General features: G+C 35.2%; 1 pseudogene across 1 annotated transcript; it reads right to left on the reverse strand.

Annotated features, from left to right (window-relative positions):
- Nucleotides 1-1,474: 1,474 nt before the first annotated feature.
- Nucleotides 1,475-36,859, reverse strand: LOC101005139 (annotated as a pseudogene). Its single transcript, XR_002522914.2, has 2 exons — nt 36,825-36,859; nt 1,475-5,949 (listed from the first exon to the last, which is right to left on the reverse strand). The product of XR_002522914.2 is annotated as a tyrosine-protein phosphatase non-receptor type 11 pseudogene (transcript).
- Nucleotides 36,860-72,089: the final 35,230 nt, after the last annotated feature.

Genomic DNA, 72,089 nt, shown 5'->3' on the forward strand with positions numbered 1-72,089 from the left:
CACTATTTCACTTGACTCGTCTTAAAAAAATAAAAATAAAAAAATAAATACTTGTTAAAGAAATAAAATTTTTGAGATGGAGTCTCACTCTGTCGCCCAGGCTGGAGTACAGTGGCATGATCTTGGCTCATTGCAACATCTGCCTCCTGGGTTCAAGTGATTCTCCTGCCTCAGACTCCCAGGTAGCTGGGATTACAGGCACCCACCACTACGCTTGGCTAATTTTTTTTTTATATAATAAAATGGTTTTATTCTTAATTTTTATTTCCCAGACAGTTTACAAATACACTTTTACTCTGATAATACAGCTTTGCAACTAGCAAAGCAGTTGTGCTAACACCCATAAATACAGGTGGGGAGACAATTAACATCCACTATTATTTCTCTACATAAACTATTATTTTAATGTCATTTTTTTAAATGAACAGTTGCAAATAGACTACATAATATATGTTGTCAAAAAGGCAATTAAGTGACTCTCTTGAAACACTAAATGTATAATAAACAGCATATTATCAACATTTACATGATTCACATCAACATGATGACATCCTAAAATGTATTCCTTTTAAAGGATAGACTTATCAATAAATATTACATACCTTTTAATACTCTGATACAATACTTCATATACTGCAGGAAAATTAATTGTGGAGCTAGTCATCAGCTTAATCAGGAATCCTTTTCCCATCAGCTTTTATTAATAAAAGAATCACAATTAGGTCACAAATAAACAGGCAAATTATTAATTACATGATTTGAGGCTTAGGATGAAAACTTGTCAAAATTAGTTTGATAAAAAACAAAGTTATATGACACACTAAAACCAACTGTTCAATAGTTTTTGCCTTGTGTGGACTGCCCATAGTGAAAAAGGAACACATTTTTAGTGAAGAAAGATACAATAAACTATATTTTGGAACTTTTCAAGAGGAAGAAGGAAAAAAGATTTCAACAAAATTAAGGGCAAATACAGATCCTAACAAAGCCATCCTGACATCAGGGAGGCCATGTGCTTGCTATGTGCAAAACTTGATTCCCCCAACAGCATACAGAGAACAAAAACTGCACTGGCTTTGTAGTTATGTCTATAGTCTAAGTTTCTCTTATGGATACTAGGCTACAACAAAACACTTCACAATTGCAAGCCTTTCCACACCCCTCTCAATTAAAAATAACTCAAGATGTTATTAGTTCTTAAAATCCCCAATAAAATAACCTCTAAAAACAATCTTGACCATTTTCTTCGCTGTTTACCCGAAGCAACTGGGCTTTTTAAATAACGCACACACACACTAAGAAAGTCCTACCCATGTTTTCTCAACCCCATTTACCCACATTTGAAAAGACCTTGATTTCAGTGAGAGAGATGACCATAAGTTTCAGAAGGGCCACACACTAGACGTGAAGCGCCTTTTAGTTAGTTTGTTTTTTTAAAAAAGTTACTAAGACTGTGAAATTTGACTTTTTAAAAAAAAACCCAATACTATGTGCCAGATAACTCTTTCACCTCAAAATATAAAATCCTATGCTTATAATTTTAAATTCCTCAGTGAGCTATGGAATATTGTGCATATTTAATACCTACCAGCAACCTAGAAGTGAATGGCATCCATGTGTCTGTCACACAGACTTTCTAAATAACTGATTCACCCATTACTGACTGCTCTGGCCCTGGGCTCTCTGACTTCCTTAGAAACGACCTCTTTGGAACTTTCATTTCCACAACTTTTTTTTAAACCTGCACCTCGACCTTTCTCCATCATCCCAGTCTCTTTGCCTGATTCCATCCCACATAAAGTAAACTCATCTGAGAACCTGCAATCACCTTTTACCAAACACATAATAAGCCTTAGCAACCTAGGGATTATGATAACTCTGGCCTTGGCCTAAGTTCACATAAGAACATGATAGTTTGTTGACCTCGTGGAGGGAAATCTAAGTGAAATCAATATCTTATAACAAACAAAGCTAGCCAAGATCAGGTATTTCCATTCTGAGTATAAAAGCAACTGATCTTAGGCAACAGGCAGAGATGTTAATGCAGGAGATACATTTGTACAATCAAACTCTTGTGTGCTGGTGAAAGATTTTACCCCCAAAGTCAAGTCAAGACAAAACCAAAGCAAAGTGGAGAATAAGTCAATGTAGCAATGCAATAAAAAGAACAGGATTCAAGCTTCTTGCTGCAAATACTGAACTGAAATCTTTTTCTTTACAAATTTGACTAGAAGACAGCAGTCACATTTCCCTAATAGGGAAATACCTCAGGCCACAGCTGTGTTCTGAAGCAACTCAAAGTTCAATGAATACTGGGGGGTAGGGGTGGGGCTGATATACATTTTGTCAGTGAGAATGGCAGCCAAACTACCTGAGAGTCTCAAGGGACTGAGATACCTCAGAAAGGAACTACTCCCAGGGCTGGATCTACACCTTCCTTTCAGGAGCCAAAGTCAGAAGAATCCAAAGAGACCATAACTTCACGGCAAAGATGCCGTAGCATTTTATTACCGTCACAAAAGTCAACCAATGATATTTTCATTGAAATATCTGCACTGAATCATGATTAAATGTATGAGACAAAGAGGGATGTCTTTGGCGAAGGCACTTAAGGTAGAACATTAGCCAATCTCACCAGTTGGCTAAAACAAAAATGAGTTCGTTCAACCTGGCTGGAGGCCTGTTAGGGCTGTTCTTTCTCACTGTGGCCTGACTGAAAACCAGTGGCATTAAGAAAGAGTCACATTTCCCCAGTCTGGGGGTGGCCCAGTGGGGTGGTGCTGCTCTCAAAAGTCTTGTGCCCCTAAACACATCCATCCTCACAAGATCAGTTTCCCTAAGTGCTGGTTCCAAAAATAGGCTCAGAGTTGGCAGAAATCATCCAGGAAGCTTCTTGAAGGCCCTCTCTTTATTTCTCAGTCTGACTTTCAGCTTGTCCCAGCTACTGCAAGCAACTTCGGCTTCCCAAGGTCACTAGCAACTTCTAGTTTTGCTAATATCCTTTGTTTTCCATGGCATTGGTTGTGACCATCTGTTAGACTAGTGGCCCCCCAATTAACTGTACCTGCACTTCACACCCTTTTCTTGAATCTGGGCTGGGCTTGTGACTTGTTTAGTAAGTAAAGGGCATAATCCAGCTCTCTTTTGATTAGAAAAAATCATCATCATCATCATCATCAATAGAGGGCAGTAGAAGGGATACAGTGACAATTCTGGATTTAAGTCTTCAGAAGGTCTGACCACTTCTGCTTTTGAGCTCCTGGGAGCTCTGAGCTGCATGTGACAGGTCTAGCTACCCTGCCAGCCGGGCCACTGAAAGAGACCACATGGAGAAGGAGAAACTCAGGACTGCAGGCAGAGAGAGAAGCCCAGCCATCCCAGTCTCTCTGCTGACCTGCTGACCACATGAGTGGCCATCTGCAGGCTGGCAGAAGAACAGTCCAGCTGAGCCCAGCTCAGACTGAAGAACAGTTGGGGGTGGGGTTTCTTTAAGCAATTAAAGTTTTGGGGTAAGTTTGTCAGCAACATTTGACAACCAAAAACACTGGTCATTCATAGATGCCTTTTTTCTAAGTACAAAACAATTACTCAAATGCAAAAACAATGTGGCAAACATTTTCCCACCACAACCTTCTCAGTCAACAACTGAACTATAATTGGTCATCGGCTGGGGAAAAAAAAAAAGCCACACCTCTTATCTTAATTCATAAATATCCATGATTCTTTTTCTAGAATTCTTTAATGCCAACACAAAGGTAGACCAATCAGCTTCTGACAGTCTCAGGGACTGGCTTAATTCTCATTTGGCCAAAAATAGAAGCCATCAAAATGAATTACCCACTGCTGGATACACGACGGGTAAATGAGATGGTTCTCACTTTTCTAGGATATTGTTACTTAATTTTCCCAAATCATTTCTTCTTATCATCCCCCATAATAAGGAAATAAAAAATAAACTGGTTAAGGTTGTAAAAAGAAGAAAAAAAAAAAGCCTATTACTAGAATTTGAATCCCCACCATCTGCAAAATACAGTGCACAATTTAACTGCTTCCTTAAGATAAAACAAATTCTATAAAATATAATGTTGTCTACATTGTAGAGATAATTCTTCTTATCTGGGGAAATGAGTAATTGAGAAGCAGGTATTGTTGAGTTAAAATACGTGGTCTTTAAATGGTTTCAAATTTTGCTTATCAGAGGTAGTCAACCACAATGCAAGCCTTCCAAATTCAAATTCTGTCTTCACATAAACTTTCTCGCATCTGTTCTTGATCTTTTTAGGGAGAGGGTGAAAGTCCACATCTATTTCTGTGCTGAAGTTCTGGCAGGTTTTCTCATCTGAAACTTTTCTGCTGTTGCATCACGTTTTCAGACTCTAGCACTGTCTTCTCTCATTTCTGCACAGGGTGGTGTTGGAGTACACGGCGGGATGGGGCTCTGATCTCCACTTGTCTGGTCTGCTAGAGAATACTTAATATTTGTATATTTGTGCCCTTTACTCTTGATTTTCTGCTCTTCAATCCTGCGCTGTAGTGTTTCAATATAATGCTGGACTGCCATATAGATAAATTGGTACTGTGCTTCTGTCTGAACCATCCCTGACCTCTGAGACCACACCATCTGGATGGTTTTGAGAACGTCAGTGTCACAGTCAACACCTTTCTCTCTGATTATGTCAATAAGAGTATCAATCACAATCAACGTCCCTGTCCGGCCAATTCCAGCATTGCAGTGCACCACGAATGGCCCTGCATCCATGAATGATGCTCTCCTGTTTATGGTGCACCTCCTCCAGGAAGTCCAGCATACCCCCAGGGTCACTGGGCACTCCATGGTCCAGCCAGGTCTGAAAGTGGTATTGCCAGACCATTCTCTCCATGTTCCCTTGTCCACCTTTTGAAAGTTTAAGTTCTCTTAGCGTATAGTCATGAAGGGTGCTTTCTTTGACGCTCCTAACATGCATGACACCATATTCTTTCAGAGCATACTCATCAGGCCAGTATTTGACACATTTACTCTTTCCTCTCTCCACTTCTTTTGTTGTCATGACAATCACTTGGGAGTTTTCCTGGAACACCATCTGCAAAAGTTACTCACCATGTTTTGCAGGCAGCCTTGTGTGGCAATGTAACTCTTTCTGGACTTTGAATTGTTGCACTTGGTTTCAAATTCAGACATGATGATATTTGCTTTGATGTAATCTGAAACAGGCTCATTGGGATCACTGTCTTGTAAGACAACCCTGGTATGATCAAAGGGCAGGATGTTTTTATATCTTTTTTTGTTTTTGTTTTCTTGTCTTTGACCCTCTTTTCGGCTGTAGAGAGGTGTGCCCTCTTGTTGTTGTAGTGTCTCAAATTCTTCCCAAAAGCCTTGTTTGACTTTGTCTGTGGTCTCAGCTAATTTGCTTAGTTCTCGAACTCTGCAACATTTATACAAGCATTTATACAAGTCGTGTTAAGGGGTTGCTTGAGTTGTAGCACTGTACCCAATGTTTCCATCATAGGATTCTTCTTGTAATGTTCCTCAAGATCTGTCAAAGAATCAAACTGTTCTCCTCCACCAACGTTGTATTTCAGTTCCTTTCAGAGGTAGGATCTGCACAGTTCAGAGGATATTTAAGCTCAACAACATCTCCATTCTTCTCTTTTAATTGTCCATGATGTTCCATGTAATACTGGACCAACTCAGCCAAAGTGGCAAATTTCTCCCCTCCATACAGGTCATAGTAATCACCAGTGTTCTGAATCTTGATGTGGGTGACAGCTCCATTTCTTCCAACGGAAAGTGTGAAGTCTCCAGGGTTACTTTTAGTAGGCCTTGCCAAAAAGCTGCCATCAACTCCTCTTGTCATCAGGTTTTCTGCCTCCACACCAGTGATACTTGGGTGAAACCATCTTCGCGATGTCACGTTCCTCCCACCCTCCGGCTCCACGAGGGACCCGCTCCTTGCTCAGGTTCCGCTGGGCTCAGTCACATCGGGCTGGCCCAAGGGAGGCCGGCTTGGGACCGGACTCTGGGCAAAGCCAGCTGGCCATTCACAGACCCCTCCTCCAGGCCTTGGGATCCCGGAGACTATGCAGCCGCCTCCCCTTCCAGCTTGCTCCTCCTCCGGCAAATTTTTGTACTTTTAGTGGAGACGGGGTTTCACACTTTTGGTCAGGCTGGTCTTGAACTCCTGACCTAAAGTGATCCACCCTCCTTGGCCTTCCAAAGTGCTGGGATTATAGGCTTGAGCCACCATGCCTGGTTGGGCCTCTATTTCAATATGATTTTTATTTGGATGGACATCTGGAGAAGCCTATGCTATATTATATCACTTTGCTTTCCATAACTTATTATAGAAATATCTATATTGCAAGCTATATATAATTTCATGAATTTCAAATAAAACGCTGAAGGTCTGAGCATGGGATTCAATCATACAAAATAGTAATTGTAGTATCCAAAATCAGAAAGATATGGGTTTTCTGTTATTGGACTATCTCATTATATTTTTCTTAGCTTATAGGAACAACTGAAGAAAATTATAGTGTATTATAGGATAGACATGATTTTCCTGAATTTCCAATAAAATTCTAGAGGCTCTCATAAGCAGACCAACAATGCAAAGTAGTAAAACTGAGATATCCACTATTAGAAAGATGCAAACTTCAAAATGATATTCTTGCCATTTGATAGAATTGCTTTTGTACATCTATACATTCAAAGTTTTGTTTTGTTTTCTGAACTGGTTATGAGAAGAAACAGAATTTTTAGGAAATGAAACTTTATTTTCCACTGTATTTTAGTTTTGTACATTAAACTTCTTTTATTTAAAATATTTTGCATTTATTTTCTAGCATTTTTTCTTCTTCTCATACTTATGTGTTGACTCAGGGGTACCTGATAAAATAGATACAATTGATTATTCCTATAAAGATTTATATGTCCCCAAAAGTGGAAGTTGTCTTACTTTTTCATAATTTGTTTCTTTATATTTGAATAACACTTAAATGTAAAGGTTACATGGTGAATACAGACAAGATAGATTTTAAATAGTCTATTGTTTTACAGACCTTTTAATATATGCTTCTGAGACTAAAAAGTAATACCTAACACTTATGCTATCTATTAGACTCATTGCTTCATGAGGATCCTCCTAGTTTCACGAGGATGCATAAGTATATTTTAGGCATCACCGTATTTTTAATGCCTAGTATTGAGACAACAGTATGGGAGGGGCTCAATAAATAGTTTTCAAATGTTTAAGTCTGGGGACTAATTTCAGCAGGAAATTAGTGTATAAATATTTATCAAAACACTATTGAGCACTTAAAGTTGTTATGATTTTTTATGTGTTGATAACAAAAACAGATGTTATTTTGGCCTGCTTTGTACTTACAATCCAGAGATAGAGAAGCACATTAATCAAACGCAACAGACACTATAAATGTGTGTCCATCATTACTGCTATAAAGGAACTAACTCTTTGAAGGCTTATGGAAGTAAGATTTGACATAATCATGATTAGTGAAAGTGGAAATCAAAAAATGGAATATAATGCATTAATGGTTGAATAATCAAAAAACCAGATAAAAAGTGGGGCAGCATAGAGAAGCCAAGACACAGGAAATAGCACATAAAGTGTAATGCAATATGTAGGGGCACTCCTAATGAGTACAGAGACCCCAAAAAGTAAAAGGTCAGAGATGACAGAGCAAAGAATACAATGAGGATGCATGATATGAAAAAAAAGCTGAAGAGACACTTAGGGAGAGGGTGTTAGGTTTCTATTGATCAGGATAACAGTTGTCTTTTTTTTTTTTTTTTTTTTTTTTTTGAGACGGAGTCTCGGTCTGTTGCCAGGTTGTAGTGCAGTGGTGCAACCTCAACTCACTGCAATCTCCACCTCCCAGATTAAAGCGATTCTCCTGCCTCACCCTCCCGAGTAGCTGGGACTACAGGCACGCACCACCACATTAGCGCCCAGCTAATTTTTGTATTTTTAGTAGAGACGGGGTTTCACTGTGTTGGCCAGGATGGTCTCGATCTCTTGACCTCGTGATCCGCCTGCCTTGGCCTCCCAAAGCTCTGGGATTATAGGCGTGAGCCATCGTGCCCAGCCTAACAGTTGTCTTTGTCTAAAAAAGAGTGAAAACAATTAAAATATTTTATGTGTTTGTTGGCATTTTCAGATTTTTAAAATATTATTCTGACTGCTATGGGGAAAATGGAGCAGAGATAATCTATGGCTAGTGTGGGAAAAACAAAAAGTTAACTGCTGATTTCCAGGTAAGCGATATAATTGCATGAGCAGGTATTGTGGTGTAGATGGAGGGAAGGTTAAAAAATACCATATTTTTTACTAGGTAAAATAAATAAGAATATATGTAATTCTATAGATGATAATGTCATTCACCTACATAGGGAACATTGGAAGAGGCACATGTTTGGGGGAACTGTATTTTGTTGGTAGCACATAAACCTGGAATGCCTTAGATATATTTAAGACATGATATTAAATATACATATTGTATTATCCATTACAAAATATCTGCCTTTCAATAAAATTATTACAAGTCATGCCCATGAAGAAAAGAAGCAATAAAGAAAGCAAACAAACTAGACTCAGATATGATACAGATAAGAAGTTAGTTATCTGCAATAGAAAAAGTAGACAACTTAAAAGATGGACAATTTAAGTAAAGGAAATTATAAGAAAAAAATCAAAAGGTAATGCTAGAAATGAAAACCACTAACAGAAATGAAGAATGTTGTTTGATAGATAATCAGTAGGCTGAACATGGCCTAGGAAAGAAATTAGTGAGCTTAAAATTAGACCAGTTGAATCATCTTAAACTTAATGCAAAGGATAAAACTAATAACGACAACAACAAAAAATAGAACCGAATGTCCCAAAGCCAGGATCAATTTGAAAATCTTCAACAAATACATAATAGTAATACTAAAAGAGGAATAAAGAGATAGTGTAGCAGAAGTAATACTTCAAGGAACAATGGCTAAGAACTTTACAAAATTAAGAATAGACACCAAAACAAAGACTCAGGAAGCTCAGAGACAACAGGCGTGATAAAAATACACACACATACACATACACTCACAAAATGACACATATTATTTTCAAATTGCAGACAGTCAAAGGTCAAAAAAAATCTCTTAAGGAAATGAAAGAGGAAAAATACCTAGAGAAGAATAAGATTAGGAATTACAGCAAACTTCTTATCATAAGTCCATAAGCAAGAAAAGATTAGGCTTAAATATTTAACGTATTAAAAAAAACACTTAGAGTTAGATATCAGGAAAAATTATCTTTCAAAATGAAGGAAAAATAAGATACCCTCTGAAAATTAAACACTGAGGAAATTAATCATCATTAAATCTGCCTTATAATAAATGATAAAAGTTCTTCAAGAGGAATAAAAATAATGCAGGCCCGAAACTTAGAAATAAAGAGCAAGAGAAAAGAAATAGATTACGATAAACAATATTTTTTCTTATTTTATGAATAAAATCTAAAATTTGTGTTTAATTAAATAATTATAACAATTTGTTGCTACATATGTTTATATAATATATGGATAAGCGAAAAACAGCAATGACAAAAGTGATGGAACAGGACTATTCTAAGAAACTTACAGTAAACATGAATAGATACACTGTAGTCTGAAGGTAAGCTTTGATTAGTTAAGTGAATGTATTAGAACCTTAAGGGAAGCCACTTAAAATTTTTGAAAATTACTATGAATAATATATTAACAACAAACACAATGAGTAGAAAACAGTTACACACATGGTAGACAGTAAATCACCTATATCAATAATGGCTTTAAAATGACTAGTTTAGATGCATCATTAAAAGACAGAGATGCAACTCTTTGTTGTCAGAAAGAATCTCATTTGAAGTGTATAAACTAAGGTTAAAATTTTAAAAAGGGTGAAAAAGATATCATGCTAACACTAATCCAAAGAAGGCAGAAGTAACTAATTTTGGTGAAAGGAGACATCAGAAGAAGAAAATTTATTACAGATAAAGAGCCACACGACATAATGAGAAAGGAAACAATTATCCAAAAATGTATAATATATAACAACCCTAAATCTAATAATAAAAAAATCAAAGTACTCTATTTCTTCTGAGGAAGAAATAAAGAAATACACTATTAGTGTGCTATAAAATTTCAACATTTCTTTTCACAAGTGATATATCAGTAAGCAGCAAATCAGTAAGGATATTGTTGACCTGAACAATACTAAAAATCAACTTGATATAATTGATACTTATATACAACTTCATTCAATAACAGCTGCACATATATTCTTCTCAAGTTTGCATGGAACATTCAACAAAGGAAACCACATTCTTTCCTGGGATGTAAAATGCCTATCAATGTGTTAGAAACATATTAATAATTTAAAACACATATTAATAACTTAAAAGTATAGAAATCATGCAAATCATGTATTCAGAAAACAATACAATTAAACTAGAAATGCATAAAATGTAGTCGGGAAATCCTAAAACATTAGAAGATTTAACAGTACACTTTTAAATGATAAATGTATCAAACAGTAGTTTCAAACAAATATTGTAAAGATTGTGAAGTAAATAAAAATAAAATATTTACCTTTGTGCAATGAAGGGAAAGAAGTGTTGAGAGGGAAATTTATAGCATAATATGCATCTACAATAAATCTACAGCTAGTGAGAAACTAAATGTTTTTCTATAAGGTTGGTGTCTTAGAGTTCTCTAGAGAACAGAATCAATAGAGAAAAATATACACATTATTATTTTTAAAATAATTTTATTTATAATAAGAACTTGTCTTGTGTGATTATGGAAACTAAGAAGGCCCAGGATCTGCCCTTTGCAAGGTAAAGACCCAAGACAGCCATATATTTCCGCCCAAGTCTGAAGGCCTAACAACCAGGAGGACTGATGGCGTAAGTCCCAGTCCAAGAGTAAGAGAAGACTGTTGTCTCAAAGTTCAAGCAGTCAGACAGAGAGCAAGAATTCAATCTTCCCCCATATTTTAGCTCTAACTGGGTCTTAAATCGGTTGGCTGGTATTCACCCACATTAGGCCAGGCAACCTTCTTTCTTCAGTCTACCAGTCTAAACACAAATGACTTATCTGGGCATCTCAAGGCCCAGTCAATTTGACATAAAATTAAACATCACAACTGGGAACAAGTCCATAATGTCCTATCTCATAGCTTCTATTCAACACAGTATTGGAATTCCTGGCCAGGGCAATAAGGAAAAAAGCAAGACATGGGTGGTAAGGTGTAAAGATTGAAAAAGAAGAAATAGAAACTTCCTCATTTGTAATGGAATAATAGCTCATGTAGAAAATTCAAAGGAATAAACAGAAACATTTAAAATTATTGAGTCCAAGAAGATTGTGAAATGTAAAGTTAACATACAAAGGCAATTGATTATTCAAAAAAGATTACAGTAGAACTACTTTTATACATTTACAGTAAAATTCTTCCCTTTAAATCTAAGAAAATATATGCATGACCTATTTAAGGAAAACTGCAAAATATTATGAGAAAAATACAAGCTCTAATTAAATTGATAAATTGATACTTTTTTCTCTGTTTATTTATTAGAAGTCTCAATATTGTTAAGATGTCAATTCTCCTCAACTTAATCTATAACCAACACAATCTCAATCAAAGTCTGCGCAACCTAGTTTATATATATTGGCGAATTGATTGTAGCATTTAAATGGAAAGGCAAACAGCCTAGAAAAACCAACATAATACTGAAGAAGAAGAAAAAATGTTGGATGACAAACCTTATCTAATTTTATAAGACTATAATAATCAGGAACATGTGGAACTGGTGAAAGAATAGACACGTCAATCCACGAAACAGACTAGAAAGCATAGAAATCGACCTACACACATCTCGTCCACTATGTTAGTCTGTTTCATGATGTTGATAAAGACATACCTGAGACCGGATAATTTATAAAGAAACACGGGTTTAACGGACTCACAGTTCCACATGACTGGGGAGGCCTCACAATCATGGCAGAAGGCAAAAAGCACCTCTTACATGGTAGCAGGCAAGACAGAATGAAAGCCAAGTGAAAGGGGAAACCCCATATAAAACCATCAGATTTCATGAGACTTATTCACTGCCATGAGAACAGTATGGTGGAAACCGCTGCATAATGCAATTATCTCCACCGGGTCCCCCCAACAACACATGGGAATCATGGGAACTGCAATTCAAGATGAGATTTTGGTAGAGACATAGCCAAACCATATCATCTGCTAATATTTGACAAAGGAACAAAGGCAATTTAGTGAGAAAAAGATAGTATTTTCAGCAATTTATGATGGAAAACAATTGGACTTCCATATGCAAAAGAAAAAAGTGTAGACAGACACATTATATTATACTCCAAAATTAACTTGAAATGGATCATTGTATAAAAGGTAAAATGTAAAGTCCAAGGTAAATATGTAAATATACATTTTCATCCTAAACGTAAAATGTGAAACTTTGAAACCTCTTGGAAAAAAAAAATATATATATGGAGTTGATTATAGTGATGTGTTAAATTCGTAACAGTGGCATAATTCACCAACCAAAAAATTCATAAGTTGGATTTTATTAAAACCAACAATTGTCTGCCCTGCAAAAGACACTATTAAGAAAATGAAAATGTAAGCTACATACTGTGAATGAATATTTGATAAACACAAATGATGAAGGACTTGCACTCAGGATATACAAATAGCTTGTAAGCTCAAAAACGTAAAAACAAGCAGTTACAACAAAGGGCAAAACACATGAACAGACACCTCACCAGAGAAGATATACAGATGGGCACATAGCGTATGAAAAGTTGCTAAACGTCATTTTTAATTAGTGAATTGCATATTAAAACAACATCTAATAGAATGAATTCAATGTGAAACAAAAAAGTGGCAATGCTCCCTGCTGCTGAGGATGTGGAGCAACAGGAAAATAAGTTGGTGTTAGGATTGCTGGTAGGATTATAAATTAATAATTTTGGAAGACAGTTTGGCATTTTTTCCCAAAAAGTGAAACATATGTTTAACATACAATCCATGAATTGTGCTCTCAGGTATTTAAAAAACTCAGTTAAAAACTTAGGTCCACAGAAAACCCAACACATTAATGTTTACTGCAGTTTTACTTAAAATCATCAAAAACTAGAAGATAGCTATTAATAGGTAGATGGAACAAAAAACTCATACATTAAGATAGTAGAATATGAGTCAGTGATTAAAAAAGGATGTGAACTATCAAGCTATCGAAAAATTATGGCCAAACCTTAAATCTGCCCATTGGTATATTTAAAAAGTTATTCAGAAAAAATCATATATTGTACAATTCCAATTATGTGAAGTTTTAGAAAATGCTTAACTATTGAGAAAGTAAACAGATCACTGGTTGCCAGAGGTTCAGATAGGGGGAACTTTAGTAGGTGAATCAGAGGGAATATTTTATTGTGGCAAAACTATTCTGTAATGATGAATAGAAGAAATTTAACATTTGATATGTTGTGCATTTAAATTCACACCTTGTGCCATAAACTTCTGTGTTGCATATGTGATGCCAATAGAATGGAATGTAGAATGTGAGAAAGTAATCCAAATATATTACAAATTTGTAAAACAACCTCACTGACTAAAGTTATGGAATGAGGCACCAATAAGAGTAACTTTGGAATTAGTGGAGTTTTTTAAAATAAGGGAAAAAAGAAGTGTATATAAGCACCATACTCTACTTGATAAAATGATTTTCCATGGAGATACAAATTAATAGTTTTGAAATCACTGAACACTGAAATTGAATAATTAGGTAAATAAATGGTGAATGGTGGGGCAATATTTCTAAATGTTGGAGTGAGAGATTATAGGTAAGTAAGGAAAAGAGGACAGAATAATTCATGTGGTCATGGATTAGAGTTGGAGACATCAATACAACATACCGTTTAGCTTAATATAGACAAAGGCAGTTAAACACATGTGTGTGTATGTGCATGTGTGTGTACATGGGTTGATCTATCCACGTATGTTTATTTGCTTTACCAGAACTTATAAGCACATTTAACTTTCATAGCTTGGCTTCTAATTTAATGTCATTCTCAAAAAATGCAACCAAACCATCTTGGAGAAAAAAAGGTGATTCTAGAACTGGAGTAAGAAATACATAAAATTAGCATGGATTTCATGTAGTACAGAAAGTGTTGAAAACAGCTACAGCAACAAACAGACAAACAACAACAGAAAATAATAATGATGGGGGTATACCAAAGGAATACCAGAGTCAAATTTAAGCAACAAATAATGTTGTATGAGATAATAATTTAAATTATCAAATAAATATCCATTGGTACATACTGATATAAATACCTTATTAGCTATAAAAACAAATGGGAAAATATAGACAATACCCCGAATAGAAATTTTCCAAATAATTTATAGAGATACTTCACCCTCAATTAGGGGATGCATATCTCCCCATTCCTTAAGTGCTGGCTGTGTGTAATGACTTCCTTCCAAATAATGCATTATTAAAATGAGGGAGGAATAATAATTTTACAATGGAGATTCCTGAGTGACACTACCTCAGTTTACAGAATAGCACAGACTGGGTAATTTATTTTTCTAAAAAAGAAGTTTATTTGGCTCACAGTTCTGAAGGCTGGGAAGTCAAAGAGCATGGTACCAGCATCTGGTGAGGGCCTTTGTGCTGTGTCATTTCATGGCAGAAAGGAGAAAAGCAAAAGCAGATTATGGAAAGAGTGAGAGCAAGAGAGGGCTGAACCCACTTTCATAACAACCCAGTCCCACAAGAACAATACAAATCCATTCATGAGGGAACAGCCCTTGTGGCCCAGTTACTTATTAATGGTCCCACCCTTAATACCTTCACTATGGCAATTAAATTCAACTTGAATTCTGGAGGGGACATTCAAACCATAGTAGCGCTGTTGAGTAGTATTTCTGCTGATATTTTATCATCCTAATGGCACTTTACCTTTGTGGTCTTCATCTTAAGAAAATAATATCCACTCACATAATTAGAAAAACATCAGGAAAATCCCAGTAGAAGAATATCCTACCAGGACTTTTCAGAATTGAAAACATCATGAATAACAGAGCAAATTAGAGAAACTGTTGGCCAACCATAACTGTAAGGAGACATGACTACTAAATGTAATGGAGAATCCTAGATGAGATCTTGGAACAACAGAAAAAGGAAATAAGATGAAATCTGAACTTTACTTAATTATGATGTATGAATATTAGTTCATTAATTTCAACAAATATGCCATACTGATACAAAGTGTTAAAAATTGGGAAACTAAGTTATGTGGAAAACTCTCTGTACTATCTTCACTATAAATGTGTAAGTCAAAACTGGTCAAAAATAAAAAGTATACTTTAAAAACACTATAGAAAGTAAGAAGAAATAATTTGGTAACCTTCAGAGGCATCAATTCATATGAATTGTTTTAGATCATATTCCAAATGCACCATCTAAAGTTTATCCTCTCACCCAGTCCTTATAAAACTGTCAGAGTTCAAACCAGAGCAACCCCATCTTGAGTAAGGGCTGGGTAAAATGAAGCTGAGATCTACTGGGCTACATTCCCAGGAGGTTAGGCATTCCTAGTCACAGGATGCTTACGGCTAAGGGAACAGGTTAATAATGTTGACTAAACAGACCCAGGAATTAACAGATTCAAGAAATGTCCTAATGCCCCAATACCTTTTTTTTTTTTCTTTTTTTGAGACACAGTCCCACTCTATGGCCCAGACTGGAATGCAATGGCACGATCTCGGCTCACCACAATCTCTCCCTCCTAAGTTCAAGTGATTCTCCTGCCTCAGCCTCCTGAGTAGCTGGGATTACGGCATACGCTACCGCACCTGGCTAATTTTTGTATTTTTAGTAGAGACGGAGTTTTACCATGTTGGCCAGGCTAGTCTTGAACTCCTGACCTCAGATGATCCACCTACCTAGGCCTCCCAAAGTTCAGGGATTACAGGCATGAGCCACCGTGCCCGGTCAGCCCAATATCTTAAGAAGAAAATGATTCGTAGTTTAAGTTCTGCTTTACAAGCAATAATATAGATTCTTGCCGAAGATAGTAGGTACACAAAGATTAACAATCTTTTGTTAGGAGCCATGTATAATAGTAGAGCACATCTCTCCCACGATTTCTTGCTATATATCTTGTATATAAACAGGCATTGTTCCTAAGGTGGTGTGTTTCTCCCCTTGCTTTCGAGAACACCCTGCTCTGTCTACGGAGTAGCCCTTCTTTTATTCCTTTACTTTCTTAACAAATTTGCTTTCGCTTTACTCTGTGGGCTCTTCCCAAATTCTTTCTTGCATAATATCCAAGAACTCTCTCTTGGGGTCTGGATCACAACCCTTTCTGGTAACAAAACCATTTTTTCCTTTTGATTTTTCAGACCTCTTGGTTGTAACTACTTCTTATTGTTGCTTGACTAACTCCCTCAATATTACTTGTTATATTCCTTAACTTTGTCCATACATGTTGAAATTGTCACTTCCAGTGGTAGATATAGGTTTTATGGGGCCTGAAATTTGTGCAATTTGGAATTCCTTTTTGTAAGAAAAGGCGTACAAAATTATAGACACCAAATCTGAGAGCAAAACTATTTTACTGGAGACTTAGAAGGGTGGATCCCTTTCTCCTGAAATTCCTTTAGGAAATTTATCTGAAATGCTTACTGTAATGATTCCTAATTGAAAGCTTGTTGTCCCTCCCCATCCAGAATATTGAATTGCACAGCAGCTCTCAGACTTCACAGAAGCTCATGCAAATGAGGGCCCTGCAGCTTAAACCTCATTAGCTTCACATTAAATCTGTCTCTAGTCCCTTCCTTTAATTCTCTTCAAAATCCCAATTGAATGTGGCTGCTATTCTATGTCAACAACTCTTACCAGTACAGGCTAGGGAGGAGGAAATGGAAAAAGTAGGCTAATTAGAGATCTCTTTAGTCTGTAGAATCAATGCTCTTGGGGGATTTGTGGCAAACAGGAAATGAGGGAGAGGTACATAGCAGTGATGATAGCCAGGCTTTAGCTTCAAAATTAGTGCGGTTGTCAGTGTCATTCATGTTCATCGGAACAGGGAAAAGGCATGAGTTTAAGGAAAATCAAATGTCAGTTTGGAGTTTGTGAAGTTTGATGTGTCTGTGTACCACATCCATAGATATATCTAGGAGGCAGGTGTTCTGATCTGCAGTTGTGAGGATAGATTTGAGCTAGGGATATAGGCATGAGAATCATCAACGTACAGTAAATTTCTCTCTGTGAGTGGTCACTTGAGTCAAAAGACTTAGGAGTAAAGAAGGGCTAATGTGAATCTCAGAAGAGCAATGTTTGAAAGGGCAGCTCATAGAAGCAAATGCAAATTGACTCAGTTGTTAGGAGGAAACCACAACATTCTATTTAAACCAAAGCAAGAGAAACAAATATATAAAGATGGACAGCATAAGTGACAATTCTGATAAGATGGCGAGGCCATGCAAATTTAAAAGTTTCTGTCTTGTTTGTGGCAATACTGAGAATTTTATAAGGTAAGAATTACCCCACTTTAAGATGAGTAACCTGAGTTTCAGAAAGATAAGTAATGCTCCTTAATTCATAGCTCAAATAACAAAAAGATTTCAAATTTGAGTATAAATCAAACTCTGTATTACAAACTACACATGGATTAGGAGGAGAAGCAATCTCCCATTAAAAATGAGAAGTATAAAAAGCATGACCAGTAGCACTGGAAGCATGCTGGTGGGAATGTAAAATGGTACACCCACTGTTTGGAAAAGTTTAATAGTTTCTCAATGAGTTAAACATAGAATTACCCTGTAACCTAGTGATGCTGCTCCCAGGTATGTACCCAAAAGAACTGAAAGCAGATATTCAAACAAAATGTGTATAGAGATGTTCCAAGTGGCACTATTTGCAATGACCAAAACATAGATACATCTTAAATACCCATCAACGAATGGATGGGTAAACAAAATGTGATGTATTTATAAAATGAAATATTATTCAGCCATGAAAAGGAATAAAGTACCGATATGTGCTACAGCATGGATGCACCTTGAAAAAATTATGCTATGTGAAAGAAGCCAGGCACAAAAAACACATATTGTATGATTCAACTTATGTAAAATATCCAGAATAGGCAAATCCAGAGACAGAGAAAGAAAGCAGATAAATAACTATTAGGAAATGGAAGAGGAGTTATTGAGGAGTGACTGATTACTGGGTATGAACTCTCCCAGTAATCTGAATACATTCTGGGTGATGAATACATTCTGGAACTAGCTAGTGGTGATGGTTACACTACATTGTGAATGTATTTAACGCCAGTGAATTTTTTTTTTTTTTTTTTTTTTTGAGATGGAGTTTCGCTTTTGTTGCCCAGGTTAGAGTGCAATGGCACAATCTCGGCTCACTGCAACCTCCGCCTTCAAGGTTCAAGCAATTCTCCTGCCTCAGCCTCCTGAATAGCTGGGATTCCAAGCATGTGCCACCCATGCCCAGCTAATTTTGTATTTTTAGTAGAGACAGGGTTTCACCATGTTGGTCAGGCTGGTCTTGAACTCCCTACCTCAGGTGGTTCGCCAGCCTCAGCCTCCCAAAGTGCTGGGATATTTATAGGTGTGAACCACCATGCCCAGCCAGTGAATTGTACTTTTAAAAAGTGTTTAAATGGTAAATGTTATGTTTATCATGATCAAAAGTTTTTAAAAATTATCACTGGAAGCTATAAGCCCTCAGAATCTTTAAAACTTTTAAAACAAAACAAAACTCCAAACAATCTCTATCAAAACCGTGAATGAAAGTTATCTCCTTAGCATATTTTTGTGGTTTTATAATTATGCTATTATGGCATAAAAAGGCCAGTCTTCCTGTTATTAGATCTGTATTATCCATTACATATGTTGAGCAATGAAAAAGAAATGTATCTGTCTACTCTGCTGCCTCCTATTTGTCACCCCTACAACTTGGCTTTGTCCTACAACTCCCATCTTTTCTCCTTTAGTAATGGTAGAGTTTTGCATTTACACAATAATTTTTATTATAATCGTGGCTTCATTGCTAACAAAGAAGATTTCTATGTGTATGTGATTGGTGCTAATACCAACATGCTATCCATTCCATCCTTCCAAATTTAATATTTTAGGTAGATATTGTGTGAAGTTTATGTTTCTGGGAGATGCCTTTATAGAATATACCTTATGTCTAATACAATGTAGTATATTTCATATACATATTAAAGAGTAAGATTTTCATATTTATGGCCCATAATGCAGTGGTTATGAAACAAAACTTTAAAAAACATAAACTCTCCAAATTTTGGAACAGTTATATAATTACAGAAAAATTACAAGGGTGGTACAGATAATTGACATAAACTCCATGCTCAGTTCCCCCTGTTTTTAATGTTTTATATTACTATGGAACATTTATTAAAATTAATGAACAAATACTCATACATTATTAAGTCTTTGTTCAGATTTTCTTTTAATACCCTTTCTTTTCTAAAATCCCATCCAGGATACCACATTCCATTTACTTGACATGTCTCCGTAGGCCACTCTTAGCAGTCAGTCTCTCAGACTTCTGTTGTTTTAGATGACACGGACAGTTTTGAGGGGTATTAACCAGGTATTCTGTAGGATTTCCCCGATGTTTTATTTCATGATTAATATAGTATATGCTAGCAACATGGTTTATGATCATGTCGATGCTGGCAATAAGCTCATGTTTGAGATAGTGTTGGTCAGGGTTTTCCGTTGTAACGTTGCCTTCCTCTTCTAGGAATGAGGAAGTATGCCCTCCACTCCTTGAGAATAGATATCTATAGAAATTATTGGAAACTCTACCAACTTCTGCAATGTTCCATTTTTTTTTCACATGGAACAGCACGGGATGAGGGTGATATAGATCAGCATAAATGGGAAGAATCATGAGAAAAAACTGCTGAGGAAGCCATGAACAAAAGCCTTCTGCCATTTTGTGGACTCAGCAAGTCAGATGAAGATTTAAAATTACTGATATGGAAAATTACTGAGCCAGCTTGAAGAAATATCTCAAGGCCACCAATAAGGAGGTCTCAGTAGAGGTTCTGAAAAGCCTGTCAGTGTAGCCTCCCCAGCCTGCCATAGGAGGCCTCTGAATGGGGATCTCTAAGATAGGAATGCATATATGCCTAAAAGTGTGGCCTGCCACTGTGGGAGTAGGGGTGAATCTTTGACTACAACTATTTCCAAAGGTTGCAATGTGTTGGCTGTGCACTGAGTGTTGAGTGGGGAGAACCATCTTCCCCCTTGAAACCTGCCAGTAAAAGCTTTGTAACTGACTATAACTGGGCCTGAAAGATCAGTTCATCTATTTCTGCTTGTGTTAAGTTTGGGGGTTTGTGTCCTAAAAAATGCTGGTCTATTTCATCAAAATTGTTACAATAGAGCATAGAGTGATTCATAATATTCTTCATTATCATTTTAATATTCATGGAGTCCGTACCAATGTGTTTAAATATATGGTAAAGACAGTGTCAAGAATGGAAGCTTGTTCCCAAGGTATAATTCTAATATCTTGTTCCCAAGGTATAATCTAATTGTGATTCACAATCACAGAAACAATTGTATTTTCAATGATTTCATGATAAAACTACAGGAAGCTTTAAAAATTATTAAGCAGAAATTTCCAACTGAAGCTTGCAGAACCCAGCTGCAATGAATATGATACTGAGGATATTACTCCCACTGAGTGGGAGCAACATCCCTGGAAATGAGTGCCTGAGTGTTTTTCTCTCTGTGTACTTTGCTGTTCTCTCTCTATCTCTCTTCTTCCTCAAAGCCTCTAGATCCTCTGTCCTCTATCAATTGCATTTTTATTTCTCTTTTAAGCAATTTATAATCTATGTATAAAATTTACCGCCCTTTCTTCCCAACTCCCATATTTTAACTATTTTATTTTTTTATTGTCCAAAACAAATGTAATTTAATAAATATTCAATTCCTATAATTATTTGCATTACCATAAATAACATTAAATATATATTTATTCATGAACAATAATATAATACTTAGCAGATTTTCATTTTTTCTGCTGAAGATTTGAAAAAGTTGCATTAGTTTTGTTTGCATTTCAGTCATGTTAAATATAAAGATGCTTTCTTCAAATATCTTAGGTCAGTGTTTAGAAAAGGTGGTCCATGGGTATTCTAATCTAGGGTATTTGCAATATGTAAGCTTACAGTTGGAATTCTTGGGTCTCATTCTAGAGCATATGAATCAGAATGTTTGAAGAATGCCCATCCTTTTGACACATTTTAAATCAGTATCCCTGCAGATCTCTGTGTACAGAGAAAATTATCTTAAGTCTTGAATTTAAATTTTTATGATATCCTTTTTATTTCTCCAAAGTCATATTTGCAAATGTTTCTTGATTATCCTCCTTGCCATTCTGCCACATTTACTGAGGTATTCAGATAATTTTCTATTACTGGGACTATAAATGCAATTTCCTCAACTATTTTGAAGAGATAATATTTTCAATCAGATTGCTATTTCTTGTGCTTTCTCGGTTTTCATAAAATTCTTATTACACTGGTAAGGTGGCAAGAATTTCAAACAGGTTTTCAAATGTGGCTTCAATTATTTCTCACCTATGTGGTTTTGAGTGAATTTCTGATAAAGTATATTAATTGTTTGCTCTTTAAATTTATCATCACACTTCATTTGACTATATTCATTGCATTAAAAATGAAGATGGAAGTGGATTTTTAAAGGTATACTACCTTATAGATGCACTTCTTAAATTAGCTTATTGATAATAGGAAAGGTGCAATATTTAAAATATAATTGTGTAAAATCATCTTAGAAAGATCAGGAGTGTGAAATTATAGAGAAACACAAATTGTAATTTTCAGTTTGTGTGTGTATGTGCATACATTTTAATTACTTGTACATAATTAAATGTATCTTTTAAGTTTTAGAAAGTTATAACAAAACGTCGTGACAGTAATTAATAGAAAAATACAAAAAGATCATCCCTTTTAAAAATGTATTCCAGCATATAAAAATACTTAAAGCCAGGCATGATGGCGTGCATCTGTAATCTTAGCTACTCAGGAGGCTAAGGTGGGAAGATCACTTGTGCTCAGGAGTTAAAGGCTGCAATGAACTCTGATCACCACTGCACTACAGCCTGGGTGACACAGTAAGGCCCTGTCTCCAAGAAAAGATAAAAATACGTAAGTCTCTAACATTGACAATCTTACATTAAATTCCTATAAATTTGAAAGTTGTAGGTCATAGGTGCTCTCTCATGAGTCAATACACTTTGCTTCGTCCCAGATTTACCAAAAATGTGATATAAATGATGACAAATCATGAATTCCAAAAGAAGTAACTTAAGGTTTGTGTTCTGGTGGGAGATGGAGCATATTTTTTCTTGGCCAACCTTTCCTTGGCTGGACAGCTAATGTTAGAGTGTCCAGATCTCCATAAATAGTCCCCTTTTCTTCTTGCACTGCATACTGGCTGATTCTTTTCATCACTTCTAATTAAATCATTGTCCAGACCATGTCTTTTTTATCCCCTGTTTATAATCCTTAAATAGCTTCTGATTGCGCACTGAATAGACTTGCCCTGGTTTAAAAAATCCTACATACGCCTAAACACAGTTTAGCTCTTTAGTTTATCTCCCATCACTCCCTCACTCATTCATGATATCACAGTCTCACTGACATTCCTTCTATTCCTTAATCAGGAAAACTTTATTTTGACCTTGAGATTTCCACATTAGGTCTACTTCCTTTTTAAAATGTTCCTTTCCTAAACTTCACATAGCTATCTCCTCCTTACTATTCAGACCACAGTCTAAATGTCTTTTTTGAATAAAAGATGCTGGTGAGGTTGCAGAGAAAAGGGAATGCTTATACACTGCTGGTAGAAATGTAAATTAGTTCAGCCACTGTGGAAAGCAGTTTGGTGATTTCTCAAAAAACTTAAAATAGAACTGCCATTGGATCCAGCAACCCCAATATTGGGTATATACCCGAAGGAATATAAATCATTCTATCATAAAGGTATATGCGCTCATATATTCATTACAGCATTATTCACAATAGCAAATACATGGAATCAACCTAAATGCCCATCAATAGTAGGCTGATAAAAAAGCGTGCTACATATACACCATGAAATACTGTGCAACCATAAAAAGAATGAGATCATGTCCTTTGCAGCAACATGCATGGAGCTGGAGGCCATTATTCTAAGTGAACTAACACAAAAACTGAAAACCACACACCACATGTTCTCACTTAGAAGTAGAAGCTAAACATGAGTACACGTGGACACAAAAAGAAGGGCACAGTGGACACCAGGGCCTACAAGAGTTTGGAAAGTGGAAGGAGGGTAAGGATTGAAAAACTACTTTTTGTGTACTATACTTATTACCTGGGTTATGAAATAATATATATACCAAATCCCCATGACACGATAGAACCAACCTGTACATGAACCCCAGAAACTAAAAGTTGAAAATAAATAAATAAATAAAATGCTATTTTTGCAACGAAGCTTTCCCTAACCATTCTATTTCCAGCCTGTCAATCTTCTAGTTAATTATTAAAAGTAACAGCAAAAACCGCAATTACTTTTGCACCAACCTCGTAACATTTCATCCTAATGATTTTAATACACTACTAATATTTTTTTCACAAATTGTTCTTGTATAAGGCATAAAATTAAGGTTCAATAGTATGTGCTGCCTTGACATCCAGTGAAACCAGGAAGGTTTTGAACAGCCTCATTTCAAGTTCCTTCCCCCATTCTGCTTCCATGGATAAGGTCTTGTCACCAAGTAACATTTCTTTTATTTTTATTTTTTTCATTGAGACAGAGTCTCGCCCTTTCACCCAGGCTGGAGTGCAATGGCATAATCTCAGCTCACTGCAACATCTGCCTCCCAGGTTCAAGCAATTCTCCTGCCTCAGCCTCCCAAGTAGCTGGGATTACAGGCACCTGCCACCACACCCAGCTAATTTTTGTATTTTCAGTAGTGACGGGGTTTCACCATGTTGGCCAGGCTGGTCTTGAACTCCTGACCTCAGGTGATCTGCCCGCCTCCCAAAGTGCTGGGATTACAGGCGTGAACTACCACGCCCAGTCACCAAATAACATTTCTTATCAAGGAGATAGGCATGTTCCTTAGGTACTGACCCTAGTAAACCCAGAATAGTGGGTTTTGCTTCCCTGCTCGCCCACAGAATTATTCAGCCAAGGCATATCCTTGGCTGAAACTAGAGGGCACTCTAATAATAATACTAAAAAACCAGTCTCCCATGACCCATAATTGTTCGCTGTCTTCCTGAATTTAACCTCTGCGTGCCCCCACATGAAATGTGGTGCTTTCCTTCCCTGGATTGTATCTGTGATGAGTAAACTGCTGTTTATCTCATCTGTCCAGTGTTCAGCCTTCCTATAGCCATTCTGACCAGAATCCCTCCTTCACTAATGGAGTGAAAGAGAGGCTAACAAAACAATGTTTTTATGCATTTATTAATCTTCTGCTATTTGTCTATCACCATAAAAGGCAAGCACCATATCAACAAACACATCGTTTGTCTCCTTGACCGTCATATCCCTGGACCCTTCAATAATGCAGCATTAATAAAGAATTTGAATACATGAATGATTACTTAGACTTTTCTTCCTATCTCAAATATTTGGAAATTATCATAATATAGATATTTACAAACATAAATATGTTTAGGGTTTTTAAGAAACATATTTGTATTAATGCTAAAAAACATGAATAACTTCTGATATATTTACAAACATATTATATAACAATTGTAAGGATAAATGTGTAACAGGATGTAAAAAAGGTACATGCTTAAACACAGGAGAAATTATTATGGGCATGAAAAAGAAAAAAAAAGTGTAGGTTGACTGGCAGAATGTCTTCAGAAACAAGATGAAGAATCAATAATTTTATGTTCAGCCAAACTATGTTAAAACTACTCAATAACATATAAAGAATTGGAGGGAGAGAATTGAGGGAAGGGGAGATTGACAGGAGAGGAGTGGGGAGGGGTGTGCTTTCTTTGTGAAAAGCCTCTGTGGGTGCCGTCCTGCAGCTTTGCACAATGTAATGTTGATGATTGCACAGTAAGCAGCTACCTGTAGAATCTTGTAGAATCTTCTCCCTGGAATATACCTGGAAGATGCCACACGTGGTTTGGGTGGGATTAGCTGAGAGCCCTAGCATTCTGTATTATTTCTCTAGAGCTGAAAAAGTCCTATTTGAGATCAACGTTAAAGTCAGGATGAAGATTCTGCTAAATTGTTGTCACTTCCCAATTAGCCTAGATAAGTGGCTCTGCTTCTATGCGCTGACTGTTTTTCCTATTATTCATCACCTGATGGATTTTTGGGAAATGTAGAATGTGTTAAAAGACACGAAGGGCTTTCCTTCGTCTCCCACAGGAGTCTTCCTTCTGAGGCACAGAGACTTCTGTCAGAGCCTCTCTTGCAAATTGATGTTTCTTCTATAATCAATGCTGTGCCTGTGTGATATGCAACTGTATTTTTAATTTTATTTTTGAATGAAACAGTGGGAGGCATTAGAGTAGGAGTCTGCATCTTTTCTTAGTTTTTACTACCGTGAGATAAATTGAATTCATTTTTGTTCAGTGCAGCCATTAAGTTTGTGTCATGTATCTGTTAACCCTTTACTATGCTTAAACTATAGGTTAACTAAAGACAAGGAGGCTCATAGTACGTAATAGTATCCCGATTATCCCTTTTATAATAGTGTGCTGAGTGTTATCTAATAAGAATAATTGTAATTCCTAAGTAAAAATATGATTGATTGATTGCTAGAAGGATTCATGACTTTACCAAATATAAATATCTGAAATAATTATTCCAGTAAAGGATATACTCCCGCAAAATTAAATAATGCAAATAAAAACAAAATGAAGAGAAACTCATAAGCAAATGAATTGTTGAACAAACAGGCTAGTGAAATAAACAGATCTCAAAGAATGAATGAAAAAATACTATTATTTAAAAAAACTCAAAATAATTTCTACCTTAGGGAACATGGTGTTTGTAAATCTTTCTTGGTTTACTATCTTGTTCAGTGAAAAGATGTACATGTTGATTTTATTTGATTTTATTTCAGTTTGACTCTTAAATGTTTACATTTATTAGTGTGAATGAATAAGTCTACAGAATTTATATACAATTTAGGCTTGTTCTAGGTCTTTACAATTATAAACAAAAGTCTAATGTATTCCAGATATTTTAATGTTTGGTTATTTACATGCTATATCTAAATATATCAAACATATATCTAAAATATATTTGTTAGATGAGTGAATATGAGCATATTACATGATTATGTGTGTGCAATTAATCTGGCTTTTTGTTCACTCTAATTTTTTGCCCACTTCTTGTAAGAAGAAGATATTATTTTCAAACAAAGAGAAAGACTATGACCCAAAGTCATTTTCTAAAACTCAGGAATACTTTTGTTTATATGTTTGATTAGGATAATGAGAAATTTGGTAACATAAAACATTTTAAGCATTTAAAATTCACTTCCATATAATATGTCATTTTAATATGAAATGTCAAAGTCTATAAGAAAAGATTGACAGTAGTTTTAAAAACTACTTATATCAATGAAATTGAATATATAAAAAACATACGAATTAGTTAAAAAAATAAAAAAATGGGCTATGAAAATGCAATTTACAAAAGAAGAAAGGTGGATGACAATTAAACTTATCAAAAAAATGCTCAAATTCACTGTACTCAGAAAAGTGTAAATCAAAATATAAGTGGACAACATTGTTCTGTCGGATCCGGGAATATTAAAGAGTCTGATAACTTCCAGATTTTAGCGACGTTGCTGACAAATAGCCACTTGCATATAGAATTGACAGACAGGGGATGCAAAAACAACCTAAATATTTTGGGGTAGGATCTGACAGTATCAATTAATACTATAATAGTGTGCATATTATCTCACTTAATGTATTTGTGATATATATCCTATATAAATAACCAAAACTGTAATACATCTCGAATGCATGCTTTGTTTATAACTATAAACACTGGGAAAAAAAACACCCTAAGATACATATTGATAGTGTAATGGTTGGGTAAGATATGAAATAATCATTAATTAGAATAAAAGCAATAATCTAAAAGAATTAGGTGCATATGTATTAAGTGATCTGAAATATACCCATTTTATATACTGCTCTCTGGAATAAAAAACTTGAGAAACATATGTATAGAATAATCACATTATTATTACAATTCTTTCTGTGTGTGTATGTGTATGCAGTTATAGGTGTGTAGAGATAGATTTAGTCATCATCAAAAATACCTAGAAGTTTATGCAGCAAATTTCCAAGGCATTTTAAACATCAGGCGAAATAATAGGTAAATGTTTATGCAATATATTTTCATTTTATTATTTTACCATAACATATAAATTTTAAAATAATGCAAAGTATTTCTTTCAAAATACATATCAGATTGTGTGGCTTATTGTAAAATTATTTATAGGGCCGATGTTGTGGCTCATGCCTGTAATCCCAGCACTTTGGGGGGCTGAGGCGGGTGGATCGCGAGGTCAAGATATTTGAGACCATCCTGGCCAACATGGTGAAACTCCGCCTCTACTAAAAATACAAAAATTAGCTAGGCTTGGTGGCGCACGCCTTTAGTCCCAGCTACTTGGGAGACTGAGGCAGGAGAATCGCTTGAACCCGGGAAGTGGAAGTTGAAGTGAGCTGAAATCACACCACTGCACTCCAGCCTGGCGACAGAGTGAGACTCCGCCAAAACAAACAAACAAACAAACAAAACCAATAAAAATAAAAATAATTATAATACTGTAATTCTCTTCTGCTTCTCTACTTATAGCATGAAAAATTCTGTTTTCCATAGTGATTATTAGTTTTAACTCATGTAACCATGTAGCTGTATAGAGAAAAAAAAAAATTTTGATGACAAGGGAAAAGTAAAAAGGCAAAGAAAGGTGGATTTGATTGACAAACTCAAACTCTATTGAGAGAATATTTTCTTTGAAAGAATTAAGCTCAGGGGTTTACAACTTTACTTCAGGCAACAGAACTTAGATTTAAAATGCTAAATCTCTATCGACTTGCAGAAAAATGCATATAAACCTTGTTTAGGTCGTGTAGTAGCCTGTGAGTCTCTTGGGATCTGAAAAAAGTTTGAGAGCATTTGAATTGCATATGGAGTTATTAGATGAAAGGATCCATATGCATTAATGTATAAATATTTCCAAACATATCTCCAGTTACTTTACACAATAACATTTCAAGAGAAAACAGAAATGGAAAGAGAAAAACAAAACAAAACAAAACAAAAAAAACACTAAATTTGGGCCAGATTAGCTTTCACCAGTTCAAAGAATTTCTATACTTTATAATTCAAGCAAAATAATTTAATTAGTTTGTTTCAAAGAATGACCTTCCAATATTCTAAATTTGACCTTGTGTTTGTTTAAACTAGCTAAATCACTAAAAGTATAATGTCTTGTAATATATTTATTTATAAAAAGCAAATTGTTATGGGATTCCTTTATTTGAAGTCAAGCAAAATACATAGCCAGCATACAAATGTAAGCATCCCTTCATTCTATGATAAAAGAGTCGAGCACAACTTCAGAGAACTTTTTCTCTACTCTAAGGAGAAAATTTAATTCCTGCTTTTTGCTACAATACCTTTCAGAAATGAAATTAATTCTTTGAGATTTCCCATAGTTTCATTCTTCTTCTTGTCATTAATATAAACAAGTGTACGATTAATCTGATGATCAATAAGGTTACTTGACTACAAATAAAATATATCCACACAAAGATACCTTTATTAAAGCAAATAACTAACTATAATTTTCAAAAATATTTTAGTAAGGGGACCACCTCCATTATGTCTAACTTATGTAATCATTTCTACATTGTGCAAAACTGAGTTTATTGTTTTCCAGTGTTGCTGTGTGGATTAAGCTCTATGATCTCAAGTTCATTTTTTTTTTTCCAAATTTCAACTTTTATTTTAGATACAGAGAGTACCTGAGAATATTGTGTGATGCTGAGGTTTGGGGTATGGATCCTTTCACCCATGTAGTCAGCATAGTATCTATCTCAACTGCATTCATAATACTGCGAAAAAACATAATTTCATTTTTATTTATACTTACACAGCATTCCATGGTTTATATGTACAACATTTTCTTCACCCAGTCTACCATGGATGGGCATCTGGGTTGCTGGTCTTTGCTATTGTGAATAGTGTGAAGATGAACATATGAATACGTATGTCATTTTGGTAAAATGATTTACTTTCCTTTCAGTAAAAGAACAGGACAGAAAACTAAACAATAATGTCAAACACCTACAATCATCTTATCTTTAACTTGGCTGACCAGAGCAAACAACGGGAAAAAGACTCCCTATCCAATAAATGGTTCTGGGATAATTGGCAAGCCTTATGCAGAAGATTGAAGCTGTTTGTACCCTTACATTTTACCATATGAAAAAACTAACTCAAAATACATCAAAGACTTAAATGTGAGACCTCAAACTACAAAAATGTTAGACGACAATCTAGGAAATACTCTTCTTGATGTTGACCTTGGCAAATAATTTTTGGATAAGTCCCCAAATACAATGGCAACACAAACAAAAATAGACAAGTGGGACCTAATTAAACTAAAGAGCTTCTGCACAACAAAAGAAACTATCGGCAGAGTAAACAGACAACCACAGAATGGGAGAAGATATTCACAAACTACGCATCTGACAGTGAACTAATGTCCAGAATCTATAAGGAGCTTAAACAAATAAACAAGAAAAAACCAAGTAACTCCATTAAAAATTGGGCAAAGGACATGAACAGACACTTCTCAAAAGAAGACATGCATGCAGCCAACAAACATGGAAAGGTTACATATATATATGGCATCACTGATCATCAGAGAAATGTCCATCAAAACCAAAATGATGTACCATTTTACACCAGTCAGAATGGCTATTACTAAAAAGTCAAAAAACAAGAGATGCTAGTGAGGCTGCAGAGAAAAGGGAATGCTTATACCCTATTGGTGGGAATGTAAATGAGTTCATCCACTTGGAAATCAGTCTGGAGATTTCTCTAACAACTTAAAACAGAGCTACCATTTGACTGCTTACCTTTATTTCTGATTCTGGTTCTGCAACTTCTAGATCACATTTTGTTAGTCTGAGAGTTTGACGTCATCTGTTCACACCAGGCAAACTGTCCTGTCACCTTCTCTGACCTCTTCTCGTCTTCTGCTGAGTAGATTTTGATGCTAGGGCTGCTTGCATGACATATACTTGAGAGTCATACACGCTTTTTTATTCATTTTATTTTACTTTGTACAATAATAGTCATTTTGGCATTCTTTACTGCTACAGCTTGGTTATTACATACTGTATTCCTCTATTGAGTTTTTCTAACTTCATTTTGATTTAGTTTAATGATCTCAGACGTATTTTATCTTCTACTTGTTCCAGAATCTCATTCAGCAGAATCATAAGATCTTTTATAATCTGCCATTGCGGCCTCTCTCTGACTCTTTTTTGTCTCTCTGCAAATCTGTGTGTGCATTTATTTTTTAATCTTGGAATAAATTCAGACTTACGAAAAAGGACAAAAAAATTTCAAAAAATTAAAAGAAATCCTTCATCCGGTGTTTTTTAAATTTTTATGTTATATAACCAATAATGTGTGTGTATACACACACACATACACATAAACACACACATATATAGATAATCTACAAATATGTATCTCTCTAAATGCACAAATATAGAGTATATATTAATAATTACAAATGGATTAAAAATTATAGTTGAAATTTCTGAAATTATTGGGTTAATTCTTATTCCTACTTTATGTGGGTGCTGTGATCTCACATGAAAGATGAATAACCCATTTTATATTCCAAAATAAAGATTTTAGCAATAAAAACCTATATAATTTTCTGCAGCTGTATTTAAATATTCTAATCATCTGTCACTATTTTTTGTGTCATGAATGCTTATTTTTAAATTTCAAAATAAATTCAGACTTAGGAAAAGGGGACCCAAGTTTTCAAAATATATAAATATATCCTTCATCTAGTGTTTTAAAAATTTCATGTTATATAACCAATGATGAACACTCAGAAAATAAATTAATATGTATAATAATCTACCAGTATTATTCAAATTAATTTATGTCACAGATTCTAAAGATTAGGACAAAAAGCAAAATATAATAATTTATGTGTCCAACTAATTTCCTTTTTCTGGTGCAAGATCCAATCCAGGACCAAATATTTACTTGTCATGTCTCTTTAGTGTCTTCCAACACAATTCCTCATTTTTTTCTTTGCTTTTTATGACTTTAAAACTTTTGAAGAGTATTGGCCAGTTATTTCAAGAGTGTTCTTAATGCAGGTTTATCTAATGTTTTCTCCTAATTAAGGTATGTGTTTTGAGTAAAAATATAATGGAAGTAATGGTTTATTTTTTTGATACATCATTTCATGGGTGGATGATGTAAATATGAGTCATTACTGGTTATGGTAACTTTGTGTGCTTGGTCAAGGCAGTTTCTAAATAGTAAGGTTATGTTTTTATCTTCACAATTAATATGTATCATGTGGAGAGAAACATTGAAAGTATGTAAACAGAATGATTTTATCATATTTTTGCTAATTTTGGAAACATTTCATATCAAGCTTTTGTCTTTTTTAATTAACCAAAGTAGTAACTTACCTTTCTACATTGCACTACCTGTAATAACTGAAGGATAATTTTAGTTTGCTTAAGCATGTCATATGTTTAGCCCTATACATTTGTATTATTTATTTAAACAATACAATAAACTAGAACAATGTGTCTGGAATAAATGAGAAAAAGAAAATATGTAGCCACGGCTTTAGACAGCTGCAAAGGACAGGGCTTCAGGAACATTCTGAAAACCTGCTTAAATAGACAATAAAGAAAGTCTTGATGAGAATGGAAATTGAAGGCTAGTGCCCATTTGATATAAAAGAAAAAATAATAGCTTCCTATATTATTTCTACTGCCCCATGGAACATTAACAAAACTGAATTACCCTATAAAGAGAATAATGACTTGGAAATGTGTATGGAAGAGAAGATGTTCAGTAGTCTTTATTACAGAAATTTTTTCTAATCATGAATATAAAAATTTAGCAAATGAAAAGGTGCCAAACTTTGCATGTACTTTAGCAGTATTAGGAGGAATAGAGTTTTTAAATCGATCTGAAGTCTTAAAATCTGGATTTATGTTTTAAGAAAATGATCACACATTAAAGATGGATGCCAATATAATTGAAACTTAGCAGAGCAGCTGAAAATTACCCAATACATGTATGACCTTAGTGACAATGATATCCTTTTAGAGAGCAATGCTAATTGTAAATTTTAACATTTATTGTAGGCATGAAAAGGCATGCCAGCATACAATTCATTTTAATTGCCATTAATTTGTTCATCCATGTTCCATCTTATTGGAAGCAAATAAGAAAGTTAATATGCCCTTGGCTTTTTCATGATTATGGGAAATGTGCTCCATTCATTTCCCTTTGACTCCAGATTTAAGAAAATTAAATGGGGCAGCTTTCTGAGGTACCCAAGTCTAGAAGAGTAAAGGAAGGTGTACCACAAACAGTGCATAGGTAGCACATGAATTTTAGCAAACTATTTATGTCTTTGTTTTCTAGCCCCAAAAACAACTCTAGGCATCTCATTTCACATCAATTGCTTGAAGAAATAGCATAAACAACCATGAGGGACAAACATACTTTTGGACAAGTTGTGTTCCATTGCACAGTTAAATTACTTAGTGACAGAGTGACTGCTTTGCCTACTTATACACCTAGAAGTGTCATCCTTGGCTATACTCCAGATTCTGCAGTCTCACAGCAAATCAGATCATAATGCTTAATATTGTGAAGTAAGTTTATTTATTCCGTAAGTAAGTAAATGTCATAGAAAAGGAATTGAAAACAAGGTTGCATATTGACCAGAATTAAGATGGATTAGAGTAAGATCAGCCACATTAATTCAAGATAAATAAAAGGGTTGGAAAATTACCTATTTATTATAAATGTGATATGAAAATTTAAAAGAAGTTATTTTGTGAGTTGTTTGACTTATTTTTTTATTATATTTCAGTGGATCGAAGAGTGTCCCCCCAAATTTATATCTACCAACAACCTCAGCATGTGACTTTATTTAGAAATAGGTTCTTTGCACGTAATTAAAGATTTCAAGATGAAATTACCCTAAATTTAGGATGAACCCTAAATCCATTCTTGTACAAGAAAAGGAGAATGCACAGGGAGACCATTTGCAGAGGGAAGCAGAAGGTTGAGTTATGCTGCCACAAGCCAAAAATACTGGTATTACCAGAAGTTGGGAGAGGCAAAGAAAGATTCTTTTCTGGGGTCTCTAGAGGGAGCTTAATCTCATTGAGACCTTGATTTTCTACTTACAGCCTCCAGACCTGTGAGAGAATAAATGCATTTTGTTTTAAGCTACCTGGATTTTTGTACTGAGATTGGGGCACTGTTGTATCTAATATCAAAAAATGGAAAGTGCCTTGGAATGGGTTAAAAGATATACAAACCCCAAAGATATACAAACTTTGGGGCATATGACAAAAAGTGACTAGATTGCCTTGAAAAGTCAATTGGTTTAAAAATATAGATGCCAAAGATGTTATTGGTGAAAGTTTACTGGCTATGAAAAGCATGGTAGACCGGGCACGGTGGCTCAAGCCTGTAATCCCAGCATGTTGGGAGGCCGAGGCGGGTGGATCATGAGGTCAGGAGATCGAGACCATCCTGGCTAACACAGTGAAACCCCGTCTCTACTAAAAATACAAAAAACTAGCCGGGCGAGGTGGCAGGCGCCTGTAGTCCCAGCTACTCGGGAGGCTGAGGCAGGAGAATGGCGTGAACCCGAGAGGCGGAGCTTGCAGTGAGCCGAGATCGCGCCACTGCACTCCAGCCTGGGCGACACAGGGAGACTCTGTCTCAAAAAAAGAAAAAAAAAAAAAAAAAAAAAAAAGCATAGTAGAGAAAACTCCTATCATCTTGGAGAATACATAAATCATCACGAACAGAATGTTGGTAGAACATTAAAGATTTCTGATGAGTCTCAGAAGAAAATGAGAAACACGATATTGGAAACTGGAGAAAAGGAGAGTCTTACTTTAAAATGGTAGCAAACGAAGCGGAATTTGGTTATACTGTTGGGTAGAAAACAGACCTTGTAAGCACTGAACTCGAACACACTGAATTTGAGTGCACTGTGATTTCTCCTTGCTTTGTGTGTACATGACCTTTGAACCCCAGCTAGGGGTTAGGCCAAGGAACCCAGCCTCACTTGTCAGGCCTTTTCTTGAACAAATTGGAGGATAATTGTCCCAGATGATTGTAGATCAAGTTTCTTGAATTTCTCCAAACCAGAGTGAAGAAAGCCAATTTTTCTAGGGACCTTCAAGTTGTGGGACCAACAGGAGGTCTTGTTGTTCTGCCCAACTTCTGAGAATCTTTCCTGAAGACCCATGTTGTGACCCCATGAATATCTACTTTAAATCTCAGGTTTCTTAGTAAGCATTTGAAAATTTCCACCTTACTAGCATTAATATCTTGATTCTCCCCTTCCTCTTTCACCTTTGTTTTGCTCATTTCCTTATTTATCTACTATAGGTGCTTCATCATTTTTTTTTTTCCTTTGGAATTAGGTCAGATTTGGCCCTGTGTCAAGATCTGCCTCAATACTGTTAGTAAACTCCTGTTTATCCTTCAAAACCCATTTCCGTGATCATCTCTCACATTCTCTGCAGAACTTTAACTAACCATATTTACCTTTCATAGGTGTTGCTTTGAGATTTAATGCCTTGAGATTGAAGAATTTGAGGGTCCTGAATTATTACATTGAACGGAAATCTTCTGACTCCCTCCCTTACTGACCTGTACTGGACTGCACCATGAACAAGAAATAAAATTTCTCTGTGAACCCACCAACAATATTTATTTGGTAAACCCGCTAGGATTTGGGAGTTTGTTTATTATAGTGCCAAGATTAGGTATTATAGTACCTAATCAATTACATAGTGTTTAGCTACAATGTAGTTATTTAAATGTCAATATTGGCTGTTCTTATATGACTTTATAAATATTAAAATCTAATTTTAAAAAGGTTAAAATTTTATAGAAAAAATATATATGGAAAGAACTGATATTGTAGAAAATGAAACTTAACCTAAATGATGAATAATTAGAATTTGTAGAAAACAGAAACCTATAAAATAAATAAAAGAGATTTAATAATTGTACATGAGAGAAGACATGAAAACAAAATAAACTAAGCTAAATAAAAATGTGAGTGATTCAGTTAATCTAACATATTACATAATTAACAATCTTTTATCAAATGTCAAGTATAAAAATAGGTATAAATATTTGAAAACATACTGTAAATATTTTTGAATAGTAAAATCACCAATGTGGAATCACAAGGTTGCTACCCCCAAAATAAATGAAAAATATAATTTTTGGAAAAATATGAATAGAGTTGAATAAATTTCCTTAAAGTTATTAATTATAACACTTGAATATTTGATGGGTTGAAAATAAGCTCATTTATATTAGCAATAAAAAACAAAAGTAAAAAGATGTACTGATTATACAGGCTTATAGAATTAATCTAAGAAGAAACATTTAAGATGTATATGAGTAAAATAAAACCTGCAAAGCCTCTATTGAAGAAAATGAAATAAAATGGAAGCATATTTCACGTTTGTGTATGGAAAGCCTAAAATAAAACATACAAGCTCATCCTAATGAATTAATGTTTTAATTTTAATTTTAATTTTTGGGTACATGTGCAGGTTTGTTAATAGATCAACTTTGTGTGATGGGGGTTTGTTGTACAGATTGTTTTGTCACCCATGTATTAAGCCTCGTACTCATTAGTTATTTTTCATGATCCTCTCTCTTATCTCACTCTCCACCCTCCAATAGGGCCCAGTGTGTGTTGTTCTGCTCTATGTGTCCATGTGTTCTCATCATTTAGATCCCACTTATAAGTGAGAACATGTGGTATTTGGTTTTCTTTTCCTGTGTTAGTTGCTAAAAATAATGGCCTCTAGCTCCATTCATGTTTCTGCAAAGAATATAATCTTTTTTTTTTTTAAATGGCTGCATAGTAATCTGAGGTGTGTATGTACCACATTTTCTTTATCCATTCTACCATTAATGAGTATTTAGGTTGATTCCATGTCTTTCTATTGTGAACAGTGTGGCAATGAAAGTACATGTGCATGTGACTTTATAATAGAAAAATTTATATTCCTTTGAGTATATATCTAGTAATGAGATTGCTGGGTCAAATGGTATCTCTGTCTTTAGGCCTTAGAGGAATTGCCATACTGTCTTCCACAATGGTTGAACTAATTTTTCAGCCACAAAACTACCTGCAATCTTAAAGAAATAGGGTACTCTTAAATATAAAGAAGAATCACCCATTTATTCTTAAAATAGACTTTTAAACATTTGGATTTTAAAAGTAAGGGTAAATAATGCACTACAATGGCAAACGTAATCAATTTCTTAAGGTTTGCAGAAAATTTAATAAAATGTCTTTCTTTCAAGTACCAGCCGTTATTACTGCTCCTGAAATCCAAGCCCCATCTCCATTCCCATGGTTCCAGAAGAAAACATTGGATTTCTTACACTATCATTTATACATCGTCTAAAAACATCGAGAATCACTGACAAAGGTCAGAATTAAAGTCAATGTGAGGTCAATAAGATTTAGCTTAGCATACACAACAAAATAGATCACAAGAGGAAAAGTCAAAACATTTGAAAATAAAAATTAGAGACAACAGTGGTTGTTGAATTACTAGGGGAAAAATAAGAAAGAAAATAATATACAGGAGGAAAAGTTCAACAAAATTTAATAAGCAAAGAATAGAAATAAAAATAGAAAATTATTTTAAAAGAAAAAAATGTATTGATAATTATTTCTGAAAAAGAGAAATATTAATAAAACTAGTGTGCAAGGAAAAACAGCACATTCATATAATTCATATATTGCCTCTATCAAATTGGTAAAACAACTTAATGGCAATACTAATATGATCATATATGTAAAAAACAGTCATTCTTCCTAGAGAAAAACAGTGAAAATGTACAGAGAATTGTATGAAAAGATATATTTAAATTTTTAAGATTAAGATTATAATATCAAATGGATGACTAATGCTATTCACTATGAAGAAAATGATGAGAAATATACAGAGTTGATTAAGTGGTTCCATCGAAATGAAATTTGAGTTTCGAATAAATTAGTCAATATAACCAACAATTAGTGATTAGGGAAATATAAAGTATGAGACTACAGTGGTGCATCCTGCAGCCACTAGAAATTAATATTCAATAAGTGAATAATATGTGGACAATTCTAAGTACAAAGTTATAAAAGTAGTAAATACTATATGTTGCCATATAGTATAAATATAAAATTATATAACACTACATAGATACTTGCATAGATAGAAATAAAGTAGGATTTGAAAATGATGAGAGAATAATTGACAATCTATTCAGACATACACACCCTAATGTATATCACATCTTAAAATTAGGGTGATTACTTTGTTTAGCATTCATTTTGAAGATTTTTCCAGTGGAAATAAACATTTTAAAAATGATTCTTCCATTGCTGTTACATATAAAATCAAAAATTGAAAGCAAAATACTTGAGTTAGTTAAATCTTAGTGGTGTGAGAGAAGCTACAGTATGTTCCAGCCTTACAATAAAATAACTATGAACTTAGAACACATTCAAACTAATGTTATAAAATACTTTGAATAAGATGAATGTTAAATATATCATTATATTATAAAATGAGGATTGCGAATTGTATGTATAATTTATAATAACAGTTACATAAAATATACACAAAAGGTTGAAATGAAATATATTAAAATGGTAATGTTAATTTCCCTTAATCAGTAGAATTTAAGGTGCTTTAGAATCACAAATGTTTTATTAAATTAATTTTGTTCTGTCAAAATTATAAAAGAGGACCAATGGATTTTTAAAAGGAAAATCAAAACTAAAATTTAATAAAAACATAATTAAGTATTCAGGAGCCATCCATTTTTCATCAGGCTACAAGATTTCATATGAAATATTTAAAAGTGTTGCCCTACAAAATGTCTCTAAGGCAGAAAGAAATCATAGATGAAATCTTTTATAGGTAGAATCCATCCAAGACTTATAGTAGGAAATTGTGTTTTATTTCTTTTGTCTATATAAAATTCCTGTCTTGACATTAATGGAAGTGGGAGGTGATAGATTATTTTTTCTTCACAATATTATTATTTAGTTCATCAAATGAGAGATGTTTTGAAATGAAGTATAACTCAAATGATATTAATTTGGACGTTAATGGACACATAGATGGCATAATTGTATCTTGACCAATAAGTGTGTGTTTTAAAGCATTATTACTTTATTATTGATATGCTAAATATCAGTTGCAGATTGCTGTTAAATTTATTGCATTATCCCAATATATTGCACTGTATTTCTTACATGCTAATCAAAGCCTTGTCAATTGTAAAGTTGTTAAGTGCTGTTAAAATTTAAGGACATGTATCCTACTATTTAATGGCACACAAATAAATTATCCAACTAAAAAATGTGCAAAGAATTTGAATATACATTTTTCCAAAGAAGACGTACAAGTGATCAACAGGGCACATTAAAAGATGTTCGACATCAGTAATCATCGGGGAAATGCAAATTAAAAGCAAAAATTAGATATCACTTCACACCTGTTAGAATGGCCGTTATCAGAAAAGTAAAAAAAAAGATAGCAAGTATTGTGAAGCAGAAATTGGAACCCCGGTATATTGTTGGTGGGAATGCAAAATGGTACAGCATCTATAAAAAGCAGTACAGAGTTTTCTCAAATAATTAAAGGTAGATCTACCATGAAATCTAGCAATCACTCTTCTGGCATCTATCTATAATTATTGAAATCGGGATCCTATCATGTCCTTTGCAGAACATGCATGGGGTTGGAGACCATTATCCTAAGTGAATTGGAATAACACGCGAATAGAAAATCAAATACCAAATGTTCTTACTTAAAAATGGGAGCTAAACATTGAGAACACATAGACACAAAGTAGGTAACAACAGACACCGGGACCTACTTGAGGGTGAAGGGTGGGAGAAGAGAAGGGATAGAAAAACTACCTATTAGCCTTGTCAATTGGTTACTATCTGGGTGATGAAACAATCTGTATGCCAAATATCATGACATGCAATGTATCTATATAACAAACCTTCACATGGACCTCTGAACCAAAAAGAAAAGTTAAAATTCATAAGGATCTCAAAGATGTACGTGCATTTTTATGGTATTGCAGTCTGATTTGCAAGATATGGAAACAAATATCCATTGATGGATGAATGGATAAAGAAAATATGGTATGTACACATAAAGGAATATTATTTGGCCACGAAAAGAAGGGGATCTTGTCATATGTTATAAAATGGATTAATCTGAGGATATTATGCTAAGTAAAGCAACCCAGTCAACTAAGAATGAACACTGCGTGGTTCTACGTGTGTGAGGTATCTAAAGTAGGCAAACTCAGGGAAGCAGAAGGTACAATGGGGGTTGTCAGGGCTGAGGGAAGGGGAAAATGGATAATGGCTGTTCAATGGTGCAAAGTTTCAGTCATGCAGGTTGAAAAATTCTGAAGTTGACTGTAGACATTGTGCTTAAACAGTACTGTGTTGCACACTTAAAATTCTAAGAGGATAAATCATATATGATTTTTAGCACAACAAAAGAAAGAAACATTTTTTAAAAGTTAAGTAGACTTAAGGTATCATTTAGAAAAACGTTTACCTTTTGGCTGTTAACCCAGCTTTATTCAGCAGAGTTTAGCTAGTTTTAGTCTCCAATCCAGTTAATCACGGTTCATGTGCATTTATTTCAATTGAATTCCTTGGAATTACCTTCACATTTTTATATTCACTACAAAATAGATTTTCAGTTGTTGGCAGGCTTCCTCCATTCCTGCCGCATTAAAATTGTGGGGTTTGTTTTGGTTGATATTTCTGTTAAATGTTGTTCAAGCCTAAAAGCATTTCTCATTATTTTCTTTGCCGTTCAATTGAGATTTTCATATAGCTTCACTGAACTTGAGAATAAGTCTAGCATTCCTTTTGCTGTACCAATACACAATGTTTTTATCTCTTTTCCCGTAGGTGACTTATTTAAATTGTTATTCTATACAGAAGCATATAACCTATTTGTCTAAATAGTCTATTGCTTTCCACATGGATTAATTAATATCATACTTACAGAAGGTTTTTTTCAATTAATATTTTGGTATTTTTATTAAGTTTCAACATGATAATATTATTTAGAAAGAGCATATTTACTCATTTAGTATTTATAATGAGTTTATTTAAGGAATTGACATTTTTGCTGAACTGAGTAGATCACAAAACAAACAAAACAAAATAAAAAGCAATGAACCAATGAATAAAGGCCATGAATATTGTGTAAATATTTATGTTCATTTTTTGTCTTTACATCCTGAACTTAAATCACGTTGGAGATAATCCTATTTCTAAAGAACAATAATAGTACCTTTCCTATTGAAATAAAATGGGGACATGGTTTAATTAATTTTATATTAAAGTCAAATTTCAAAATGAATTTAAGAGAGATTTTTAGAAATTTTTTTTTAGCTTTCATAGTTCTCAAACCTGTGCATCAATGTGTAACATGTCCCCATAGACAACACCAAAAATATTTTATTTTATGTTTGCAAGATTTTAGACCAGAAAAAGTCATTCTACTTCCCATATTTTTAATTGTTTAAATAATCTACATTATTGAAGTGTAGCTTCCCTATTTAAAAAAAGAAAATTTAGGTATATACTTTGATACATTATAAAAATATATAATCAAGGCAGTTCAACCTTAATAATAATAAAATATTTCTATAATTCACTGCATTAGTTTGTTTTTACACTACTCTAAAGAACTGCTTGAGACTGGGTAATTTATAAAGAAAAGAGGATTAATTGACTCACAGTTTAGCATGACTGGGAAGGCCTCCGGAAACGTATAATCATGACAGAAGTTGAAGGGGAACCAAGACCTTCTTCACATGGTAGCAGGAGAAAGAATAATGAGGATCCAAGTGTGAAGAGCCCCTTAGAAAATATAAAACCTGGGGACATGGATGCAGCTGGAATCCATCATTCTTAGCAAACTATCACAAGAACAGAAAACCAAACACCGCATGTTCTCACTCATAGGTGGGAACTGAACAATGAGATCACTTGGACTCGGGAAGGGGAACATCACACACTGGGGCCTATCATGGGGAGGGGGGAGGGGGGAGGGATTGCATTGGGAGTTATACCTGATGTAAATGACGAGTTGATGGGTGCAGCACACCAACAAGGCACAAGTATACATATGTAACAAACCTGCATGTTATGCACATGTACCCTACAACTTACAGTATAATAATAATAAATAAATTTAAAAAAAAAAAAAAGAAAATATAAAACCACCAGATCTCCTGAGAACTCACTCACTATCACAAGAACAGCATGGAAGAAATTTTCCCCATGATCCAATCACCTCCCACCAGGGTCTCTTGTTATACACACGGGGATTATGGGGATTACAATGCAAGATGACATTTGGGTGGGGACACAACCAAATCAGATTACTTACTAAAGTTTTCTTTGTAGTTATCCTCATCCCATCCCTCCACAATCCCATTCTTCAGCCTCAAAAAAAAAAAAACACTGCTGTTTTCTATGATTAAGGATTAGTTTTAACTATTTTAAGATTTCATATAAATAAAATATTAATGTTTATACTCTCTTGTTTCTGTCTTCTGTAACTAAACATGTTGTTCATAAAATTCATGTTTGCTATTGTGTGTGATATCAGCAGTTCATTATCTTATATTACTAAGTAGTATTTCTATGTATTTATCACAATATTAATTTATTTCTTTTTTGATGGGTGTTTGTATTGTTTCTAGTTCTGTACTTAAAAAAAAACAAAATTGCTATGAACGTTTGTGTGCAAGTCATTCTCTTGTTTAAATATCTAGAGTTGAAATTACTCCTTTATATAGGACGTGTGTTCTTAATTTTATATGAAACTTCCAAAATATTTTACACCCTAACCAGCAATGCACGAGAAATTAAGTTATTCCCCATCCCCACTAGTATGTGGCATGTCTTTAATTTTAGCCATTCTCATTTTTTGTGGTGGTATTTTGTTGTGGCTTAATTTGCATTTCCCTGATGACTGTTAGTATTTGTTTCTTTTCATTTGGTTATGTCATATTCATTTAACTTCTTTTGGATAGTGTATGTTGAAATCTTTGATCTTTTTTTGTTGGATTGTTAACTTTCATAAAGTTAAAGATGTCTTATAAACTGTGTAAATGAGTCCTTTGTCTAATAAATCATGTCAACCATTTTTCTCTTCTTGTCAGACATACTTTTCATCTTTAAAATGTATCTTAAAGGGAGTGAGTAATATGATTCAATAAAATGTATCTGTTTTCTGTGTGCTTAACATTTTTGTATCATTTCTAGAAAATTCTTGCCTCCATCAAGGTCACAACTAATTATTTTCTACCTTTTCATTTTCACAATGATCTTTCCTATGTTTTCCCGTGTTTCTGCCTATCTTTCATATATTTCAACTTTTAAACATCTGTCTGTGCTATATTTTTGTGTTAATTGAATATTATGTTAGTTGGGTTTTAAATACTGTTGTTAATTCTTGCCCAAAGATTGTATCCAAATGTCCTAGCCTTATTTGTTCAAAGACCACCTTGTCTACATTGAAATTATTTGGTAACTTTGTCAAAAAGCTATTAAATCAGTACATGTAAGATGTCTGTTCTTGCTTCTGTTTTTCACACCACTGTTCTTTATTTCTATTCTTACGCAAAAACCACAGTCCAGTTGCATGGTAATAAGTCTTAAAATCAGGTAGTGTACGTTCTCCAAATTTGTTCTCTTTAAAGATTGTTTAGGCCGGGCGCGGTGGCTTAAGCCGATCCGGCCACTGCATTCCAGCCTGGGCGGCAGAGCGAGACTCCGTCTCAAAAAAAAAAAAAAAAAAAAAAGATTGTTTAGACATTCCATATTCTTTATATTTAACTTTAAGCTATAAAATCAGCTTGTCCATTTCTACACTTAAAAAATAATTCACTGAGGTTTGCTTGGCTAGAGACTCAGTCGTAATCTGTGTGATGTTCTGTCAAGACTTCTTTATAGATGGCATTTATTTATTTTATCGAAAGTCGTATACTGTTTACTATATGTCTTCTTGTATGAGCTGATATTCAATGGCTAGATACACTAATTTATTAGTTTATCACAAATTTTCTTATAATGACATCATTTTTCCTTCTTTTAGAATAAAAGAATACTCATAAAAAGATACATTTTACCTTATAGACCTATGGTTATTTTATAGTTTAGTTCATGTAACAAAGGCAAGATAGATGCTTGATCTGTTCCTTTGCTTCCTGACAACACATCACATTTGACAACTTATATCTTAAATACTGTTATGTACTTATGGATTTAGTATGGTTGACACATTTGGATGTGTTTCATTCAGTGTCTTCTTGAATACAAATTTTCCATCTTTTGCTTTTACTACTTGCTTATTCACCAAGTAGTATTTGGTGAATACTACTTCAAATTGTCTCCTGAGTCTTCTTAATAAGATCCTTACTAGCTATTTTACTCCTGTGCTGATTGGTTATCAAAATGGTACAGACTCATCTTGTCCACATTCTGCCTCACACAAGGAATACATTTGTTTCTACGGAGATCCCTGTTATCTTATTTGCTTTTTAGTGAAATATTTTATTTCAGGACCACAGTCTGGACATTAGTAGTAATTTTTCATACAGTATGCTTCAAAGAAGAGGTTTCTTTCACCATTTCTAAGCCTTTCCATCGGCAGGTATAGGCAAAGTATTATATAAAAGAGATTTATGATTCCTTTCTGAGAGTTCCAAATGGAATTCAGTCTTACAAATTTTATTCTATCTTGTATCTGTATTTCTTCTTTCACCACATCTAGAATCTTGGTTCTTAAAGGCATAAGGTATTATTTTATTAGAATATTGTATTATTACTAATTTTCAGTATACCACAGTAAACACAAATACTATTCGATGAACAATGCCAACCCTACTAAAAACATGCTACACTGATGGTTTTGTTTGTTTGTTTCTTTATGGATATCTTACCTTTCTTCTAGGTTTAGTATGATACCGCTACTTCTGAGATATTAGGAAAGCTCCATTTGAAAGGAAAGCACCCAGGAGACCATATTAGCCTTGTCCCTGAAGAGTTTAGTCATCCAGATTCATCCATAAATGAAATTACAATTTTAGGTCAGACTCCTTTGTCAGTTCTTCAAAGCAGAAGGGAGAGTGATATAATCTGCAACTACAAACCCTCCCAAAAAATAACTAGGAAGCTAAAACATATTAAAATATAACATTGAGGCTGAAAACCAAATATTGAGAACTAGGTGGGATTTACTGCCTTCTTTATCTAATTGTATTTTTAATTTGCTTTGTTCTTATAAACTATCTTTAAATATAATTCTTCAAATTTCCTAAAGGAGAGAAAACAAACTGCTGTGCTGTTTCCGTGGTACACTGAGGATTATGTTTGCGGGGTCTTTGTCCTGTGCCCTCCCATCTATACATCACAAATAGTCTTGCATGCATTGGTGCCTATATGTTTACTTGGCTCACCACTCTCCCGTTTACACTTCATGTACAATCTCTCCCAACTCTCAGCTTTTATGTACTACACTTTCAGGCCTAAAAATACTCTTCCCAGTTCTTCCTTGAGTTAGCTTCTGAGCAGCCACCAGGACCCAGTTCTATGCCACATTTTCCAAGATGGTTACAGGTTTCTATTATTTCATCCATAAAACTCTGAATATTCATCTGTCAAAATATTTATTTTACTCTAGGAAAATCACCAGTTTACTTCTCTAAACCTAGGATAACAGCCTATATCTCTTGAAGACAAGATAATATATAATTTTTGCTATATCTTAATTGCCTGGAACATAATAAATTTTCATAAACCAGTCTGGTTTATGAAAGATATTCTTAAATAAGCAGTTACTATTAAGCAGTGAACTTTATGTTGTCAGTTCTTTTAACTTCATTTGCCCAATTTCATCTCTTTGTTTCAAACTGTACCATCTCATCCTCCTTCATGGAGTAAGAAATGCTTTTATGATGTAAAATTCCACTGAATTCATACCAATCATTTTTTTCCTAAGGGTAGTTCCCATTCACCTTTTCTTATTTGGTCTTTAAAACTAACCAGTCGTATATACAGTTTATACTAAATCCTAAAATTAATCAACAAAAATGCATTCCTCTGATAACTAAGAATTTATCTAAGCACAACATATCTATAATTTTATGGGCATTTACTATATTATAGGATACATGACTTGGCATTCACCTATATTCTGAGTTTATACCATACACTTATCCTGAGTGCTAGATATTGTAAAAAATGAAAAGAATTGGTATTCATTGCAAAAAATCATATTGTCTATATAAATGCTAATATACCCATCACAACACTTTGTAGGCGAAAATCCAATGTAACAATTGTATGTGTCTTCAGTATGAACATAGGGAAGTATTATTTTCTGGACAAAATCCAGACTGAGCAAAACAAATAGCACTTTTTCACATGTTATTCACCCGAATGTGATCTTTAAAAAATTTTTCCAGTAAGAAATTTTCCATCAGAATGCATTAAAAATATGTATATCCCTAGGTGTATAGCCAATAGAAAAACCTATACTAGGTAAAACATACATGCATTTTAATGAGAGTGCATTAAACTAACTTGGGCATTTTTCTGTGTCATTTAATTCAATCATCAAAGGACATCCTTGTAACTCACTGAAAAACTTAGGGAGAGATTAACATTTTCACCTTTTTGAATGAATATCTGTGTGACATGAATCACATTCTACATTAGGAAATTGAAGGAAAATAAAGTGATGCTGTTGAAATACTTTACACATCTAATGACAAGTCGTTCTTATTTGCACTCACTAGATTAGTACACTGTGCATCTTATAATGCAAAGAATAATAAAAATTATCCCAAATTGATCTTCTCATTGTTCATGCCAATAACAAAGTTTAATCTCTTTTCATGTTCTAGGAAATTAGGCTTATCATCTTTCCCCTACAATTCCCTGATGTTATGAGACAGTGGTGTCCAGTAGAAACAAATTTTTAGAACACTTATTTCTATTTTAATTATTCCATCATTTTAGATAATATTTAGGGTGATTTAAAATTTACGACATTGATTGATTTATTACCCCGCCTTCATAGGAACAGTAGTCATACTTGGTGATGTTTTCAGCTTACAGATTTCCAAATAAAACAAAGAGACTTACAGTTAGCCCTCTGTATCTGTGGATTCATCAACCACAAATAGAAAATACTGTGTTCATCAAAATAAAAACAAAAATAAAATACAAAAATTAAAAATAATACACACACAAAAGCCTGTATAATAACTATGTAGCATTTGCATTGTATTTGGTATTATAAACAATGTAGCGATGATTTAAAGTATACGGAGGAATATGTTTAGACTACATGAAAACGGTACATCGGTATATCGTTTTCCATGTGAGATTTGAACATCTCCAGATTTTGGTTTCTGTAGGACTCTAGAACCATTCCTCCACGGATACCAAGTGAAAACTGTAGTTCAAGGCACTTTGAATAATGTATTTTAAACATAAGAGTATATTATTAAATATAAGAAATAGGAATAAAAAATTTCACCTTAAATGTGGGAAATATTATTTTAAAATATTATAGCATTCAAGAGGTTTCTAATAATTGTAAATTTCAAAGCTGTTTTTACAACCTCTGCCTTGACGTGCATAGAGGAGAATATCTCCTCAGTCAGATCAAGATTTTTTTTTTAAAATAACCTCAATTTTAACCTATAACAATTATGTTATTTCAGTAAGAAGCTAAAATGTGTGTTTATTTACTGTTACGGGAAAGGGGTCACGATCCAGACCCGCAGATAGGGTTCTTGGGTTTCCTGCAAGAAAGAATTCTAGGCAATTCCATAGAGTAAATTGAGAGCAAGTTTCTTAAGACATGAGAGAATGAAAGAATGGATACTTCATCGATGGAGCAGCGCTGAGGGCTGCTGGTTGCCCATTTTGATGGTTATTTCTTGCTTATATGTTAAAGAAGGGGTGAATTATTCAGGCCTCCCCTTTTTAGATCATATAGGGTAACTTACCAACATTTGTAAACTGTCAACTCACTAGCGGGAGTGCAGCAGTGAGGACACCAGAGGTCCTTCTCATCACCATCTTGGTTTTGGTGGGTTTTAGCTGCCTTCTTTACTGCAACCGGTTACATCAGCAAGGTCTTTAGAACCTGTATCTTGTGCTGATCTCCTATCTCATTCTGTGACTAAGAACACCTTAACTTACTGGAAATGCAGCCCAGTAGGTTGCAGGCTCATTTTACTCAGCATCTATTCAAGAGGGAGTTGTTCTGGTTCAAAAGCCCCTGACAATACCACTGAGAATTTTGTGTCTGCTGTTACTTTAGTATGACCTAACTTAAACAGAATGATATAAAAATGATTATACATTTCCATAAAGTAAACAAATCTACATTATCATTTCTGTAAGTTAACTTCTTTTGTTTGTTTTTGAGATGGAATCTCCCTCTTTCGCCCAGGTTGGGATGCAGTGGGGCTATCTCAGCTTACTGCAACCTCTGTCTCCCCGGTCCAAGCAGTTCTCCTTCCTCAGCCTCCTGAGTAGCTGGTACTACAGGTTGCGGGGCCAAGCCCATTTAATTTTTGTATTTTCTGTAGATACGGTGTTTTGCCATGTTGGCCAGGCTTGTCTAGAACTCCTGACTTCAAGTGATCCGCCTGCCTGAGCCTCCCAAAGTGCTGGGGTTACAGGCATGAGCCACGGCACCTGACCAGGTTAACTGTCATATGTGCAGCATATGGATAAAATAGTAAAGATTTTGATATTATTTCATATCTATTTAGAATTTAGTGGAGCATTTTAATTGGTAATTATGACAGAAGCATTTTTAGATTTTTCAGCAATCACACTGCTTTGCCAAAATGAGTGGGGAGGACAAAACTGTAAGTAATAAAATCTATTGAGAAATCAGTCCCTTGGATTATGAACAGGGCTTGACCCTGTTAATGGTAGAGTGTGTTTGAAAGAAATGAACAATGTAGAAGTATATTTTAGAAATAGAATGGAAAAGAATTGCTGTTGCATTATGTAAGTTTCCTTCTGTCAATTTTTTCTTCTAAAATAGAGTTCTCATATCTAAAGATTGAATGCACTGACAGTGTATATAGTTTTGCTTCATTTCATATTCTTGAACTGATGTTAATTACAAACAGAAATTCGACATCTGAATGTACTTTCTGAATGAACTAAGATTATATCTACTCGTGTGGAATACTGGTTAATACAAATATGTATATGGGTTCCTAAGACTTTGACTCATGTTGCTCAGTATGTCATCTCTTATTAGCATAATTCCTGCCAGTCATTACTTAAACAGTGATGGACATCTTAGTTCACTTGAGTTTCCAAGACCTGTCTTCACAATTGAGTTTGTCCACCTTCTGTGCAAATTTTTCTAGTCAGAGTTTTGCATTGTTTTAATTAGCAAAACATAAGTACTTTGTGAAAAGGGGAAGCAAAATTAGACAACAACAATTATTTTGAGATGCTTGAATGCTTATTAATATGCAAATTTTTGTTGTAACTCTCAGACATGATGTTTTACATCTAATGAAAGAGCTCACGTGGCATTGTCTCCAAACTAAATGATGATTTCAATAGACACAAACTTCTTTTTTTTTTTTTTTTTTTTTTTTCTTTTTTTTATTATTATACTTTAAGTTCTAGGGTACATGTGGATAACATGCAGGTTTGTTACATATGTATACTTGTGCCATGTTGGCGTGCTGCACCCATCAACTCGTCAGCACCCATCAACTCGTCATTTACATCAGGTATGGGAAAATTGGCTAGCCATAAGTAGAAAGCTGAAACTGGATCCTTTCCTTACTCCTTATACAAAAATTAATTCAAGATGGATTAGAGACTTAAATGTTAAACCTAATACCGTAAAAACCCTAGAAGAAAACCTAGGTAATACCATTCAGGACATAGGCATGGGCAAGGACTTCATGTCTAAAACACCAAAAGCAACGGCAACAAAAGCCAAAATTGACAAATGGGATCTCATTAAACTAAAGAGCTTCTGCACAGCAAAAGAAACTAACATCAGAGTGAACAGGCAACCTACAGAATGGGAGAAAATTTTTGCAATCTACTCATCTGACAAAGGGCTAATATCCAGAACCTACAAAGAACTCAAACAAATTTACAAGAAAAAAACAAACAACCCCATCAAAAAGTGGGCAAAGGATACGAACTTCTTAAATACATCTTTTAAAACATCGAAGGCAAACTGAAGTGGTGTGTATTCAAGATTTCAAGTTAAAATTGGCCTTATTGATACATTTAATTTTTTCATGTGCTTTGCTAACAGTTTGTGTTTGCTATTTTTAGCACCATATTTTCTTAAATAGAATCATTTTGCTATTGTAGCATTATTTTATCATTAAAATATTTAAATCACTGGACATATTGTTTTAATAATTATTGCAATGGCATTCCTTTCAAAAAAGTAGGAAGGTTTAAAATTATCTGATTGACAAATATTTTTGTATGATACATTTTCCCCAATTAGGAGCAGAAGTGAAATCTCTATTAATTAAAAAGATGGTTTTACCAAATGGCTGAATTGTTTTTCTAAATATTTTAATAGATGGATGAAAATACAGGCATACTTCACTTTATCGTGCTTCATTTTATTCTACTTTGCAAATATTGTGGTTTTTTACAAGGTGAATGTTTGTGGCAACCCTGCACCAAGCAAATCTATCTATGTCAGTTTTCTAACATAGTATGTTTGGCATGTGTCTCTGTGTGACATTTGGTAATTCTAGCAATATTTCAATTTTTTATTATTTATTTTATCTGTTATGTGTGATCTGTAATCAGTGATCTTTGATATTATCATTGCATTGTTTTGGGGTCCATGGACTATACTCATATAAGATGACAAACAATTGGTAAATGTTGTGTGTTCTTACTGCTTCATCCACCAGTCCTTCCTCCATTTCACTTCCTTTCCTTGGGCCTCCCTTTTTCCTGAGATATGACAATATTAAAACTAGTCCAGTTAATAAGCCTGCAATGATCTCTAGATGCTCAAGCAAAAGAAACACTTTTCATGCCTCTTACTTTAAATAAAAAGCTAGGAATGTTTAAGCTTACTGAGGAGGGCCTGTAGAAAAAGGAGACAGGCTGAAAGCTTAGCTGTGAATGCAAAAAAAAGTTATTGAAGAAATGGAAAAGTGCTACTCCAGTGAACACATGAATAATAAGAAAATGAAAGTGTTATTTTGGATATGAAGAAAGTTTGAGGGGTCTGGAAAGATTAAATCAGCCACAATACTCCCTTAAATCAAAGCCTAATCCAGAGCAAAGTTCTAACTTTCCTCAATTCTATGAAGGATGAGAGAGGTAAGAAAGCCACAGGAGTAAAGAAAGCTAGCAGAACTTGTTTCTTGAGGTTTAAGGAAAGAAACCGTCTCCACAACATAAAAATGAAAGGTGAAGCAGCAAGCACTGTTGTAGAAGCTGGAGCAAGTTGTCCAGAAGATCCAGGTAGGATAACCGATAAAGGTGGCTACACTAAACAACAGATTTCCAATGTAGGTAAAATAGCCTTATGTAGAAAGAAGATACCATCTAGGACTTCCATAACTAGAGAGAAAAAGTCAATAGAAGATGATGCAGCTGGTGACTTTAAGTTAAAGCCAATGCTCATCTACTATTCCAAACATTCTAGGGCCCTTAAGAATGATGTTAAATCTACGCTTTCTGTGCTCTACAAATTGAACACCAAAGTCTGGAGAAAATCACATCTGTTTACAGCATGGTTTACTGACTATTTTAAGCCCACTATTGAGACTTACTGCTCAGAAAAGAAGATTCCTTTAAGATATTACTGCTCACTAGCAATGTATCTAGTCACCCAAGAGCTCTAATGAGGATGTACAAAGAGATTTATGTTGTTTTCATGCCTGCTAAGACAAAAATCCATTCTGCAGCCCATAGATAAAGGATTATTTTGAAGTTTTACATCTTATTATTTAAGAAATACATTTCATAATGTTAAAACTTCCCTAGAAAGTGAGAGCTCTGATGATTCTGGGCAAAGTAAATTGAAAACCTTCTGGGAAGGATTCACCATTCAGGATGCCATTTAGAGCATTCATTCTTCATGGGAGAATATAAAAATCTCAAAAGGAGTAGTAGTGCAGAAGAAGTTGTTTCTAACCCTCATGGCTAACTTTGAAATGTTTGAAACTTTAGCAGAGGAAGCAACTGCAGAAATGGTGGAAACAACAGGAAAACTAGAATTAGAAGTAGAGCCCGAAGACGGAACTGAATTGCTGCAATCTCATGGTAAAACCTTAATGGATGTGCAGTTGCTTCTTTTGAGGCCGAGGTCTGGCTCCTGCTCGCCCGGGCTGGAGTGCAGTGGCGGATCTCAGCTCACCAAGCTCCGCCCCAGGAGTTTACATGCATTCTCACCACCTCAGCCTCCCGGAGTAGCTGGGACTACAGAAGCCCGCCGCCTAAGCCGGCTAGTTTTGTATTTTTGAGGCAGAGGGTTTCACCGTGTTCGCCCAGGATAGTCACGATCTCAGCCTCGTGATCCGCCCGTCTCGGCCTCCCAAAGTGCTGGGATTACAGGCTTGAGCCACCGCGCCCGGCCCAGTTGCTTCTTATAAATGAAAAAAAAAAAAAAGAAAAAAAAATAGAGTGGTTTCTTTAGATGGAAATTACTGCTGATGAAGATGTTGTAAGCACTTTTGAAAGAACAACAAAAGATTAAGAATATTGTATAAACTTAGTTAATAAAGCAGCAATAAGATTTGAGAGAATTGACTTCAATTTTGGAAGAAGTTCCACTGTGGGTAAAATACTACCAAAGATCACTGCATGCCACAGAGCAATCGTTTGTGAAGGGAAGAGTTAATCAATGCAACAAACTTCACTGTTGCCTTAATTTAAGTTGTCACAGCTATCCCATCCTTCATCTTCGCCATCCTGATAAGTCATCAGCCATCAATGTCAAGGCAAGATCCTCCACTGAAAAAAGAAGTGAAGGCTCAAATAATTGTCAGCATTTTTAATCAATATTTTTAATTCAGGTATATACAGTGCCTTTTTAGACATAATGCTATTGCACACTTGCTAGACTACAGCAGCACAAGGAGACTAGATGCTCTTTGTGACTCACTTCACTGACACATTTACTTTATTGCAGTGGTCTGGAACCAAACCCCCTACATCTCCAAGGTATGCTTGTATGCAGGATGAGGAGAAAAGTGAAGGTCATCCCGAAAATTCTAAGGGTCCTTTTTGCCCTGATTTGGATTCTTCTTCTCACTATACAGGCATATTAAATAAATTATTTCATGTTCTTTTCATTTTCCTCCTCTTTCTTCTTCCTTTTCTATGTTAATGTTGTTTTTAAAATAATAACTCAAAATTTATTTGTTCTTCCAAATTATACAAATGTGCTTAAAATTGTTGCATTTTTTAAAATGGAAGTTTCTGCGAAAATTGATAATCTTCAACAAAAATATATATGATCATACATTTATTAATAAAACTTTATGAGAGGCCTAACATGAGATAGGAATCATGCAGATCAGTTATCACCCAAACCTGGATCTGGGCATGGGCATTTCAGTGAGTGCCCAATAGCAGACAAGAGAGGAAAATTATGAAAGTATGAGGGATTGTAGCATTAATCAGAGAAGACAATGACTTCTTTATTTTTGTGGCATGTATGTTTTTGCTTCTCTTTTTCAATCAGTTAATAAAGACAGTTATTCTATTTTTTAAAACCACCATAGCTCATACACAATGCATCTCTAATTCACCATTGATTCCATCTATTGAACTGAATCAATTGATTTCTTTGTGTATTCATTTATAAATTCACTTATGCATTATATCAATGTTCATTAATATTTATTAAGCACTTATTGAATGAAAGGTAATGTGTTAATATTGAAGACAATTGGGTGAAATAGGTGATTTTATTAATATCAGGGATGATTGGAGACTCTGCCCTCCATACTTAGACAGACCTAATGTAGTTTGATTTTTACTTAACTTCAATCTATGTTATGATACAGTGGTTTTCAAACTTTTCTGTCTGAGGAAATAAAGTTATTTTTGTTTATATAGGTTATACAGATCAATATTTATTGGAAATTAAAACTAAGAGTTTTTAAAAATAGGTTGATTTATTTTAAACCAGCTATTAAAAACCCATTATGCTATTATAAATAATATATTTCATGAAAATATAACTGTATTTTTCAAAATGGAAAATTATATGAAAGCTGTTATTGCTTTATATATTTTTCATTAGTCTTTTATAAAGTCTGTCTTACTAGAAGATAGTTGGATTTTCATATCTGCTTCTGCATCCAGTCTCTTGTGATATGATGCCTTGGTTTAATTATATGAGGAAAATCTTGCCTCTCATGGGTATGTAGTTTGAAAGGAGGACACTACGCACCCCTGAAAGGAACCTTGCAACTCCCAGGGATTACACATTCAGAACCACTGTCTCACTGGGAAAGTCATGCAGTCAGAAGTCAGACATACCTATGAAAGTAGAAATTGTAACTCTCACAAGTAGTAGATTTTGTCATAAGGATAGTATGATTCATTGATGATGGAAAAGTGCTGGCTTAAAAGTTTAAAATACAAAAAAAATTGAGGAAGAAGGTAATTTAGATACAGAAATTTGAGTATACAGCAGAGAATTAACCATCGAACCACACAGAAATGTATGCCTTTTTCATTGTGATCACATAAAAAGGAAAGGATAGGTATGGGTTTAGGTACATGTATGGCATTTAATGCTGAATGCTGAAGGAGATCCTGTCCTGGAAAGATTCTTGAGCAGACATCAACCACACTTTTCTTTAAATGTCTAGATAGTCAATAATTTCATCTTTGAAAGTCACAGACGATTTCTGTAACTTCCTCCCCTTCCTGATGCTTCTTTTGTTCCTCTTTTGGTTCTTCTGGTTCTTGTTCTTCTTTTTTGTTCTTGTTCTCATTTCTGTTTATCTCCTACTGCCCCTCCTCCTCATCCTCTTCCTTTTTTCAAACTTTTAAAAAGTTAAAAAACACTCTCACTCAAATGATGTGCAAAAATAGGCCTGAGAATAAATTCAGCCCACAGGATTTGGGTTGGTAATGCCTAGTCTAGAGAAACAAGTCCTTGTATTAATAAGAGTTATGAAAATTGACAATGACAGAGGAGTACAAGTTGAATAAAAGTATGTAAGTGCAGCTCACACCTGTAATCCCAGACTTTGGGAACCTGCAGCAGATGGATCATGAGGTCAAGAGATCGAGACCATTCTGGCAAACCTAGTGAAACCCTGTCTCTATTAAAAATACAAAAATTAGCTGGGTGTGGTGGGGCACACCTGTAGTCCCAGCTACTTGGGAGGCTGAGGCAGGAGAATCACCTGAAACCGGGAGACAAAGGTTGCAGTGAGCTGAGATCATGCCACTGCACTCCAGCCTGGTGACAGAGAGAGTCTCCATCTAGAAAAAAAAAAAAAAAAAGTATGTAAGCTCATTTGTGTAACGCAAATTAAGAGTGATGCTGCCCCCATTTTCTCCATCATTAATGAAATTATAGATCCCAACATTAAAAAAACAGTTTTATATTTTGAGTGAAAACTATATAAATAATCTTCTTTCTGTGACTTCATTATTCAGATATTTCCCTTGAAATAATAGGGATAATTTTTAAATTAAAAAGATATGATATTTAACAAAATACATAAGTTAAAAATCTGATTTAAAATTATGGTCTCATTAGAACATTAGATGGTTATTATTTCAAGAATGTAATCAAATACAAACACATATTTAGTCATACATTTAGAAAGAAAAGCACATAACACTTATAAAGGTCAAAATCATTCTAAAAGATATTAAACAAATGCATAACAAAAAACATCCATTAGTCACAGTTTTTTTTAAATCTAATTTAGAATTAGAAAATAAAAAGTGTATTCCCTTTGCACAGGTTTTTATTCAGCATTAATGTTTGTATGGGGTGGTTTTCAGATGAAACATTAAATTGAAGTTCCATCTGCCTAAACTTAGAAGTTATTAATGATGTTAAAATTTCTTATTACTGTGGTTTAGAAAAAGAGAATGTATATATAATTGTGTCCTGGCTGACATTTTATTTTTTTGAAATGAAACTATGGCTGAACTGTCACTAACAGAAATGTTCATTGCAGAAAACAGAATGTTGCAGAGTTTACAGAGGAATTCAAAATTGTATATCAGAAACATAAAATATCACTCTAGAAAATGCCATTTAATGTAGCATAAAATAATGCAATTTAATCTCTAAGCAGGTGTGACACTGATTGGAAGCAAGCATAGTTACTCCTCTGTCTCATTCAGTAAACAATCTCTATAATATTCACTTTATTGTGAAATTGTTATCTTATTTCAAAAACTGACTCATTCATTTATAAGCTTTGCATTTTCATTTCCATACAAACTGTACAGCATGTTAAAGCTGACTGATGAACAAGACTTACTTTCCACACATTAAAATGTTAAAATGGCAAATAGAATATCTTGTACCAGAGGGTTAGAGATGGCCAAAAGAGGAGCTTTCACTGAACTAGATTAGGGATACAATTCCTAAGAGGGTATTATACAAGTATCTAGCAGCCCAATAATATGTTTTAATACATAAGGCTTCGTGATCAATAAATTACTGATTTTAATAATGACCATATTTTATTTTTTGACACATAAGCTAAGATGCTAAAGTTGACTTAAGATTAATACTTTGTCCCATAGCTAATATAACAATTTGAGTTTAAAATTATTGTATATTCTCAACTGATTTTCACACGTTCTGAAGAGGGATATGAGAAGTAGTTGATGGTGCTTATCAGCAAGCTTATCCGGAGAGACGTCTCAGGGGTATGAAGTAACGTTATAGCTGATGATATTTAAGTAGACCACTCTGGCTTGGGATCAACAGAATCTTACAGTGAGGTCTCACAGTATACACAGTATACACAACATCACCAATTGCTGGGGGGCAGTTCAGTAGAAGCAATCACAAGACACCAATCAAAGTAAGAGAACTTGCCACACATTTTATTATGTGAAGCCAGCAGAACGTCTCCCCATCAGGCAGCCAAAGAGTATTATCTCAACAATTAGGGGAACCAGAGAAAAACACAAGGGCCTATGTATGGGAAAATGAGAGCTTATCCACCTGACACTATGTATTAATCTGTTAGCATGCAGTTATGAAGAAATACCCGAGACTGAGTAATTTATGAAGAAAAGAGTTTTAATTGACTCACAGTTCTGCATGGCTGGGGAGGCCTCAGGAAACTTAAAATCATGGCAGAAAGGGAAGCAAGATATCTTTCTTCACATGGTGGTAGGAGAGAGAAGAATGAGAACCGAGTGAAGAAGGAAGCCCCTTATAAAATCATCAGATCTCATGAGCACTTTCTCACTGTCACAAGAATAGCATGGGGGAAACCGCTCCCATGATTCAATTACCTCCTACTGGGTCCCTCCCATAACACATAGGGATTATGAGAACTAAAATTCAAGATGAGATTTAGGTGGGAACACAGCCAAAGTATATCATTCCACCCCCGACCCCTCCCAAATCTTATGTCTTCACATTTCAAAACACAATCATGCTTTTCTACCAGTCTCCCAAAATCTCACCTCATTCCAGCATTAACCCCAAAAGTTCAAGTCTAAGCTCTCATTTCAGATAAGGCAAGTCCCTTCCACCTATGAGCCTACAAAATCAAAAGCGAGTTAGTTACTTCCTAGACCCAATGAAGGTACAGGCATTGGGCAAATAAATCTGGCCCAAATGGGACAAATTGGCCAAAGCAAAGGGGTCACTAGTCCTATTCAAGTCAGAAACCAATAGGGCAATCATTAAACCTTAAAGTTCCAAAATGATCTCCTTTGACTCTATGTCTCACATCCAAGTCATGCTGATGCAAGAGGTGGTCTCCTATGGCCTTGCACAGCTCCACCCCTGTGCCTATGCAGGGTACAGGTCCCCTCCCAGCTACTTTCATGGGCCAGCATTGAGTATCTTGGGCTTTTCCAGCCATACAGTGCAAAGCCCTCAGTGGATCTACCATACTGGGGTCTGAAGAATGATGGTCCTCTTCTCATAGCTCCACTAGATGACACTGTTCCAGTGGGGACTCTGTGTGAGGGTTCCAACCAAACATTTTCTTTCTGTAGTGCCCAAGCAGAGGTTCCCCATAAAGGCTCTACCCCTTTAGCAGACTTCTGCCTGGACATCCAGATGTTTCTATACATGCTCTGAAACCTAGGCAGAGGTTCCCAAAACTCAATTCTTGTCTTCTGCACACCCACAAGCCCAACACCACATGGAAGCTGCCAAAGTTTGGAGCTTGTACCCTCTGAAGCAGTGACCCGAGCTATACCTGGAACCCTTTTAGCCATGACTTGAGGCGCTGGAATGCAGAGAAGCAAGTCTCTAGGCTACATTCAGCAGGGCAACCCTGGACCTCACCCACAAAACCATTTTTCCCTCCTAGGCCTTCTGGCATGTGACGGGAGGAACTGTCATGAAGGTCTCTGACATGCCCTGGAAGCATTTTCCCCATTGTCTTGGTGATTAGCATTTGGCTCCTTGTTACTTATGCAAATTTCTGCAGCTGGCTTAAATTTCTTCTTAGAAAATGGATTTTTCTTTTTTATCACATCATCAGGCTGCAAATTTTCTAAACTTTTATGCTCTGCTTCCTTTTGAATGCTTTGTCACTTAGAAATGTCTTCTGCCAGATACCCTAAATCATATCTCTTAAGTTCTATGTTCCACAGATCTCTAGGGCAAGAGCAAAATGCCACCAGTCTCTTCGCATAGCAAGAGCGACCTTTACTCCAGTTCCCAACAAGTTCCTCCTCTCTATCTGAGAGCACCTCAGCCTGGACTTCATTGTTCATATCACTATCAGCATTTTGGTCAAAGCCATTCAACAGGTCTCTAGAAATTTCCAAACTTTCCCACATCTTCCTGTCTTCTGAGCCCTCCAAACTGTTCCAATCTCTGCCTGTTAGCCAGTTCCAAAGTCGCTTCCACACTTTTTGGTATTTTTACAACAGTGTCCCCATATTCCCAGTACCAATTTACTGTGTTAATCCTTCTCACACTGTTTTAAAGAAATACTCAAGACTGAATACTTTATTTTTTAAAAAGAGGTTTATTTGACTCATAGTTTAGCATAGTTGGGGAACCCTCAGAGAACAAGCAATCATGGAAGAAGGGGAAGCAACATGTCCTTCACATGGTGACAGGAAAGAGAAAAATGAGAACTGAGTGAAGGGGAAAGTTTCTCATAAAACCATCAAATCTCATGAGAACTTACTCCCTATCACGAGAATAGCATGGGGGAACTGCCCTCCTGATTCAATTACCTCTCACTGTGTCCATCCCATGACATGGGGACGATGGGAACTACAATTCAAGATGAGATTTGGGTGGGGACACAGCCAAACCATATCTCACTAGGAGGCTACATGAGTTCTCCTTACTAACCCCTAAATTATCCTGTCACCTGGGAGAGGAGAAAGAGGAGGGAAAGAAAATCTCCAAGGACAGGAAATTTACCTTAACAAGAGTGAATCATGCAATGAGACTGTTTTATTTATTGAATTGGACTTAGTTTAATAGATAAAATTGATTTGAAGTTTTCCCTTTACTATCCTGAAAAGTGAGAGCTTTCACTGTAGGAAATAAACTCAATATCTTTAAACACACTCACACACAGACATACACACATGCACACACACACACACACAGAGATTTGCATATATCAACTTTATTACAGAGAAAGCACACAGTCACACATTATCTTTATCAAATATCTATAGTGTTTAGAGTATGAATGAATTAGATATATAGTCACTAAAGAATAAATGTCCTGTATTTTATGAAATAAAAATTCAATGAGAATCTACAAGACAATGAATACATAATTCAATGAATTACATATTTAAAAAATGCATTTATATTTTTGTCTGTATGTATGTACTCATATTTTAAAATAGCAATACTTTAAAACTCATATTTGTGTGTGTATACATATATATACACACTTACACACGCCCATATACATATGCAACTGTAATATAAAAGAAGAGACTTTTAAACGTTTTACCTTTATAAATATGGACAAAATTCACCATAGAATAGAAATACACTAATATAGAAATTTTAAAATTTAAAGAGATAAAATCAACTTATAATATTCAAAGATATACAGTATTCCTCCTAAATTTTATATATATATATATATTTTTTTTAGATGGAGTCTCGCTCTGTCACCCAGGCTGAAGTGCAGTGGTGCTATCTCGGCTCACTGCAACCTCAACCTCCAAGGTTCAAGTGATTCTCCTGCCTCAGCCTCCTGAGTAGCTGGGATTGCAGGCACATGCCACCATGCCCAGATAATTTTTGTATTTTTAGTAGAGACGGGGTTTCACCATGTTGGTCAAGCTGGTCTCAAACTCCTGCTCTTGTGATCTGCCCACCTTAGCCTCCCAGAATGCTGGGATTACAGGCATGAGCCGCCGCTCCCGGCCATAATACTTTTTAATACCAAAGAAATATATGTTTAATAAGACTATTATTTTCTAGTATTCCAAATTATACAAATATGCTTAAAATTGGTGCATAAAGCCCTGTGTTTTATGCCAGCATTCATGAAACTATGTCAGGCCAAAATGTTAGCTTAAAAATGGGTAAACATTTTAGATCCTTCACAGGATTGACTTTGTCAATAAAGATGGAATGCTACCAGAGACATGACTTTTAGGAGGAGAAATCCAATGATCTTTAGGACTAGGTTCAAAGATATGAAATAACTTTTAGGCTCTGTTAGTGAATGTTCTCACCCAAGTGGAGGGTATGTGGAGGAGGCTAAGATCGTCGACTGCCATGGCTGTTCATGAATGAGTTAAATTAATGTAGAGTGGGCTGAGTAATGAAGTTATGGCCGAAATGTAATGCCCAAATGGGAATTTAGATTTTGATTATTCTTCTCTGGGTTGACAGAGGAATGCATGATATCATAACATTGGGTTAGCAAGCCTAATGGCCCAATCCAGAAGCAATATGACTGTGTCTCCTTGTCTAAGGTGTATTTAAAGGTGAGATACATATTGAAGACAATTACTATCCAATAGAGAGCTTTAAGTAGATCAAAGACATTAGAAGTGTGTTTGGTTAAGATGTGAGTAGCATACCAACCAAGACTTTGAAAGAAAATGTTCCATGTTCATTATTAATAGCACGAAGCCCCTCTCAAAATTGCATCTTCTTCTACCTCATTCATCTCTACCTCAATCTCAGCTGCTTTAAAGATAAAGATGTTTTAGAGTATGGACAGCTTATATTTGTTCCCAGAAGAAACAGAAGTCTCCACACACTCATCCAGGTATAGGTGAATGTCAAGAATAGCAATTCAAATTATTATAGCTCTGTTTAGTACAGACTCCAAAGTTACTATCCAAGCAAGTTTAATGAGAAAAGGGGACACTTGAAATCAAGTGAAGAATATTGAGTAAATGGGAGGCGACTCTTGTATTCAGGAACTGCCACCACTTATATTGAGGTGCTAGTGGAACCTTACGCATTGGCTCACTCCACTTCACGTGTCTTCCTGTTCCCTGCCAAGTAGATATAAATAATATATTATCCAAGGAAAGAGAGACAAATCATAGCTTTATTTAAATTCTTACTGAATACAAGCGTACTGAGAACTATTTTCCAGTGTGATAGTGCCACCCATTAGACTCAGGAACTAACTACTATTCCTTAAAAAATTGTGGAAGGTCTAGCTTCAGTGGCTATTTACATTTCCACGAAAAAGTAGAATCTGTCTCTCTGGGGGAAACTTTAACCTCCACTGCACTACGTAAATCAAAACTACTGGCTCAGTGGAGCCCTCGATACACAGAAGTTCCTCTAAATGTCTAGGTCTAGTTCACTTGTGGTTTGGCTTAGCTAAAACTCAAGACTATGTACTGGACTGTTTGGCGAAGCTACTGAACTTCAGCACCAGCTATGCAGAACCAAAAAATGGGTTTGTTGCACTTGTGAGTCGTCAAAACTTAAGGTCATTCTTCTACTTGTAATCAATACTCTACTTGGCAAAACTTATATTTTTACTGATTCTTGGGTATTTCCATTGGTATTATACATGTTATTCTGTCCTTTGGAAAATTACAGACAAGTAGGTTAAACATTTAGCTATTTGGAGATGCAATCTGTGGAAACAACTCATTGCTATCACGTGAACTATCTGTGTTACTCATGTAGATGCCATGGTTACGTCCCATTTCTGATGAGATTAACTGAGATCAACTTGCTGATGGAGCCTTCACTGTGTAGCTTGCCACTAATGCTCACTGGATCTATCATCATCCCAGACATGACATGGCAACATATCCATCATAGTAAAGGACTCTATGATTTTGATTCAGAGGCTACTACTGTATGTCAGACGTTTGACCCCTACCTAAAATTTACCAACTGTCTTTCAGGGAAGGGTGACACATTAGACGAGGAAGTATCTTCTCTCCTCTTGACAGTTTGACTACCTTAGTCTTTGGCCTCTTCTCAGGACTATCAGTGGTATCTTTCCAAAGTTAATACTATTCCAGTTTGCCATTCTGTTTGGTTCTATCCAATTAGCTAACTCCAGTGACTCTCTTTTAGCCTTTTACAATTATCCATGTTGTAATTTTAACTCTCTGGATCATTTGCAACAAGATTATGGTGTGTCTGTTATCACTAAAGCCACTGAACAATGAGCCAATAGTGAAGGGTAGTAAAGGAGTACAGCTTGTGGTACTTTTTAACATTGAAATGATCTTGAAAATTGACTCAAAATGATTTGTGACTCTATCTCTTTCATGACTTTCTTTCCCACACTCTTCAGTTAGGCTGTTTGGTCAGTGGATGTCTTGTCTCTAGACAGAGATTATCTAGTCTTAATTAAATAGTGAATGTACTGTGATCTTTTTCTCTTTCTCCCATCTCAGTATCCCCAGCTTTTCTACCCTTGTGCCTGCCAAGCAGGAGGGGACTTGGTAAGTAACACATATATTTTGTTTTAATATTTCCCTGACAGATTACATGCTTGAGAAAGGGGAAAGCAGAGCTAGCTCACTCTCACCAAGCCCAAAGCCCAGGACCAAGTCATCTCAATACCTGTTTGTATCAAAATAGTCTTGAACATAGAGGCATTTCCCTAACAACATTAGTAAATAAGATTAGACAATATGTAAAAAGTACCTGACCATGTTATATTTTGTCTAGAAAGACATGATTTTTAAACATCGAATAATGTAATTACCTATTCAACAAAATAAGAGAAAAATATACAATCATTTCAATAAATATAAAAAATTATTTGATAAAATTGAAAACCAGAAAAACAACCCAAAAATGACCCCAGCTAGTCCACTATGGTGGACCTGTTGGTTGGGCCTGTAGGAATGAGCCCTGTATCTATAACTACAGAGGTTGACCTGAAACCTGGGTCTACAAGGACTTACCTGGTTCTTGAGTAGGCCTTGAACCTGAGTCTGCAGGAGGTGGCCAGATGCTAGAATTGGCCTGGCACCTGGGTCAACTGGGATGGGCCTGGAACCTGAGTATATGGAGGTGAGTCTAAGTTCTGAGTCTATGAAGGCTGGCCTGATACCTGGATCTCCAGGGGTAATCTTGGTGCCTTAGTCCACAGGGTCTGTCCTGACACCAGGGTCTGTTGGAGCAGGCCTGGACCCTAGGTAATCTGGAGCAGAGTGCCTTCTGGAGCCTAGGGCTGGCCTGGAGCCTGGATTTTAGAGGGGTTTTCTGAAGCCTAGGATCATGGGTCCTGGCCTGTTGCCTAAGCCATTGGGGCTGGCCTGGAGCCTGGAGCCAAGAAGATTTTTCTTGAGCCTTTTTCTACTGGTGCCAGCCTGGATTCCAGATGTGCAGTTACTAGCTTAGAGGCTAGGTCCATAAAGACAGGCCTAGATCCTGGGGCTTCTGGGGCCTGCCTGGCATCTGGTTGCAGAGGAACAATCCAGGAGCCTAGGTCTCTGGTGGCCAATTCAAATCTGAAGACTTGGTCTACTGGATCATGAAGTTGTAGCAAGTGACTTGAAGCATGGGACTGTGGGGAATGGCCTGGCATTCGGTAGCCCTGGGGCTTGTATCTTGTGTCAAGTGTGCTTGCTTGGTGTTTGAGGCCAGGAATGCTGACCTGATATTGAGGCAGCCTTCAGCCTGTGGTTTCAGAGGCTGGCCTGGAGCTAGATGGTCCGAAATTATGTATTTGCAGGGACTGGACTGGAAGCTGGATCCCTAAATGTTTGCCTAAAGACTGAGATTGTGGGTGCTGGCCTGGCAGTAGGAGCAGTTTGGAGTTTGGGGCCACGGGGGTTGGCCTGGCAGGTGGACTGCCTAGACACCAAGACCCATACACAGACCTGAAGCCTGGAGAGGCAGGATCCAGCCTGGTGCTTTGGCAGCCACAGAGGCTCAGTCTGCAGGTACTAACCTAGGGTCTGGGACCATTAAAGCTTTCTCAATGCTGGATTTTCCAGGGGTGGGTACAGTTTTGATGTCTGAGGCCTAGTCCAGTGCTCATTTCTTCCTCCTTCCTCCACCACTGAGGCTCTCTCTCTCCAAGCTGTGCTGCAGGGGGTTGCAAGAGGGGTGGCCTGGGTCACATAAAACTGTCTTTTCTACACTCTTCAATGTGTGCTTTCTTATTTCTGTGCATCTTCAGGTACCCTAATCGCTCATCTATTTCCCTGGATCTTGTGAAGATAATTTTGCTTTTGGTTAGTTGTTTGAATTGGTATTTCTGCAGGGAAACAAATGCTCAAGAGTCCTGGTCCACCCTCTTGCTGACATCTCTATACTGATTTGTTAAGAGAACTCAAACAAGGATCAGAGATAAGGAAGGTCAACCAGTTGTATAAAATTTTTTCTTCTCCCAAATTGATCAACAGATTAATGCCATTTCAATCAGGAATAACTAAGGCAATCTTGGGGAAACGCTAAGAAGCTGAAATACTTTACCATCTGTAAAACCTACTTTAAAGCTATAGCATCTAAGAAAATTTAGTTACAGAGTAATAGTAAAAAAGTAGATTATTTTCAAATAGAATTTACATATATGACATTAAAATCATGGGGTCAGAAAGTACAGCCTGTGGGCCAAATCTAGGCTACTGCCCATTTTTAGAAATAAAATTATATTTGAGGGCTAGAAGTGGTGGCTCATACTTGCAATCCCAGCACTCTGGGAGGCTGAGATGGGTAGATCACCCGAGGTCAGGAATTTAAGACCATCCTGGCCAACTTGGTAAACCCTGTCTCTACTAAAAATACAAAAAATTGGCTGGGCATGGTGGCAGGTGCTGTAATCCCAGCTGCTCTGGAGGCTGAGGCAGGACAATCGCTTGAACCTGGGAGGCAGAGGTTGCAGTGAGCCGAGATCACTCCATTGCATTCCAGCCTGGGCAGCAAGAGTGAAACTCTGTCTCAAAAATAAATAAAATAAAATAAAATAAAATAAAATAAAAAATAAAATATAAAAATAAAATGAAATAAAATAAAATTTGAGCATAGGCCCATCTCTTCACTTATGGTTTGGTCTATGGCTACTGTCTGCTTCAACAGCAGAGCTGAGTTATTGTGGCAGAGACAAGCCCTAAACGTCTAAAACATTTTAAACCTGACACTTTACAGGAAGTTTGTCACCTCTGTTGCAGTATAGAGCATTGGGGAAGAGACAGTCTATTCAATAAATGCTGTCGGTCATTTGTATATCCAAATGAAAGGTAATGAAATTTACTCCATGTCATATCAGATACAAAATTGAATGCACTGTGTTTTATAGACCTAAACATGTCAGTGAAAGAATAAAGATGTTTATCATAAAACATAGGATAATATATTCATAACCTTGGGAGAGATAATAATTTTAGACACGATACAAAAAGCACTAACCATAAATAGAAACCGATTAAATAGGCTATAATTCATAACCTCTGTTGTCACAGAGAATGAGAATATACATTCAATACCCCAAACAGACAAAGACTTCTTATCTGTATTATATAAAGATCTCTTACAAATCGTCAAGAAAATTTTGAAGAAATAATATAAGAAATTGAAAAATATTTCAATGTGTCTCTCAAAAGACATCCAAATGGCCCAAAAAATTATGAAAAGGTAGTTACCCACAAGAATAAAGGAAATGCAAATTAAATCTGAAATATCTATATACCACTACAAACATAATAGAACTAAAAAAGAAAAAAAAGTAACGTCAGTTTAGCAAGGATGAACTACTGATGGAGGTGAAATATTTTTCTATTTTCTTTAGAAAAATTTTTGAAATTGACTACTAATGATCTTAGATGTAGTCCCAAAAGATATATGTATATATGTCACAAAAAAATACGCATATAAGTATCCATAGCATAATTATTTATATTTGCCTAATCTGGAACAACAATATTTCCATTAAACAAAGAAAGAATATGTTACATGCCTAAAATAAGTCTATTCAGCAATGAAAATGAACTCATTGCTACTTACAATATGAATGACTTATATACATAGAGTGAATGAAAGAAATTAGACACTAAGCAATGCTTATTATGTGATTCAGGTACACAAGTTTCAATGGGTAGAAAAAACTAATATAGGATATGATATTCAAAGGTCAGCACAGAGGTGACCTTTGGGATGGAGAGAGAAGTAAACATCTGGAAGAAAAATGAAGGTTGGCTTCTGAAATCTCAATAATTATCTAATTATTTTGTGGTGGTCATAGGGTATCTGATTATTGAGCCATTACTTATGATTTCTGCATTTATACTTTGTAAGCTTTCCAGAAATGAAATAATACAAATATTAAATATAAAAACTTTCCAAAGTTTCAAAGAGTAGTTGAGGCATTGGATTTATGTGACACTCATGGTAGATGTGTTATTTCATATTCCCAGATTTGATATCTCATAGAAATCATATTTTTTAGAATAATATGGGAGAGTTAAAAGACCTCTCTGAAGTTCTTCTATTCTTTCAGAGTTCTCTGAAGAAATACCCTGTGTATGCATTTACATGGAATGAACCTGCTGTTATGGTACAGAAAAGTCTGTCTTTGACATGCCTATTGTCACTGAAAAGGGTTTTAAAGTGTATAAAATCCTGCATGGCCTACTAGAAATTGGGAATATTTCCTGGTCTCTAGAACTTCTTTAATGGCTAAGCAAAGTCAAGGATACAAGTGCTGAATAAGCAAACCAGGTTTATATTAATACTAAGACTAACGCCAACATTTATTGAATCTTTAAATATTGGAAAGGCACTTTTTAATGGAGAATAAGTTTCAAATGTAATGTCCCAGGGAATCTTATGGAGCAATTGCTTTTATCCCCTTTTTATAGATGAATAAATCGAGGCACAAAGGCAATAAAAAGTCACATTATTGGGTAATTATACTGCAAAAGAGAAACAGGCATTATAATTCCTGTGACCAGACTTTTTAGCAATATTCAAGTATTTAAAAATATATTCCATTATGACTAAAACAGTACAGCATACCAAATGACAGAAAATTATCTAATTTACTCAAGGAACAGGGCAACCTCTTGACTAACATTAATTTAGTTTGAAGGTTATGTGATTCAAGTTTAAAATAATATTTCTAATATTCTCAACTCATTTTATAGTTTATTAATACTAAAATGTCAAAGAACATATAGAAACAGCTTAATAGTTACATAACAAACTATAATAAAACTATTTAAATATAAGCAAAGAAATAAAGTTATTATTGAAACATTCTTGAAGGCAAAAGCAAAGTCACAATTATAGTCAACAATTAACTTAGAGGAAAGGAAAGCTGATGCTTTTTGCTCCTTTTGAAGTAGTTTGTGAAGCATTTTCTTTATTATTATTATTATTATTATACTTTAAGTTATAGGGTACCTGTGCACAATGTGCAGGTTTGTTACATATGTATACATGTGCCATGTTGGTGTCCTGCACCCATTAACTCATCATTTACATTAGGTGTATCTCCTAATGCTATCCCTCCCCACAATAGGCCCCGGTGTGTGATATTCCGTTTCCTGTGCCCAAGTGATCTCATTGTTCAATTCCCACCTATGAGTGAGAACATGCGGTGTTTGGTTTTCTGTTCTTGCGAAAGTTTGCTGAGAATGATGGTTTCCAGCTGCATCCATGTCCCTACAAAGGACACAAACTCATCCTTTTTTATGGCTGCATAGTATTTCATGGTGTATGTGTGCCACATTTTCTTAATCCCATCTGTCTGATGGACATTTGGGTTGATTCCAAGTCATTGCTATTGTGAATAGTGCTCCAATAAACATACGTGTGCAAGTGTCTTTATAGCAGCATGATTTATAATCCTTTGGGTATATACCTAGTAACAGGATGGCTGGGTCAAATGGTATTTCTAGTTCTAGATCCTTGAGGAATCGTCACACTGTTTTCCACAATGGTTGAACAGCATTTTCAAATTATGAAGGCTTCTTTTGCCATGGTGGGCTGCTTCATTCTTTCTTTTGTGTTCATATTGTTACCTGTACTAAATTATGTTGAATAACCTTAATGATAATAAGCCATCTTCCTTTTGTGTTATTTGTGAGTTAACAAATAGTTTTTTTAAGAAGGGAGGGTGGGATTGAACCCTGTTTTCATATATCATTCACGATCTATATATGTCATGAATATCACTACATATGAAAACAGAAGAGTACATTTTCTCTGAGAAGAACTGCACACATAAATACATGGAACAATTTTTAATTTTCTTAATAGCAGCATTTTCCCAAGGACAGCTTGCTTTTATTGAATAGATGCTGATTACACACTTTGGATTTGTGTCTCTATAGACTATATGTGTTTTCTGGTACCTAGGATCAATTCTAGCATAACCTAAGAATTGAGAGAGAGGCTTTAATCTAGAGGGTTTCAATTCCAGTATGTGAATTACTGTTTATAAAATTGTAATCTAGTTACTTAAGTGTTACTATAAGCCCTGCAGGTAACAGGCACACAACTGTATCTTTTTTTCACTCTAATTAGTTAATAATGTAGCTTCCTGTAAGAGTAATCAGATTAAGCCCACAGCTTCTTATTAGAAGGTAGACAGACTTTATTTCTATATCAAAGCACATTTATGTCTTCTTGCATTTTTTCCATTATTCAGTACCCAACAGAATTAAGAGAAAGACCATTTTTGTTATTGTCCTGCTGTTTCTCCTGGGTGATTGGATTGTTTTATTTTAGTATCATCCTTTCTTCCATCTTGCTTATCATTTATCACACTTTGTCATTCAGTGGAGAATGACTCACTGAAGAGCCAAAACTCAAACTGTTTTCAAACTATTTCATCTCAAGCCAAACATGATTGAATATAATTCATCTTTGAGTCCAGTAGAAGGGCTAAACTTACATTGTTCGGTGCCCTTGGAATAACTGCTTGAGTGTTTCAAGACCACCCACCCACCTGGATGTGTAACTTGGGAAGAGGGAGAAAAAGGGCAATTAAGCTCTTAAACCACCATGTGGTGGTTAATATATTTCTTTTCTTTTTCTTTTTAGATGGAGTATCGCTCTGTCGCCCAGGCGCGATCTCTGAACGCTCTGCCTCTCGGGTTCACGCCATTCTCCTGCCTCAGCCTCCAGAGTAGCTGGGACTACAGGTGCCCGCCACCATGCCCGGCGAATTTTTTTTGTATTTTTTAATAGAGACGGGGTTTCGCCGTGTTAGCCAGGGTGGTCTCGATTTCCTGACATAGTGATTCGCCCACCTCGGTCACCCAAATTGCTGGGATTACAGGCATGAGCCACCACACCCGGCCTAATACATTTCTTTAAGGGAGCATAGCAAATTTCAATTGAAAATTATTTCTGACTTACAGGAATGAAAATCACTTGCCTAAGTTTCAAACATAGTTCGCAGTAAAGATGGATTTGATAAAAATGCAGCTGGAAGAAGAGAACAACTCTCGGTTGTTTTGCCCCCTGAAGCCAGAGAAAAATTGATTTTATTTTATGCTAATTGAGGAGTGACATCAACAATCAAGTGGTGCTGTTTTCATTGTGCATTTTTAACTGCAATGAAAATCAACAAATAATACAGCTTCGTTCTATATCAATGTATTTTGCATCATGTTTGCACAATGACTGATGAAACCAGATGTCACCGTGCCATAATATTCTCTAATTATTCACTTTATATAAATATATACTGATATAAATATGTGTGTATGTGTGCTTGTGTAGCTTTAAGTAAAATGAATAATCCCACTACTATGAAAATAAAAATAAAATTTTAACATAGAAAAAAGTAATAAATCTACTATACATATAATTTTCCATGTTGTATTTGAAGTTACTGACGTGAGGAAACACACTGGTTCTTTTTTTTTCTTTTATTTCTAAATCCCTGTAACAGTTTATAGATATTTGTTTCAATATCTGAAGTGATTACACAGGTTCAAATTAATGATGATTTGCAATTTATGGTTTCAAGGAAAAAAATAATTTTCCTAGACAGTCTAATCAAACTTTAGATTTACCACTACATAAACAATTCACTCCTTTTATTAATGTTCTAATTATTAGTAGAAAAATCAAATGCTATAGGTAATAATTGGCAGTTGCCATAAATTTCACATCTGTGTAAAAATAAAAAGCCCTGAATGACTCCAAATGCCTATTATACCCTTAGTGTATACTGATTTGGTATTAAATTTGGTAAATTATTTTCAAGGACTTTATTTAACTTTGCTTTTCTTACATACAGTAGCTTCGAGTGTATTTTTCAAAATGTATCTCAACCTGTGGTTTATTATTAGTTATATTAGGTCTCAATGAATCTCTTTAGGATCTGTTTTACACTTATTAAACACACACACACACACACACACAAGCACATAAAAACAAAGTTGGAAACGCTGACAAAAACTGTAATGAACATCCCCTACTTTAACCTTGCTCCCTTCTCCATATTACTTCTAGCATGAATTTTTCTTAATTCATGGCAATTTAACCAGAATACACATGGATGCTATTTGATCAAGATACTATTCCAATTCACGGGTTTTTTTTTAGGCCCTTGATGACATAACATTCAGATTCACTGGTGCTTTGCTTTTCTCAGATATCTATGACACCTTCGAAAATGTTAATGAACTGGAAGCATTCAATAAACAGTGCAGCAAAATAAAACTTTTGAAATGTGAGGTAGTAAAAGGTAGATTCTGAGTACTTTTTAAGGTTATTTGTTTAATTTTTAAATTTCAAGTTCTGGGATACAAGTGCAGGATTGTTACGTAGGTAAATGTGTACAGTGGTGGTTTGCTGCACCTATCAATCTATTAACTAGGTATTAAGCCCAGCATGTATTAGCTATTTTTTCCTAATGCTCTCCCTGCATCACCCCACCCCTGAAAGCCCCTAGTATGTGTTATTCCCCTCCCTGGGTCCATGTGTTCTCATTGTTCAACTCCCACTTATAAGTGAGAACATGTGATGTTTGGTTTTCTGTTCCTGTGTTAGTTTGCTGTGGAAAATAGCTTCCAGCTCTATCCATGTCCCTACAAAGGACATAGTCTCATTCCTTTTAATGGGTGTATAGTATTCCATGGTGTATGTGTACCACATAAACATAGTGTTCTCTTGGATTAACCAGGGCGAGTACCAACATTTAAGGCCACAGTAAATGTCTGAACATCGATTTGCTTTCAGATTTGCTCTTGGCCTTTATTCTAGTAAAGCTCTTCCTTATTCCTTCATAGTTTGTGTGTGTGTGCAGTTTTCTTTTATTTTGTTCTAATTGTCTTTGTCTAGTATAGTATTTATAATACGATTTGGTATTCAATAAATGGTAATCATTCAATGCAGCATCCTTTTACTTAAAGCCAAAAATAGAAATTATATTTTCCAAATTTCAGGCTTGTACTATGAGCAACTAATTCTTTTAATCTGAGAATATAATAATCAAACATATGTAATAAACTAATCAGAGGAAAACGTGCAATTTTCAGAGAAAATTTATTCCAAATTATCTATCCCTGTATCTAGTCTTACAGATATTCTAGTCTTCAAATATCATAAAACAACGTGATTTACTCAGTGTATTTCACACTGTTGAGAGACACCTCATGTTTTTTATTCTTTGTTTTTATGTGGGAACTTGCTAGATTCCAGCCTCCTTATAAGTTTTAGTTCTTTCTGCATTAGAAAGAAGGAAACAAGCATCGCTGGCTCAGATTCTCTCGTTCTTCCTCTGGGATGTTCCTGTTCAGAGAGAGAGGGCTTCTGGTTTACTCACCAAATTCTACTGGACTGAGGAGGTCGATAAGGAGAAGCTCTTGCTCTCTGTGACTAATTTTAATATTACAGGGAGTTTTAATATTACAGGGAGTTTAAAGACCATGGTGGCTTCATATTGAGACCACTTCCTA

The sequence above is a fragment of the Papio anubis genome, chromosome 5 (genome assembly GCF_008728515.1).
Source record: "Papio anubis isolate 15944 chromosome 5, Panubis1.0, whole genome shotgun sequence".
Classification (NCBI taxonomy): domain Eukaryota; kingdom Metazoa; phylum Chordata; class Mammalia; order Primates; family Cercopithecidae; genus Papio; species Papio anubis.